Below are 72,089 nucleotides of genomic sequence, written 5' to 3'. Positions count from 1 at the left end.
TAATGCAGCAAGCTTGATAGTGAATAGCTGCAAAAATTATTACATCTGCAGTAGTAGCTCAGTCTTCTGTTGAAACAGTGGAGCAAATCTGGTAGTCCTACTCAGTGATGATCATTAATGCATTTTTAGCTGAGAACCAAGCTGGTCACTGGCTCCTGTTGGTAAACGCGTCTGCCAAGAGCAGCAATGTAGATTTGGACCCAGAAGGAGAAAAGTAAAATTGAAGCAATTCAGACTGGTGTTTTTTTTTTCTGGATGTGTCTCATTCCATGTGTCTCTTATTAGAATTCACGGTGAGTACAAAATTGTCAACTGGAAAGAAAACTGTTTCAATCTGGTCTGTCTCTGAATGACACTGAGGTGAGATACTGAAGCTGGTAGTAAATAACATTGTTTTACCAGAAATTTCCATACTGAACTGTAGAAGGAAACTTGACTATGTGTTCCAGTGTTTGATTTGTCTGTCTTTCCTGCGCTTTAATACAATGATAGCAGTCATGTTTATTCTGTGTGGTTTCTGTACGTTGTTAGGACTTTGTTCTCTGTCATCGTTCTGATACGCTACTGCTCCTGCAATGAATTCTGCTATTGTTACCTCCTTTTTTTGTTTCCTGAGGTTATTATTTTTGCAACTTCCAGGTGTGTGCATTTATGACGTTTCTTGAATGCATTTCAGGGAGTGTATTCCAGTGCAAGTCAATGGGATGTTATGGTAGTTTGTCATTTGATACCATGATTTTGGCAGAGCTATTGGAGCATGAAACTCTAATAGACTGAGCATTTGAAGAGCAATGTGTAAGTTTCCTAATGTGCTATGAACTGATGTTTGTCTGAGCTGTGAGAATCCTATTTCTCAAGCTGTGCTGAGCTGGGGACGGTATGCTTCACCACCATTTCCTTTAACCACCAGTGAGACAACATGAACACGTGAATACAAAACTGGTTTGGGGACACTGAAAGTTTATTCCTGCCTCTGCTACTGAGTTGAAGCTGCTCAATTAACTTCATTAGAACTTTGTTTCTTTTTCCAGTGTCTGCCTGATTTGACTGACTCTTCAGAGTATACGCCATTTGGGAGATGTGTTTCCCTGTATGCTTATGTGGGGTCCAACTGCGGTTGGTCTTCTGGATACTATTGTAGTTGAAATGATGAATATATTAGTTTCAAGGTATTTAATACCAATATTTGAAAGGCTTCATTGAATTATTTTTTTCTGGGGTAAACCTGTACCTAATACCTCCAGCAAATGGAGACTGTGAGGACTGTCTACCTTAGTACTGCATCAGTATGGTGGTTTGTATGCAGAGAAACAGAGTATTGCTAATTAAATCATCCTGTGGATTGTATGGGGATCCACAACTAAACATTTACCTGTTTGTTACAATACTGTAAAAATATAAACCGAGTAGCTGCCATTGTAATGGTCACAGCATTAGATCCTGTGCGTGTATCTAGCATCAGAGCTGTTAGACCCTGTTGGCACTCTGCAACCTAAAGGGCTTGTACACAGTAGCCTGGAGAGTTCCCTGAGGTGGGGCTTCCAAAAGCGACACTAGAATTTATTGGAGGTCACTGGTTCCAGTGTGACGTTTGGCCCGTCCGGCTTGAGGAGTGTTTCTCAACTCTCAGACGTTCGCACGCAGGTTTGCTGGTACTGCTAGCAGTTATCTTCTACACCAGTGGTCCCCTTGGAGTACCTTCCTTCAAGGCTCAGGGATGAAAGGTGTAGACAAAGCATAGCTCTTAATCTAACAGTGCTAACTCCTGCTAACCTGGTTTTCTGGGAGGAGTACTTGACTTGTGTTCACGAGGCGTCCCAAGTTTTTAACCCTCTTTCATTTTCATGCTATAGAAGGAATCCTGTAGGTGTATTTTTAAAAAGAACCATGTCTGAAGTGTGTTGGACAGTTTTTTGGTAATCTGAGAACATTATAAGGAAGGTACTTCCAAAAAGCAACCACTTTTTTAAAGTAGTTTGGGGTTGGGAGGATGCTGCCACTTGTTGAGTTGAGTAAATGTGTGAGGTACAGAGGTTGTTTATTGTGTGCGACAGGCATTGTACAGTCAAGAGGACTGATAGCTTGCACGTTATATCAGTGGCAGGTCTGTGATGAGTTCATATATTCAAAGAACAGAAGCTGGGAAACTGTATGCAATGACTGACAGGCTTTTCAGTTGTCTTTTGTCTGTTTTAAAATATTCTTAATTAAGTTAACGTCTTCTGAATGAGAGGCTGCAGTGCCATGCTGACAGAGCAGCATTCAGTGGGCAGCCGTGCTTCCCGCTGGCAAGCGGCAGCAGTGTCAAATGACGTTCAGATGGGAGAGAGCTGGTGCTGACCACCTGATTTCCCAAACATGAAAACAATTAATTTATTCAGCTTTTGCTTTAATTGGGCATTAGGGTGGAAGCGTGATATAAGTACATTTCCTTTGCAGTTGTGCCAGTACTTTCTCGTGGAAAAATACACCTGCTCTGATTGTAACAAGGAGGCATCAGAAAGCAGAATTACAGTTAAAGCAAAACTGAGTTTAATTTGGCTGAGAGACAGGGTGCAGTGGTTTTAATCAAATGGAGAGCTTTCCTGTGAGAGATTGAGTTACTCCACACTAGAAAGCGTCTTTTTAATTTTTGACGTGGATGGTCAAGAAGTGGAGCTCTAGCTAGCTGTACCACTGCTGTGTAAGGTTTAACTTCCCTGTGAAATGTTTTTTTGGGAAAATGCCTTCATCATTTGCAGTTTTTCTTGTTATGCTGTATCTCTCTTTAAATTGAAAGAGGTAAAGTAGACACCCAAGCCCGCGAACTCAGGGAAGAGCTCTCTCAAAGTGGAAAAAGATACCTGGTTTATATTTTGTCAGAAACCTACAGTCAGAAGACTGCAAAGTGTGCACGCTGCAGAGGGGGGAAATGCTGTAACCTCCTCAGTGATGTTAGATTAGCAACCTGATGCCCTGCCATTGCATTGCCCTTGTCTGCTGGAGGTGTGGAATAACCGAGCAGAAGAATGGAAATTAATAGGTGATAAATTTATTTTGACACGGATGAGCTGTGTGATTCAGAGGGGGAAAATTGCAGGCATAATGCATTCAGGAAATACAGCGAAGCAGTCAAAACTCAGAAGTTCATGAAGCGTATTTAGATGTCAGCATTCTGACAAGTCTCAATAGCGCATACTCTTGCTGAAAATGAAAATGGGTGTTTTTTTCCTTAACTGTCTGGAGGTTTATGGACACATTGGGGGCAGGATTCAGAGTTAACTAGACTTAATTAATAGTCTGTTCTAGCTTGGTAGTGCAGACAGCAGTAGCTCTACTGACAGTGAAACTGCAGATTGACACAAACTCTACAGATAAAGTCCAGCTAAGATAAACTTACACCATCTTCTCATGCATGTGTTGGTGTGTGTCCTCGGGTATGAATTTTCGGCTCTGGGCTTAACAGATTATTTCTGTGAATGGCTTCTCTTTCATTATGAACTTCATTGAGTAACCAAGACATTTTGAGGACTATGTAGACTTCTGAATTATAAACAAATTCCAGAAGAAGATTCCACCTTTTTGCCAAATAAAATATACAGTAGTTACATTTTAGCAAAATGTCATTGCACTTTATCAGGGCACATATTCATTCCAGTCCAGCCATTATGAAAACTTATGGGTTCATTTGGAGAAAAGATTAACTGTTCGAAGTAGCCCAGATCATTGGCAAAGTGGTAACAAAAATAAATACTGCTAATGTTGTTATTAAAGATGTATCAATTTTTAAGGGGAAAAAAGTGATTCTTGGGGAAGGTATTCTGAGGGAAAAAAAAATTAAAATGGATCTGTCTCTGTTTTGGGGCCGGTGTTGTGATGGCGGTGTTCCCTCTCTCCCCAACCTCCCGCCCAGTTCCTGGCACTTAACTTTTCGTGAAGGAGGTTGGTGTGACAGCTCTTGTTCAGCTAAAGCTTTGTTCATAATAATCCCTATAAGAAATACTGATTTCTTTTTTCTAGTGTTGTGAATCAAAGTATCTCAGATTTACAGAGGATCACTTCTTTTCAGTATCAGAGGGGGGTTAGAACAGAGTAGCTGAAGTAAAATCCTGCTTGCATTCTGAAGTCTGACATAACTTGGCATATAAGATGTTGACTGTCATGTTTCCCTAGGTATTACACAGCTAACTTGAGGTGCTTAAGAGAGCTCCCACTAGGCCATGGGTGAGGAGAGTATTTATCCTGCCTATTAGCCTTGGCAGAACTTGAAATGAAACTCTTACACTCAAGAGGCAATTAATTTTATAATGCTGAATGAAGAGAGCAATGCCTTAAGTGCTGTCAGCAGGCTATGCTGAATTCATCTGAAAGGCAAGTTTCTTCTGGGTGATTGCACCGTACCACTGTCAGGAGAGTATTGCAAGGGTTAAGTCATTTTTTTATAGAACACTTTCTGAAAGAATCTGTTCAGATGAAAAATATCCTAAAGAAGAGATGAAAACACCATTTCAGGGTTTTTGTCTGTTTAAGCAAATGACATAAAGAGGTGGGATTTCCCTGAATAGAAATCTCCCTGTTTGTACAGCATCTAGCGTAAGATCTCTCATGGATCACTGGCACAGTATAAAAGTTTATTAATTATTATAGCATGACCTATTTGAGCACTATTGGCTTTCCAAAAGCAATCTTTCTGTTACAGTGGCACAGGATTTTCTCCATCAATTCTTTAGATGTCTTCTAGTCTGAGAGCCCAATGCCTTCTCTCCTGCTGCTTTGTGGCATCACTTTTGCATCAACACAAGGGTAGCATGAAACACACACTGACCCGAAACTTGGCATTTGGCATTCAGGGTGTGCTGATGCTAACAGTAAGACAGTGATGAACCATGTGGTAGGAAGAGCAGCCTAGAGGCACTGCTAAGAGGCAGTAATCCAGGGCTGCTGTCAGGCTTTGGCACAGTGACAAAATACCATAGAACTGTCACGCAGGAAGCCTCGTTGCCTGGCTACTCACTGCAAAGTCTGTAACCTCCTGTTATGTTATACAGTAGGATTGGTGGTATAGTTTACATTATTTTTTAATATAAAATGCCACTGGTAACTGTTCAGCGTTAGGGAAAATTTGGGACGTGGAATTTGCCCACCAAAGAACCAGAATACTGGTGGTGGTGGTTTACCTGCATTACCTTGGATGTTGTTATTTGCCCTTTGGTTTTTGATCATTTTTTCTTCTCTCCATAGTGGTCCCTGCCTCTGATTCCCCAAGGCTGTGGGAAATTGATGATGGACTGAGAGGGGAGCAAGGGCTGTAACCGCATGGCTTGGCAGCAGGCTTTGGCTGCACTTAAGCCCTCGGACATTTAAAGTTGCTGCAGAAGCAGTTGCAGGGAGGTATTGTCTGTGCCATGAACAAGGCATGCAGATGACTGTGAACTGATGTTTGGGAATGGATTGGGTAATAAAACGGTGCAACCACACTGCAACATGGCGCAGACAGACCTTACCTTACTGCAGTTTCAAAAGCAGTCTAGCACTAGCAAGAGGGAGCTCAGCACAGGCTCTTGTGCTCCGAGCCCTGTCTGAGCATTGCACTGGTCTTATTAGTGTCAGCTGTGGGAACGCGCTGCTGTCTGCAGTTATCGTGTTGCCTGGCTCTCTGCAGCTGTCTGAAGTAGGAGGAGATCACTGTACATGAGAGGAATCCCAAGAGCGGTATCAAAAATGGCAAAGCGACCAAGAAGTTTGATTAACCAGGAAAGATCAAAAGAGCTGCAGGACTTAGGTTTGGCCAGGAGATTAAGACACAACCTGAACTGTACAAAGGCATTTTGGGAGTCTCACAAGAGGAGGAATTTCAAATTAGCTGAAGCAAAAACTCTGGCTGAAGATCAGGAAAGGTACTGCAGCGTGAGGAATCCAGTGACCCATTTACTTTGGGTACCACCTGGAGGTGCCCGGCTCGGCTCAGAGCCTCTTTGTGCCAGGCACAGTATGAGCGTACACAGGGGTACAGCCTGCACGCCTGCTGCGAAGAGGGGGTCACCTGGGGCTTTCGAAGCACACCACGCAAGGCAACAGAGCAGATCCTGTTTCGGAGGAGTCCTGCAGGAGAGGGGGGATAGGCAGGATGAGCTCTTAGGCTGTACAAACTTTGCTCTGCGTGATTTTGGCTTAGAGTGAGGTGGGTGTGTATACACGCTCCACGTGGTATTTTTAACTAGCTGATGTTATGTTTCTTCAAACCCTTTTAAAATGTCGGGAGACTGAAGGCTTTTGTTATAAAAAGCAGAGCCTGACACACTGCTGAGGATTTGCAGCTGTGAAATGGGGGAAAAAAACTGGCACTAGGGGAGGTTGTTCCTTCTTAGGTAGCGCCCGCTCCCCCGGCAAGCCCCAGGGAGGGGTTCGGGAGGTCCTGCCTTCCCAGCACCGACCAGCATTGGCAGCACTTCCCAAGCAATTCTTGTTACACCTTCTACCTGAATGCATAAATAGGCCTTTTATATATGTATATGTGTGATACATACATTAAAAATATCTCTATATATGTGCTGTTCCTCCTATATAAATAAAGGTGCAGTATTGGAATTGGCCTCCTGTTAGAGACATGTTCAGCTTGTCATCTGTTGCATTTCACTATAGCTTGTTCAGAGGGGGGCAAAAGTGATTTTATCTTTTATTTCCAATGTCTGGGAGAACAAATAATGAGTCTAGAAATGTAGATAAACCACTGGAATTATTGTAAGCAATATTGACTTGAGGAAAAAATTGCTTACTTTTTCCTTTGGGGATTTTGCTCTTTTTTTGTGGAATGAAGTCCTTCCCTTTTGCTCTCTGAAATTAGCCAGAAGTGGTTGATAACTTTTTGTTTGTTGTTTTCTCATCCAGCAATTATTAGTGTTCAGGTTTAGAGAGCTCTGCAACCCATCACCTGTTTTTTCCTTAAGTTTGATGTGGAAGAAGCAAAGTAAATTTTGTGATTCTGACATACATGAGGATTAAATACTATTTCTGAGTAAATGAATGATGCTGGAACTCATGGGCTAGAAAATCAGCTGATATAAAAACAGCACAGCACCATTTGAACTAAAACCTTTATTATAACTTTTATCAGCTGCATCTCTGAAGTCAGTAGCTGAGCTCCATCCAGGAGGGAGGTGGCTCAGATGGGCTGTGCCAGTGGGTGAAGCTCTGACCTGCATGTGTCTCACGGTATCTTATTTTCAACACCTCTTTAGGACAGAGTTTGAAGATGGACTCATCAAGTAGAGGGAAAAGAGCATTAACATGCAGGGGAAATTTTTTACATTTCAAAATCCACTGTTACCGCTTGCTGGGCTCATTGTGTGTCAGTAAGTGAAGTTTTGGCTTGAAAGAGATTTTTGGCTCACGGTGCATTTGCAGTAGCAGGGGGAGCGTGACAAGATGCAAACCAGAGCCGCGAGGGGTTGCTCCGGAGCTTGCCACTTCTTGTGACCTTACAAGCGTTGCTGAGGGCAGCAGCCACAGAGCGGGTTAGGGCGAGGAGGACAGACGGCTGCAGACTTGCTCCGGCAGGTAGAAAACATGGCAAGAGGCAAGATCTTCACAAGGGCATTTGCCACTGCCTCTTCTCTTGGCTCAGGCAGCAAAAAGCTGATTTCGCCATTAGGAGATGGCCAGAAGGCTGGAAAATGTAAAAGGATGGGTGAAAAGAAATGGGGTCAGGAGCTGGGAGTGAAAGGTTGATTGCTTGGGAGTACTCTCCCCAGGCATAGACCGTGGGCAAGCAGAGATAAATTGTGTATATGAATAGAAAATAGATGGGATCTGACCTTGCTTACTGAGGAGTTTAATGAGGGTTCAGACAATGAAATCAGGGGAAAGAGACAGTTGCCGTAATTTTAATCTTTGTTTATCTTTACATAGTCTTGAAAAAAATCTTATGTATTTTAAACGAGGGAACAAGTACAGAGGAGAGAAACGGCTAACTGCTCTGTGTCTCTGAATGCTATTTTACCAAGAGGTCCCTGAGCTGATACGGGTCTGTATCATAATTTGCTATGGACTTCATACTTTTATTAGAATTACTAGCAGTGTTACAAACTCAATTTACCTGTCATCTGCTGAGATGAAGGGAACAGTATGATTGTTGGAGTGGCTGATGTCAGTGCCCCTTGGTTGTTTCAAGTTACTAATGTTATTTTTTCAGGTATAGAAATTGTTATTATTACATGGATGGGCAACAGTACTTCACTTGGGTTTTGGTTCACTGTTGTTGCTTGTTGAAACATTGGCAAGAGTACAAGTTTTTCTTTTCTTTTTTTAGTACGCAGAAGGTTCAAGTTGCAACACTCAGGACTTGGACATTTCCAAGATGTGATGGAGTCTTACGGCAGGAACTAAAAGGTGGTTCCCTGCCAGGTCTGAGCTGCTGCCCAGGGAAAACAAGTGATAGAGGAAGGGTTACAAAGAGAAGAATTTAATTTTTTTTTCTTTTGACAGCTGGCTAATCTTTCTGAATTTGGAAGGTCATAGTCACGAGGCATAGGCAGAGTAATAATAGCAATGTGTGTCTGACAGAATGCCCCGCTGCTTTATGGCTATTAGGAAAATACCACAGGAATTATTTTTTTTTAAATAGCTCAATGTTGCAGGAATAAGGGGTGTGACTGTGGTTGCAGGAAAAAGTTCTGGCTTCTTAGTTCCTAAAGTAAAAAAAATCCTGTTTGCTTAATATTTATCTTGAGGACTAAATTGGCCTCTCGTGCCAGAGAAAACAGTCTTTGGGTTCAGCAGGTCCTGAGGCAAAGAAACTTTATTATAGGTTGGGCAGGATCTGGCAAACACTGCCAGGTGCAGTGCTTTATACATAACGTGAATCTTCCTGGTAGACAGGGGCCTAAACTTAAAAGTATGCAGCTGAGGATAAAGGCTTTGATAGCCTGTTTTTCATCAAAAGCTCAAAATCACAGCAGCAACACAGAACTGGAAGACGGACAGAAAAAAGTTGGGCTCCTGGAACAAACTGGAGAGTGAGAGAAAAAGTGCAGCTGGGAAACTTTGAGAGTGGTGTGAGGAGGAGGTGGAAAAGGTAGGAGAGGAAGCAACCTGTGCAGAGGATGGGGAGCTGTACCCCCACATGGTGTGCCGCAGTGGGTGCATCCAACTCCAAAGCACACGCACACACTTACTGTGGACAAGATAAAGAAATACTCCAGTTCTGAATTCACAGTCTGTAGCCACTTGCTGCTTAGTTCAAGACTTGGTTATGCTTAGAAGCAATGCCAGTGCCTGCTCTCCTGCTGTCAGTTGATGGTGCCCGTCAGCATCCCAGCTGCTAGGGCTGCCATCACACCATGGGGTGGGTAGTGCAGGCTTGATAGGCTGTATAAATTCAGGTGGTTGTTCTTTGCGGACTGCCCAACCACAAAGGCTCAGAGGCAAATGGGGCTTTTTCCAGTTTGATTTGAAGGGACTTGGTTTGAATCTGTTCGCACCAGGAGTTTGATCCAGCCTTAACTGAAGCCAGGGGCAGTGGTGGCAGGATTGGGCCCTGCCAGGAGTTAGAAACCCCACTGTGGCAAGGTGTGTGGGTGTTGTGATGCCCTCAGCTGCCTGCCGTCATGCTGTGCAGAGACAGCACACCGCTGCGTAACAGGGCAGCGCAGCTGCATTAACATAGGCTGTGCCCGTGCTGGTTTATCCCACTGGGGGAAAACAGCAGATCTAGGGCCTGTCTGGAGTGGTGTTGGCTTGGCACCAGGTCCCCTGGTGCAGGAGCACCATTAGCTGCAGGGGCCCTGGCTGGGTGGTGGGTATTGCCTTTGCATTCTGCCCAGGGAGTAGAGCCCTCAGCTGGGACTAACTGGGGCAACCCAACCTCTCCACCAGCCCAGAGGGTTGTAATGTCTGGAACCAGAGGAGGTGGTTTGAGGGTTTGCATTTTGCAGGTGAGAGTGCCAGTACTTCAAGTGTAGTGCTTATAAAACTGCTGGTAGGTCTGTTGAAGAGCTTTTGACAGGTTGGTGTCACTGTGGGCTAGACTGGAAGCTCTGCAGCAAAACTGTAATGTGCTGAAATGTGAGGCTGCAAGAGCTCTCCCTTTGTCTTACCCTGATGTTGCCCTGGTTTAGTGTTGGTGCAAATGCATTTTGTAAAAGACTTTGAATACTGGTAGCTGTTTAATGAAAGAATCCACTTTGGAGTCTTGTAGAGTCTCTGCATAGGAGATAGGTATGACATGCAGTACCTAGGTAGGAAAAAGAAAAACTGTAGCACAAAGCAGAATATGGTGAAGAAGGGAGGAATCTTGTGTTTCAGTTCTTTGATGTGGGCAAAAAGAAATTTGTTTGTTTTCAGATACAGGAGAAATAGGATTTTAAACAACAGTTCTTACTTGGAGTAAGAACTCCATTTACTGTATCTGCTTTGAAACACTGCTTGGATGTTTGTTAGTGGAGCACATGCAGCTCTTCTGCAGTGAGTTTGCCAACTGCTTGGCAAGGAACAGGGGAAATGCCTGTTAAAAATTAACTAGCAACTGAGATAAATCACATATAAACAGCTCAGGGAGCACAGTGATTTCATCAGTATCTGATCTGCTTGCTTGTCTCGTGGCTGCCCAAGTTCCTTTGTAATGTTTTTTTGGTTTTCTCTGCTTTGTGCACAGTGGCATTCTAGATGCCCTGCTCAGCAACTCCTTCAGGAGAGAAAGTCAGATGCGTTTCTCTGAGCAGCTGAGAGGATTCATTTTAATGAGAAGCAAGGTATTTTGTATGGTATTAACAAAGGACCTGATCTTGTACCACAGAAGCCAATGGCAGCTGGGTCCAAAACAGCTTCAGCGTGCCTCACCTGACTGTGGCGGTGGCAAAAGGGCCAAGTCAGAGGTCCAGGCTTCTGGAAGTTACAGACAAATTAAACTTGTTTGTAAGCTTTCTCCCTTCAATAATGCTGGATAATGGAGGCTTTTAATTGTGCTGCTGCTTTTAACTAACTGCTATTGCCATTTAGGCTAGTTGACCTGTCTGCTGCGGTTGTGTGTTAAGAGGACAGTGTGTGGCAGTAGGATACACGAGTAGGTTCAAGTAAATGGCGTTTATCTACCTTTAGGTGCACGATATAAGTATTTGCCTACTTCTGTTATCTGCCACGTGGGTGAGTTTACTCACCTTACAGCAGTATAAATAAGGGCGTGGAGAGGTGCACAGAGAAAATTCCTACTGGTCCCTTGAACTTGTTTAGGGAGCTCCCGGGCAGCTTCACCCCTTGGCTGAAAGGCCAGTGGGTGAAGCCTGATACCACTGCAGCAGACTGTGCCTGTTCTGCTGCAGCTCTGTACAGTTCCCTTATGAGTGCAAGAGGTTTGTATTCCCAAAAGTGCGGTCATCAAAGGCTAGAGCTTGTTTGTGCAGTCTGTACACATCCCCTAAGGGAGTTGTTGCCCCGTCACTGAGACATGAAGCATGGGTTGTCCGTATTGAGTGTTGGGACAGAGCTATCATTCCACGGATGTGTTTAATAGCAAGGTTTGAAAATCTCCCTCGTGTTATTTTCATGTCGCAAGATTACCTTGCGGTCATTATTGGCAGCCTTGCGTGGTTTGGAGATGCTGTGTTCCTGGGATGTCCCACGCAGACTGGCCATTGGAAAACTCACCAGTTGAAGTGTGTGTCAGTGCATTTCAGGGCCAGGAATGGAGCTGAGTTGTTTTGCAGTGCCATGCTGGTGAGTGCAGTTGCAGGATTCCATGCATTCCCCATTTGTGCCTCCTGTAGTTTCACCCATAGGTGCCTCTTGAAGGATTATAGTTCAGATCCATTTGCTGCATGCTCAGGATATTGCCTTATTTGGTTTTTTTGTGCGGTTTTCTACGTACGCACTACTTGCAGTACGCAGGGGATTTCGGTCAGAGCAGCTAGCACAGAGGGTGGTACTGAATGGGTCTCCTCTGCTGAGGGTCCCTCATTAGGAAGGAAACAGACTTGCATGTCAGGGAAGGAAAATCTCTTCCTTGCCTTCATCAAGGAACATGAAAATTTGAATTTGCCCAATGTCTTTAGTAGCATAGCTCATACATCTGACAAAACTTGAGAGAAAAATGAAGAGAGTTGCATGCGTTAGGCACCACATGGTCCCAGCCAGCTGCGGAGGGTTAGTCATCATTTGTGTGTTTGCTGCGATGCCAAACACACTCTTTGGGCTAAGTGGTGTCCTGGGAGACACCCTGGGGTGGGTGGCTGAATAGAAGATGAGAAACAGTGTTACAAAGAGCCCTAGTGAGAGGCCAGTGGACGGGAGCTTTGTGACCAAGCCGTATTTGAACCCTTACAATTTTTGTCTAGCCCCCTAACCACCTATGTAAGTGGATCAAAGGCTATAGAGGTGATGAAGGCCATGTACTTGATGTACGATGTACTTTCTCTGCCTGTTTTTCATATTAATTAAATATTTTTTTCAAGCCCCAGTCCCATATTTGTTTATTTGGCAAATTACTCCAATAAAAGCTGGCAGAGTGGCTCACAGTGAGTTTCCCAGCGTGCGTGTGAATGTGCCAGGGCTGCTTGCTAATACACAGCCAAGCTGCCAGAGTGCTGAGGTCTCCTAACACCCACAAAACTGCCTGATGTACCTTGTGGGTAATTAAACATAACTCGCTTTTAGCAATCTGCTTCAGTAATGGAGTTCAGCCAATTAAAGTATCTTTTTATAAGCAGGATAAAATCAGTGGCATACGACAGGAGGGTAACTGAATTGCTCGCGGTTTAATGACACTTCTAACTATGCAATAAAGGTGCCTGGTTTCTGTGTAAATTGTTGTACGCTATAGAGTTGTGGGGTTTAATATTAGTGAGCAGCTTCAGTGTCTTCGAGCCCTGTTCATACACTCCAAGCCACAATGACTAAAGGGATCCTCTAGACTGTAACGAGAATCATGTATTTGGTATCTGAGAAAACTAAACATCCCATCTGGGCATGGAAGCCTTGAAAAGCCCTATGGGATCACAACTTCTCCTGTCCTCCAGGTGGTCCAAGAAACTGAGGTAGGATGACATTTCCTGAGCTAACTCAGAACTTGAGAGGGATGGAAGTCAAAGTGTCTCTCTTGGGTGCCCTTCTGAATCCTACTAATCAAATTTCTTGCCTTAGACAGTCTTCCAGTTATTCTCCTCATTTGAAAGCATAACCGGCACTGCTCAGTGCTTATTTGGGTTTAGTTCTCTACTCATATCAGGCTGGATGTCAAGGTGGTCTTTGCTGAGGTGTTGTCATCACCAGCTGAGGTGGCATACATCGTGTGAGCTCCCAGACGAGGAGATCTTGTGCTAGACCTGAAGCCAGGGATGTGAGAGTGCATTTCACGGTGCCACTCTCAGTATTTGTATCTAGATGGAAAGGTCTGGAAAAAGGGAAGAAAGTCTACTTGCACTTGGCATCCCAAAATAATGGTATTAAGATCCAATGGGTAAGTTCCAACATTTGCTGGAGCAAAATGATAGGCAAGAAGCTTGTTCTTTTAAGTCAGCCAGCATTTTTTTTCTTAATTTAAAATTTGGATGTTGCCTTTGATCTGTTACCGATCACATATCAAGGTATACTTTTGGCTGCTTATCTTTTTTCTCTGGGCACTTGTTCTACATGTGTATTATTGTGCTCATCTGGGAATAAAATCATGTAAAAACATACTTTAAATTGGCAGTGGTTCCCTTTTTTTTTTTGGCAGAACCACTGTGGAGCAGCTCTGTGACAACCTGAGACAGAGGCTCTGAGGAAAATGTGTTTTAGGAGTGGACTGTGCAGCTTTCCCAGCGGGAGTGTTGGTGGGGCTTCCCATTGTGCTTCCTCTGTGGATTGGGAACGTGGCACAAGGGGGAAGGATGACAAGGCACCGTTTGAGGCCTGCAGCAGGAGGGGGACCAAGGGCAACTCTTCCTTCTTCTTCCACATCAGACTGCTGCACGGGCCAAGAGCACCTTAGAGGTACAGCCAAGAAACACAGTTGTCTGTCCCCCTGTTGATTTCACGAGCTTACGACCTGAGGGTTGTAGCCATGGTCAGTGTTTTTTCCCAGGGGTACAAGAAGGTGTGATCACGTTTGAGGACACCAGTCACAACTTTTGCTAGGGACCGGACCTTGGTGTGAAGGTGGTAGGTATGAGCATCCTTGGGATTTCATTCATAGGGATTTTTGTGAGACTGTTGCACAGCTGCATCTCAGCATTGGTGGTGTCTGTGTAGAAAGAGGTAGTGCATGATGCAGGGGGGAAGAGCAACCTCACCCCTCCCCTGTGCTCACTCCTCTTGCTTTGATGACACCTGCCCTAGCTCTGGCTTTTGATGACTGGTTTCGGGTTTGCTGGCTCTGTTGTATACGTAGCTCTGCAAAGTACTTTTCACGAAGCAGCCACACTAAGAGCAGGTCAGTTGTGCAAGCTGATAGGCAAACTGTGTGCGTTTGCATCAGGGCATTGGCAGAGCATTTCTGAAGGAAAGGATGTGTTTTACTATTCATGTCATGCTGCTGTGTCCTCAGAAAGCACTCTCTTCACCTGCCTACAGTGCACAGGGCCCACCTGTCATGGCTTAAATCAGGACTTGCAAGGTGGGGCTGTGCCTGGGTGGGCTTGAGGCTGTTTCTGCGGGTGCTGTTCTGGGGAGTCGGGACCTGCAGCGACATTGAGCCCCATGGGCTCCAGGTCTCCCAGCAGACGCTGGCACAGCATCAGCCCTCACCAAACAGCTCCTGGTGTGGCTGGCAGTCAGCTCACCCTGGCATCAGCTGTTCACAGATAGAGTGCGCATCAACAGCCTGTTGGGGAGAAGGGGATTTGATAGTATGGATGCATGAATATAGATTTAATAGTACGGATACAGGTATTATGTGTTATCTAACCTCAGGGATGGAGGACAGTCCCAGGCATGTTTAATTGACTAATAAAGCAGTGGCCTCTGTGGAGTTCATGGAGACTTAATTTCTGTTAAGTTGATATTATTACAAACTGAGACATTTTGAGAGAAGAATCTTTCTTAAACCAACTGGAGTATTACACGACTATGCCACCAGACCCATGAGGTTTTGCATTGTATATGGAAGCTTAACATGACCAGTTTCCTTGCGGAGGAGAAGGATGGGCACCTGCTATGATACACGTCCAGTCCTTTTGTTCTTTCGAAACCAATTTTCTTTGAAAGGCTTTTTTTTTGTTGTTTGCAGTAAGAAGCCACAGGTACTGAACTGGAGTGTATGCATGCTGCAGTAATCCTGCTTCCTGCATACGGAAATTCTGTCTTGGACAATCCTGATGGGTAAAAAACTTGTGGTGAGTCCATTTCTTTGCGTTTTTGACCTAAAGTGGGGGCAGGGGCAAAAGGCAAGGGAAGAGGTGATGTGGTCCCCACCCTTCTGCTGGGGCAGCAGTGGTACCAGAGCAATGATGGTGTCTCCCTGAAATCCCATGTAAGTGGCAATCCCAAACTTTAGCACTGGTGTTGCGTGCAAATGCAGTAAAATCATTCTCTGAATACACACTGAACCTTGTCTTTCCAGGTGTTTGCCAAACTCAAAATGAATATCAAAAGGATTCTGGATGAGAGTCTGAAATGAGAACATGGGCTGTTGAAATGCACGATGAGGAAAAACCTGGGAGAAGAGTGTGAAAGAGGACGATTCCTGGCCTGAACAAAAGGTAAAAAGTCATAAAGTAGAAGGTTAAAAATTACAGGAGAACTGCTGTAGTACCTTGTGGTCAGAGGAAGGCAGGATTTGGCTGTATCACAGAGAGAGGAGCGTCCTTATTCTGTGTGCTAGATAAATACTTGGCTTCCTTGCTCAAACACTTAATACTGCCAACAGCCTATTGGGCGCAATACGCATCCATGTGCACACACACGCGCACGGTATATGCAATTATATGTAATGTTTCCTGGTATATAGGGTACAGAGATGCTGTAGAGATGGCCCTTTTGCTCTAGGGATGTGATGTCTGCAATACCTGTAGAAGACTGGTTTGATGGCAATGGAGGCTTGTTCCTGGGGAGTCCTTTAATAGCTGGATTGCAGGAAAACAGTGAAGTGGCAAAAATCTGCCCATGTAGCACAGAATGAGGTTAAATATTACTAAAAGCAAAGCAAGAATTGGTTGATTCTTAACAGCTATTGGGAAGCAACCTGAGGAAAAATAATGATGGAGTGCCTGATCTATAGAGTGAAGAATTGTTTCTGTCTTTATCCAGAAAATTCAGGTCCACTTTGCTTTGTTGTGTGACATGTTATTAAGAAAATGTGGGATAGATCTGTACTTTTGACATGTATCAAGCATGTGTAAACATGATATCCCATCTGGCTCTCTGGACTTAAATTAGAGATTTATTAGGACAAAAAAGGAAACCTAACACCAGCAGTCCAGTGAGCACTTGCATCCAGTAATTGGATCAGCTGTCCTGATCTCGGTGATGTTACCCAGGCTCTTTGTCAAGTATAAGAAGCGAGAGAAATAAAAAATAAAAAAAACATTTGTTTTTTAAAAAACGGGCTATCTCAGCCCAAAGCAACCAGCAAGAGTACTGTCTAGAGGACAATTTGTTTCAAAGCAAAGGAACAGGGTTTGTGCTTGGAAGAGGTCATACAAGTGCACAAGGAGAATTGGTAAGAGCAGAACAGCTACAATGTGATTTGATTCATTTTGGACTGACTTACAATCCTGAAAACCTACATGGAGCTGGTGTCTGAACTCTATAGGTGCTTCAGTCCGTACTGTTGAAGTTGTCTTTGTGGCCCCTGAAGGCCTTCAGTCCATTGGCATCTTCTTCTCAACCAAATAAAGCATTATGGACATTCAAAACGCATTTCCTCACTTATCACTAGGTCAGTTTGATGCAGTAGGTGTGCTCTCAGAATGCATTAACTTTCAACGCTTGAGGAGGTTTCTGTGTTCTTTCAAACCGCTTCTGGAACTTACCACTAAAATGTCTCTTAATTCTTTCTAAAGTTGCAGGTTTACACCAATGCAGCACTCAATCTCATTTTTTTTTTTACTGGTGTGAAAAAGCTGAAGTCATAAAAACTTGTGTGACTACAGGACATCAGGATAAAACAGCAGGTAAGAAAGTGTTTTAACTACCAGGAAAACTTTGATAATTTGGTGTTTGAGATCCAGTTCTATATAAATAAAAATTGCATAGGATTTAACTGGGCCTCAGTTGACAATTAAGGACTCTACCTTTCTAACATTCACAATTAAAATTTTAAAGACAGACAGCTACAGTTTATCTTGTTGCATAGGTTTCAAGGTGACTGTCACAATGCATAGCTTGATCTAAAGTCTCTGATTTTAGCAATCTTTGTGACAATTAGTGTGCCTTGTTTTCAGGGAGGAACAACCTGTAACGGGGTATATATAGTGAGATCTGGCACTGGGATTAGAGGCGGGTGCTGCTGTTGCATCTTTTCTCCAGGAATACAGAGCAGGATGATGGAGGCTGCTGTCACGAGCGTTCTTCCACTCAGGGTTGTCTTCTCATGACTAACTGGACTTTTATTAGGGTGGTTATTGTAATCTCCGACTATATTAAAACCAGTATTTTGACCTCCAAGTCTAGGGTAATTTATTGAAGGAAACCTAGGGAAGCTTTTCTCCAGAATGAATGGTGTTTATTGAAAGCACTCACTAGTGACTTAATGACACGGCTCTGATGAAAGGTGAGGTGACTGTACAGCATGGAACCTGGAAACAAAAATGTATCAGTCCTTTCCATTGTACTCGCTTTGATGTCAGTAAATGCAGTAAACACACTGCCACTGGTCACGGTACCTGTAATTTATGAAGAATCTTTATTTTCAATCTATTTAGGGGAAAACTGTTTAACATGTCTTTTAAAAACAATAAATTGTAAGCTGGCAAGAGGTTATACGGTACATTTGATAAATGTTTTCACGTTAATTTAGTGCAATTTCTTCTGCTTGCCTAAGTATTTAAGCTGGAATTTCTTTTGGCACAGTTACCTATTTATTAAACCCTCAGCAGGAAGGGCAGTTACAACCTACTTCATAGGAAGACCTCAGGCTATACACTCATCTCTTTCTGGAGGCTCGTATTGCTCCGTCCTGGCTGAGGTGTGTGGCTACATGGAGCTGCCTGAAAGGGCGGGCGCAGCAAGAGCTGGAGAAGAACTGTCACAACAGAACCACTGACTGACCTCGCCTCGTCTCTTCAGAAACGCTGAGAGAAGGTGACCCATACAGCGTCACGGCACAACCAGCTGCAGAGGTGAGTGACTCACAGCCATAGCAGCTCCTTCAGAGCCACACAGACTACCTCAATGTCCACTCAGTCAGCTGAGACTTCGGTTCTTACAAGGCTTTACAGTGTTACTTGTTTGACTGTAAGGATGAAATGCATTCGTAAAACACAGAGACCTCAAATCCTCCTCCTGTCACCTGAGTACTTATTTCTGTTTACCTTCTGAATTCATTCATATTCTGGGTTCTAAGGGCCATTTGTAAAGGGGCGAAAAAATCTTTCAGGCTTGCATAGATAGCTATTTCACTTTGGTTGTATTGTCAGCTTCTGTTTCATTTCACTGTAATAAAATTGAGACTTTTGATCCAGAAATGAAAACAAGATTTCCAGTTAGTAGCAAGTAACTGCCTCCTTTACTGATTACTTTAAAATACGGACAAGGTATTATTTCAACTATTCACAAATATTTCTGACATATTACAAAGTAACGTAAGAGAAAAAGATCATGATCATATTTAAAGCTAAACAGTTTAAAATGTTTACAAATGCATTGTTTTTTCCTTTCCAAAATGTTTGTTGATACAGTTTTGCAAGAGACTATCTGTTTGGTCAAATAAACTTCTGCTATACATACTGTGCTTTGTCCTAGGGGACAAATTGGAAAAATATTTTCAAAACAGTACTTTCTCAGAAACAGGGACTTGGAATATGACCTCTAATGGTCTTGCAACAGTGTCTCTGTGGACTTTGTGCAAGGCTTAACATGAATTTTTTTTTAATGATGGTTTTATAACATGACATGAAGCTGACATTATCTTACATTGTATTTAAGTATTTAAAAGATCTGAGACCTATTTCTTATATATATACATTTTTGAAGCTTTAAGGCTGCACCACTAACAACATATTTTATCAATCTTTCTTTTGTCATTTTCTGAAATGTTACAATTACTTTGTCAAATTTAAAATTGTTAGCAACAACGATGATGAAATGTTCCTCACTTAAAAATCCCAAACCAAACAGAAGAATTGCCCGGGAAACTGCACATCACATGCATGATACATAACTAAAAAATGAGTCCAAAGTTCTTTTAAATATTTAGTTCCAGCTAGAGCTGATAGTTGTTCTAGTTCTAAAGAATAAAATGTTTATTATATACAGAAGGGTTGGATGGAATATGGACATTTGACAAAGATCACTCAAGGCATTTCATGGTCTGAATTGTTCATACAGCATTAATGCAGCTGCCCTTTTTGCTTACACGTAGGCTTGTGCCACTTGTGGGAAGGGAACATTCCTGGTAGTGTCAACAGGCTCAGTCTTACAAGATGCAAATAATAATTATCTTCTCCAGGCTGCTCAGTCTTCAACTGAACCAGGAGTTTCTTGCAGGACTCGGAGCCCTTTAGGGCTTGCTCCTGAGCTAAATGCAAACTTGTACAGCATTGTCAGATGCCAGTTTACATCAGGTAAGTGTTTGGTCTTTTGCCTTCAGCATATTACAACATGGAAAACTGCAACAGCATTTTTCGACGAGCACCATTAACTGACTGGTAACGTATCTATTAGCACAACCAGCAGGATCAAAGAATATGCTTAACTCCTGTCTTGTACAATAAGAAAGCACAGCTGCCAATTACCTTGCAACTAGAGTCTGTAAATATTAAAAACATAAATATGTTAATAACCATACACATATACACAAAACACAGCAGTAGCAATATTACAGGATGCAATGCCTATTCTATATAACTGCTTTTTGTTAATACAGATGCAATACCAAAATAAATGCTATTTAATATGAAGCAAACCCTTCTTCAGAGGTCAATGGCAGTAAGCCAAAGTTCACGTCCAGGCTTGTACTAATCTGAGGTGACTCTGAAGCTAGATCAATCCCCCTGCCTATCAGATCTCATCAATGAAAGAGTAGTACTATGGGAAGACAATGACTATCAGTTAACACTAAACCTTTCTGAGCTGGAGCTTGCTTTTGCCACCATTTGTAATTAATTCTCCCTTTTCCACAAGTGCTCTTTGTGTGAGCACTCACCAGGCTTAACAGGGGATAAAGTTATTACATACCAAATATGATTTAGAGGTGAGGATTAATAGAAATGACCAGCACAGGGCTGGAGTTCCTGAATCCTGGGAGATGCTCTCCATGTTTTTAAGTGACATTTCAGTGAGATTGCACTTAGCAGATCTCCAACTTCTTCTTTTTTTTCGTGCAGTTCTGTTTCAAAGCTTGGTAGGAATAGCATGGGAAGGGCTAGAGGAGATGACTGTGCTGGTCCATTGTCTTTGCTAATGCTCTTCAGAGCAGCGTCCTCTCCTCAAGATCACGTCATCTAGTCCAATATCCCCTGTTTGTCCTTTCCCTTTCTCGCCTTTGAAAATAACCTGGGAAGAGAAATAGAATGATTTGAGTGCAAAAATAAAGTAAAATGAAAGAAGCTTTGGTTGAGAGAGGTCTCAACAGTAAGAAAGCTGAGGCAATCGTAACTGACTCACAAAAACCTATTTATTCTGCTCAGAATTATGGCTGTTTTTTCTGTTTGTGATCCTCTCCCTTCTTCCCTTTTGCAGGGTCTTTGTGAAAAAACAGCAGTTCAGGACAGAGTTGCTCCAGTTGCACCATCTGCTGTAGTGAGATGAACCTCCATGTAAGAGAATCTCAGGCACTTTCTACATATCACCTCTGTGCCTTTTTCATTGTCCCTCATGGCAAACACATAAAATCCTTTGTGTTCTGAAAAATCTTGTCTAATAGAGGAGCTGTCCATTGCTAAAGCACCTTGCAGCTGCCTTAGCTGTGTGAACTAGGAACACCCATCTTCTAATAAATTTTGGCTCCTGCAGACTCATGGTGATCTACAGAAGCACTGGCTCCTCACAAAATGGCAGCAGAAGTTTGGGTATGGATTTATGCAGATCATTAGCAGTCCAGACTTAGCCTGAGTAGAAGAAATTCAACAAATACAAAGCTTGACTAGAAGGACTGGAGCATAAATCAGAGATGATACACAGAATGGCCAGCTGACTTTAAGAAATGCTTCCCGTAAGTCAGTACTGCTCACCTGTGCTACTGCTGTAGATTCAGAAGCCTGAACTGTTTAATACAGTCAGTGTTTTTGACCATGGCTTAGAAATTATTCGAAGCCTGCAGCAAAACTTTGTAAGAGTCTGCTGTTATCACTGAGCTGGAAAGAATTAATACAGATTCATAGATCAGAAATTCAGCTGTGTAGTTAAAAATAATTTGGATGCTTGCTGAAAGCACACTTTTAAATAAGGAGTAGGAATGGAAGAGGTCAGAGAAACTCTATGTTGAATGTACTGAATTATTTTTTAAGAAATGAGTGATTTTGGGTGTACTTTAAAATAATTTACACAGAGCTAATTCATTAAAAAGTGTGATGAAGGATTCTGTTCTCCATCCATATTCTGCTCGGGGTTGCAGTAGGCCTCCCCTAAAATCAATAGTGTTGAGTTGCTTTTGGTTTTTAATTAGCTAGAAAATAAAGCTTCCATATTTCCTCTTGATTTGTCTGTGGCAGAGGCCTTGCTTACCTAGAGCTTTCTCTCATTCCCTGATCCTTGGAATAAGTGTCACAGTGGTTCAGGTCAGCAGCCCAGGCTCCCCATGCTGGCTGGAAAAGATGCCAAACTCGACTGTTCTGTAAGGTGCCACGAGGCAGCTCTGGTCTGTGGACCGGCACTCAGTTATGGTTGGCAAGCCGTGCTGACAGCTGTTGCTGAGGTGGTCAAGAGAGGCAGGGGACAGTGCAAAGGGGAACTACTGGTCTTGTCTGGGGTCTCTCAAACTCATTTGCTTTTCTGCCAGACAATGTATTAGTGATACACACTTATTTAATGAACTGCTCTATCAGGTGAGACAGACCTGAGGATTGCCAGAAGTGTTAAACTTAAAGAAAAAGGGTAAGAATGTGGCAAATATATTGTTCACCTGTTATAAATTTCCATATTCTCAGTCTGACATTCACTTACAGCTAACAATGTCAGGAATGTTTGTTACTATTGCAGAGGTAAAGTTTTCAGAAAATTATCTGCGGTAATTACAGCCTTAATATTAATTTTAGAACTATATTCTGCGTGTGTTGTAGCCTGCTCCCACCATGAACATTATGATGTGTGAGCTTTTTAGGCCCCCTGATATGTAAGTCAGAGCAAAATAGGCCCTGAAGCACCCAAGCCCCTTCTTCAGATCTGAAATAGAAACTACCTTCAAAGCTAAGCAGAGGTTAAAGAAAAATGCTGAGCTTTTGATATCAGTTTATTGCTCTGTTTCTGAGATTTCCAGGTATTAAAAGATTCTCCATGGCACTTCAGACAGCTTCTTTTGATTGCACTAAACCGTTTTGTGTTATTGGTGTAGTTAAGTCATCATTTACCTCCTTGGCCAGATCAGCTGCAGGTACACTGAAGAGCATAAAACCATGTGAGATTGCACACGTAACCTCCCTGCATTATCAAAAATTACTTATTTGCAATATCTTTGCCCTGGTTTAGCCAGTTACTAATCCACAGGGGATGATTCTTCCTATTTCATGGTATTGTGTTATTTAAAGCATTGTTCATGAGGAACCTTGATACAGGCTTTTTTTAGAAATCCATGTACAGTATGCCATTGTCCATTAGACTACTCTTTCCTACATGGTGATTCCCTTAAAACAGGCTGTACAAGGTAGTTCAGTACAGGCTATTTTGTCATTTCCTATATGTCTGTTGCTGTAGATGGAATTTTTTTTGCATAAAACTAATTTGAAAAAATGCACGACTCTCTTATCCTTAATGTGATTCCATTGGCAGGGATCAAAGTAGTACAACACAGGCTGAAACTGGACCCAGAAGACAAACAGTCCAGTGCTACACCATGTAAGCGTCTTCAGCTTCTCGTACAAAAAACCAAAAGGGAGCACATGCATTGGTACTTACACTCTTGATGCCTAGTCCTCGTAAAGTTATGTGTGTCCGTCTCCAGCCATGGCCACCATTTCTTCCCCAAACGGCTGGTCCGTGAGCGCCGTTTTTCCTCACAAAGACTTGGAGGGCACCAGAATGCAGTCCGGGCACCTTATGCCTAAACGACAGGCACAAGTCACCAGCCTGAGCCATGTGACCCAATGGCAGGATAAGATGTGCTACTCTTCCTTCTTTGCCTTTGGGGTCAGAGATGGTAAGATACTGTCCCCCTGCAAAAGAAAAAGCGGTTACCTTTTTTTTTTTTTTTATTCTACTATGTTGCAGGACCAAATGCACAAGAGTCATCAAAAAATAAAAAAGGGCTCCACAAGGTCCAGTGAGTCTTAAATAAGGCAGATAGTTGCTGGAATGTGAACCAGAACTGATGCATCTGCCTCCTGCGGGGTAAGAGTTACAGTGCTGGTCTTCTGTTTACATTAGTACCAGTTTAGGTCTTGCTCATCTAATTACTTTTTTACAAAGCAAATAATACCTCTTTTGAAAATGAAAATTTCATGTATTCCTTCATTTCTGACAACCCCTTGGTGACCACATGATTTTAAACCCACAGTGGCATTAAAGCTACTGTGTACATTTATGCATCTTGTAAACTGCAGTTTTTTGCTATTGGATAGATGAATGAGAAGGTCAGCATAAATGTAATCATGTAATTGAGCTACAGTTCTGTCCCTTTCCTTTTGTTTGGGACCTGTATTAACAGGTTAAGTCTCAAAACATATCCATTTGCAAACATGGATAGCCTTTTCATTTAACTGTAATTTAAACTTAATCTGGATTAGATATAGAAAGCTAGAAACAGTAGAGATTTCCAAATGGCTGTTAATTTGATCCACTGCCTGAAGTCTTCTCTAACAGTGGTAAGTTGTCAGTGAACATATATACTTAATTCAAAACCCTATTATTGTCTCTGATCATGTATAAAGTAAAGGTGCCTTCATAAAAACATCTAGAACATGAAAAGTAGAGTATCTCAGGTATGGCAACACCACTTAAACCTAAAAAAAAAAAAAAAAAAAAAAAGGCATGTACTTCCAGAAGTCCCATGCACCCTTTCACATAGACACTCAAAACTACAATAAATGAGATTTCACCTCTTGGAGAAAACCCACGCCTTTATTTTTTCTTTGTACTTTTCATTAAAACTTTTGCAAGGTGGATGATAACTTTAAAATCTGAAATTACCAGAGGGACGAGGGTTCATTTTTAAAAACAAAAATTAAAAAAAAAAAAAATCTTACTCTGAACCTAAGATTTTTTTTTTTAATAAGATCTGATTTTTTTAATCGTTTGTTTTGTCAAAAAATCCAAGCTTAATGAACTTAAGGTAAAGGTGGCATTTAGGTTCCTTAGTTGAAACCAAAGATGTAGAAATATTGGGGGTTTGTAATATTGTTGACAGAGTCATTACTTAATTATAGAATAGAAAAATATTTTTCATTGAAATTGTTGCCCTGCTACTACTCAACCAGAGCTTTATTTTTTGAAAGCCACAATGATTTCCCTCAAAAGCTGTGAGGTTTAATGACAATGTACCAGGGCTTGTCACACACTTAAAAAGAAAGCCAACCTTGTCTCCAATTCGCTACTTCTACATAGGTTTTTAAGTTCTTTGGTCTCAATGAGATTTAACAAAGCAAAGTAGTATGCTGCTGTCTGGGGCCCCAGATCTGCATTTGGGCCTGAAGTGGGATCCAGTTTGTTGGGGTGGTTTTAGTTTGGGGTTTGGTTTTTTTTTTTAATGCCTTGTTTTTGCATCAAGGTCACTAACTGCTAAAATAAGCATAACGGACTTTAAATAACTGCACCTGTTTGTTGTAGATACAATTATATCACTATAAAAGTACTGACTTGACTCATTAACTGCATCTGTTTTGGATAGTTACAGTGACTGAATCCAATCAATAGGAAACAGATTTAGGTAAGCACAAAGCCAACACATCTGTAGGCAAGCCCCTGCAGGAAAAGGTCCTCTCAAATCAGCATTTTCTGCATGCAAGATAAGCTTCTAAAGCTTCAGCATGGCACCTTTCAAAATGCAGATTCTGATAAACCAATAAATAGCAAACTTTGAAAGGTGAAAGCAAACACTCAGGAACAAGCTGTGAAAATAAATCCTTGCAACAAGGTATTCCAGACAGGAGGGAGTGGGTGAGTGACTTCAAGGGACTAGTTTTAACAGGTTATGTCAACAGCAGCAGAACATACACAGGAAACAAAAAGCTGAGATTGTCCCTGACTGGGAAGCAACACAGGAGAATAAAAAAGTCTAAAAAAAAAAAAAAAAAAGCCAGTTAAAAATCATAGTTCTGGAACTTAATATGCATTAACAACAATTTCTGAGTACAGCTAATGAATATGCTTTGAGCAACTTTCTCAGAAACAAAGCACTTTTAAATCCACTGTTTCAAAAAGATGTTTGAATTATGTTTGGTCTTTTTCAAAACACCCATCTGCAAGCAGGAGACAGCTACCTGTTTTCTCATCTGCAGGAGGAAGGAGATCTGCTCTCTGAGTCACTCATGAGACTTTTTAAGTGTCATAAGGAGCATAGGAAATACTAGAGCATGCCTGTGGGTGGGGAGGGGGCCTGCCCAGTAAGTGAAGACAGCATTTCCACTTAGCCAGCTAAACAGCCTGAAAAAGGTGCTGGGTCACCCGCTGTGGTGGCAAATGACTGTCTCATCAATGGCAGTGTAAGGACAGACATCTATGATGAGGTGGTGCGTAAGGAAAATGGTTCTCAGTGCCCTCACCCTCCCTCAACTTAACCTATAACATTTTACTGCCTGAGAGCGCATTTCCTTCCGAAGTCTGCCATCCCCTCACATAATGTAAGCATTGTGCACTTCAAAGGCTGCTCTTCTGGGTATGAAGTAATCCCATCATTACAGGGAGCCAGAGATGTGTGTCTAATCCCCAGCAAGCACTGTGGGGCAAGCACTGCTGGGGGAAGGGTATGCAGGCAAGGACAGCCAACCTCCCAGTGCCAGACAGTAAAATCAACAGGGGACAAAATACAACTAACTTCCAGCGGCGTAGATGTGCAGTTCTGTTGGGACTACACCGGCAGAGGTGTGCCAGTGGGAGGGGTTGCGGCTTTGGCTGCCCACCAGTACCGATGCCACTCTTCTCCTACCCTACAAGTGGCTAGTACACGCTCCCCTGTAATACTCATTGCAAGGTCACTTTTTACCATCCCTAACATACCCATTTTCAGAAGTCTCTGCATATGAGCACCTTCCTTCCAGTTACTTAACAGTTTTCCTATACACGGGCTGCTGTAACTTAGAGTAGAATTCAATAAAATTAAACTGAGAGGTTAAACTAGAACATTAGATTTGGCAGCAGAACAAAGACTATTTCCAGCCCTTTCTATAGTTTTGCTGGTAATATGGAAATAATTAGTTTGCGTGGTGGTTTGAAAAATAAGCTTTGTTTCATCATAAATAAAAGTTGTTTTCTAGTCCACATTTTTGTTCTTTCTGGTTCTTTTAAGACAGATAGTCTTTTACTGAATACATTTACTACTCCTCCGGAGACATTCCTATTGTAAAGATACCAGCTATGATAAAAGTGCAAATTCTCAATTGCTCTTTCATTTTGGGAATCCTCAGGTTTGATTTTTATACACAGAAGAGGTGTGGGTGTGAAATATACCCTGGAACTAAAGGGAACAGAAGCTGTGTAAATTTGTTGTAACATGAGAACTGTCATCAACCTCAAGCCTGGGTGGTTCTTCAACTACAGGATGTGATCGTACACAGGTATCTTACCTGACGCATCCCTCACTGGTTCCCAGTGCAAGTCATCATCTCTGTCCTTGATCCATCCGCACAGTCCACTATCAAAATTACAGCTGTGTACCAGCACACCTAATCAGAACAGAGCGTAAGGTCAAAAAAAAAAAAAAAAAAAGGGGATTTGGATTTTGTTGGTTGGGGAACTACAGCAATTTCCCTTTACTTGCTGACACTAGCAAGTAAATATGAAAATTAAATGCAGCAGAAGGAGCACTAGAAAAAGAATCTACAAAAATACTAAAACAATAAAAAGGATGCTAATATTATTAACAATTCACAATATTTTTCTGCTAAATCTGTTAGGAAATAAAACTATAAACATTCACTTAGATGGTGGTTTTTTTTTCTTTTTACAATGCATAGTTTAAACAAGGGGCATAAGATGTAGGACTCTTGTAAAAATGTATAAAACGCCAAGAAATCTCAAAAAACTCCTAAACCCTAGGCCCTGAACAGGAGATGTGATCTTTACCTGGGTCATCGTTTGCTTCAAATTCATCAGCGGTAATCCCTCTTTCAATTTCAAGTATTTCAAACAGATTATTGCTCACTCCAGGCTGGCGTGGAACTGTGAGAAAAGTAGTTTTTCAGAAATGAATGAGATAAAGGTAGTTAGTGACCTACTTCCTTATCTTTAATAAAAAAAAAGCAGAGCAGCTCTGGGCATTGTGCTTTTCTTGGAGAACTCAATATATTTAATTATATTTGACATGAAGATTCATAAACTTTATGCCTATGTGATTTATGATTTATGTTGTAACATTTATCTGAGCACTGCAAAAGGTGATTCTAAATCTGCTAGAGGCTCTTCAAATGAAAGCTCCTTTTTAACCGAGGGGCGGGGGGGGAGAAAAAGCTTTAACCTTGAAGCACACTATTCCCCTCCAAATGCACTTTTAAAGATAGCGGTTTCTCAATAAAATAAAGCCACATTAAAGCCCTTGCTCAAACTTTCCGATCCACTCACCTTCTACAGATGTTTATAGGAGAATCTCAACAGGAGGCAGTGGTACTTGGAAGAGGCCCCACACACACCTAACCTTTGAAACACAGCTGAAGGTACCTCTGTCTATCTGCAAAGGATTAGAGCTCCCTAAACAATTATCAGGATGGTACTGAGAGTTCAGAAGGAGGAGCTCTAATGGAAGCTGGAATTCAACTGTAATTATACTTTTTGCTTTCCAGCACAGTCTGTCTGTCCTTCAGCTACTGTTCTCAGCTGCAAGAAGGAACACTCTTGGTGATTAACAGGCCCAGAGGTTATTAGACATTCAGCAGGCAGGACAACCTGAAACTTAAGAGGTCTTTGTGGGAACAATGGCTGCCAAAGTCAGGTGGCTACAAAGAGTTCCACTTACTTCTGAAGACGCTGTGCCAGTCTGTATAAGTCTCCAGAAATAACACACCGATGTAATGCCTGATGGACAGCTGTCAACTAGAGATAAACAGATTGTACTGGATAGAGCTGTCTTGGAAATTCCTCTTTTAGAGGCAGGTCTAGTGCATAATTAATAACAGTAGTGGTGTGTTTCAGACACGTCCTTAGATGTTATAGACACATCTGACACGGTATTTCTAAGGGCCTTATCTATTAAAAACTTGACATGTTTTCCATTTGCAGTGCTAAAATAAGTATCTTAATGTCTCTATAGGCTTCTTAGGCAAGCAAGAACAAGAAGTATTGAGATGATTTACAATTCTAAGCTGAAATAAAGGACTGTTGTTTTCAGGAAATCAAATCAAAGGTAAAAAGGAACTTCTTTTGCACTAGGACACGTAAATAGCACTGCTGCAAGAGCTCCTCTGAACCAGAAGACAGAGGTGAACGAAAAATAAGAATGAAGTAGCTTCCTGCTTTTTGGAATTAGGACAGAATAAGCAGCCTGATAAAAGGTTGACCAAATGCTAATGTATTTTAAAAGTGGTATTACAGGCCACAGATCTTGGATGGAAATTTTGTATGTTAAAAATAAATAAATAAAAAGCTTGAAGTCTGTAGGAAACTGATTAACTCCTTAATATTATAGTAATTTTGGAATCATTATGTCTTTTTTTTTTTTTTTTAATCCTTTGTAGATTTTGGATTATGTCTATTTGCAGTCTAGGATATTAATGCTGAAACTGCCTCAAGGACTTTAGGTTGTCTTGGGTAGTAAAGGCCTGTTAATTTTTAAGGATACATTGTAATAATATTTTTGCTGCTTTGTTTAATCTGTGTTTTTGCTTGCCTGATTAGAATTTTGAGATTTAACATGAAAGAAACCTTACAAATGTGCACAGTCCACACCACCTAGGCCAATAATCACCCTGCAACACATTTATGCACAAATACTATATTAAATTATATAAAGAAAAAAATCTGTTTACCTCAGGCAGCAAAATATCAAAACGGGAATGCTCTAAAACCATCGTTCACCCTTAATCCCTCCCAGCAGTATACTGCTATCTTTCCTAAGAGCTCTATCTAACATGTAGGCGGAGCAGTTAAACAAGCCCATCATACAGCTATAGTCACACCTGCACAGAGGTGCTTACGGCACTGTAAGCTGTTACGACACGTAACAGCACAGACACTCTCACGCTGCTCTAACTGCATTACAGTCATGGACAAGCACGAGCAATAGCTTACGGAGTAGGTATGTGTGTGAACTGTCTATGTGTGCCTAGACCACCGCCGCTGTGGTACACACAGCAGCTATTGGCACCATTTAAATTCAGCTGCAGTGGGTTTGCTCAGGGATGTTAAAAACTGGTAATTCAATTTGCCAGCCACCTAAGACAGCAAATTTTGTAGGAGTATTTACTTACAAAGCCTGCAAAACTAACAGCATCCTGTAAGTTACTTACTGTCATTTCTGGCAGGACAGTGCTCTGACTGCAATTTCGCCTTAGATAAGCCCTCACAGCGGAGTTTTTGCCTTGCGTTACAACCGCGCTGCAGGCTGCTGCTCCCTGGAATGCAGCAGTCCCCGTGCACGAGACATATCTATGCTGCACCCCCAGGGACTATCACCTTGCTTTTCCTCTTCTTGGACTGTGCTAAGGAAAAAAGATACTGTTCCTTTCCTACGCTATGAAGAACAAGTCGGCAGTCCGCTTCAAAACTGCTGAGCGCAGCATATGTACAGACCGTAGCTGCTAGTCTGGAATGGACGCGCAGCCTTTTCTTGAAGTATCTTTACATCTGCCACATCCACATGGCACAGGGATGGAAAGAGGCCGGCCACAGCAGCAGACGGAAAAGCAAGCTGCCCTCTCCCTGAGCTGCAGGAGGACTCCAGCCTGTGAGGAACCTCACAGTGCCATCGCTCGCAGGCCCCCACATACACACCAGCGACGGGATGCCCATATCGTCTTCTCATCTAGGTTAACACTGAACTTAACACTCTACACATCCATATCTTCCTGTCCTTCCCCTGCCCCTTAAGTTTTTCTTGGGGACTAAAGCTCAGACCACAGACTCACAGATGGTTACAGGGCTCTAAATGAACACTGGCAAAGAGCATTGAGGAAACCCACTGCCATGCTCTAAGATTTGTAGGATACTCGGGGGTCACAGTCTCAAGGTATGCGCTTGCTCTGTGGATCCCCTTCCCGGTCCCTCAGAAAATACTGCAGAAATATTGGGAATTTATTTGCCAAGCTACTTCAGTTTACTTACTAAAATACCATTTCTAATGCACTGCTATTTTTTTACAAATCTGAGTTACATCTGTGCACACACACAAGCATTCCCCAAATTAAAGTTGATATATTTGCCTATAATTAAAGCTCTACAAAAAAGTATTTCTTCAAAACTTTATTCCCTAAAGTTCTCTCCAAACAGTGCTGTTATGAACTTCTAGAAGAATGTGTTGCAGAACTTTAAACCAGTCACTTCAGTGCTCAGAACTAATTAGAGGAATGTGCACTTGATATGAAACAAGAGTTACCGTAAGAGATGTGGGACTCTAAACCCACGTGTACACTTCTTTTTGCCACGACGACTACTATGTTGAGTGGTGATCATGGGAGAAAGCATTTGGCACAATTATTTTCTGCAAGCTTTCCAAGCCCTTTCTGTGTACTTTATATAGTGTATCACTGTGCTTTTCACTTGACTTCAATGGTTTGATAAATCTTGTTAAATATAAACTTGGCTGCTTTTTTCTTGGAGAATTTTATAAGCTCTGAGTGAGCCAATACATCAACACTACCATATTCTCAAAGTTCATGAGCGAAGTTCTTCATAGATGCATGAATGTGGGGGAAGGACATTTAATAACTGCAGAAGACTGATTTCTTATCAGCTCCTTAATCCTTTGGAAAAACAGTAGGACTTTTTTTTTCATTTACTTGCTAATTGCTGAGTTTGGGAGTGTAAGAGATGGTGTGTACATGTCAGGTTATTTGTAACTACAGAATAATCACTGTTTTGGTGTTACAAAACCAAAACAAAACATGGAGTGCGCTTCATGTTATTAGTAATTGTTACTACTATTACTAATACAGTGTTCTGCCTTGCAACAAACACTGTGTTCTTACGCAATTCCATTCCACACAATAATCATGACCAAGTTTCCCATTTGTTAAAAAAAAACAACAAAAAAGGACAAAGATTTTTTGACTGAATAGTTATGATTGCAAGTTGTTAAATCCCACTTCCAGAAACCCCACACAAGTGATGAGATCTCACACAGAACTAGTAGAAAAGAAGGGTAGTCCAGAGGTCAGCCAGACGTAGTAAACAAGAATATGTCCTGTTTTCCTCCAGGGAAGACTTCCATACATGCTGGGCTAAAAAGGGGCAACAGAGAGGTACATTTCACCCTTTTATCTGGATACTTGCAATGTCCAGGATATATTGCCTAAAACTCTGCATACTCAAATTCTGCAGTGAGAATTATTTCAGGAAGGGCTTTCATGGACTGTCCCACCCTCTAAAAGTACCATCTGCATAAGAGGGGAGGGATGGTGCTAGTGTGCAACCACTCTAAAGTCCAGTCTTGCACTTCTCAGGCAGTTACAAGGCTCATTAACTTTGACCTAAATCGAACATCTTATTACATATTTTCCCAGAAGATTTTCTGAAAAGTAACCTGCCTGCTTTTCTGTGAGCAGCTATACAGGAGGTGCAGAGTGACAACTGAGTTTCAGGGAAGCACAGCTAAAATAAGCAGTCTCCAGAAGCTTGTGTATCAGATCTGGGGAAACAACTAGCTGCAAGACTGATGAAGGGTGTGATTTGTAAGAGTCCTAGATCTTATGATTTAGCTTCAGAGTACAAAGAGGAACAAAGTGCCTATATTAATGCTTAAATATTAAGACAAATACATTTTAATAGGTGCCAGAACAGTGAAGACAAATGAAATGCTATTGTAAAATGATGCTACTCTAATGATACCAAGAAATAACAAAACCCACATTCTTTGATTTTAGCATTTCCCTTTTTTCAACAGCTTCAAGGATCACATAACTGCATTTACTGCACTAAGGACTTTTCAGGGGGAGCAGAAAGAATCAAGTTTTAATCCAATCGTTAAATTTTGTTAATAGCTGTTATGAGAAAAGTCTCCTAATTCCAATCTTTTCGGCTCCACTAAGGGCTAAGAAGGAAAATTGCTGAACTATCTTTTAATACAGATAAGGGGTTTTGTTCTTGCTCTCCTGATATCTAGTGTTATGCTTTGTCTTTAAGTTTATGCTCTTAATGCTTATCGCCCAGATCCCGATGGTAGCAGAAATTCAGTCTTGCTGAGTATGTTCTATTTGTTAGAGGCTTTATCCGAGTAACCAGAAAAGATTCCTCAGTACTTCACTAGTTTGTATCAGGCCTGAAACAGTTAAATATTAAGCCATCGCTGCATTCCTCCCTCATTGCCATTCCCCCCATATCCATATCAGGAGAAGATTATCCTTGGTGCCAGATTCCACTGTCTGCATCTGACTAAGTGGTTCAAAGGCCAAGTGTAGGAATTCCATTTTAAAAAAATACTCATTTTTTTGTTGTCTGAAAAAGCAGCTCCCCGAAGTCACTGTGGGCATTTTTAGAAAAGGAGTAAAGCATCTAAAGAAATGCAACAACCCAATACCTTTCAAAAATTGCAAAGGTATTTAAATAAAGTTGTCAGCACTATGGTCATTTGTCCTCTGTCACCACTGAACAGACCAATTTCATCGGTCCTCAGCTGATTTCAAGCTGAGCAGCACATTCAAGAGTGTTCTGAAGTGAAAACTTAGGACAAGTTTACTCAGCGTGTGGGATGGCAGGTCAAATAACAACGAAGGGAGAAAATAGGGAGCAGCAGGTTACCAAGGTAAGCTCAGGAAAAGGTCAAAAAAATAAAAATTAAAATCTGAGAGATGCTTGCAGAAAACAAGTACACTTGCCCAGGCATGTTTCCTCTCCTGGTGTGGACCAATCCCAGACCACCTGTTGTTTGCATGATTTGGCCTAGTGCACTAGGACATCTATCAGTGTACAGCGCGCCAGCTACCCCTTTCCCATGGCTTGCCTGACAGAAGTACCACCTATTCAGATAGCTAAGCAAAGCAGCATTTACTGTCATGCTGCTTTGTCAAAGTCTGGCTAAGGCTTCAGAGCCTGAGGGAGAAAAAAAGGAAGGAAAAAGTCCATGCATCACAAGATAACATAGTTTAAAAACACAACTTTAAATATTGAGGTCTTCAGCAGATGCTAAGGGCTGGAAGATCAGAATTGCCAGCAGCTGCTGGCTACAGTGCTCTCTGTGCTGGGTTTTGCCCATCCTTGTGTGACAAAACACTATATTTTGTGACTCTTTGGGATACAACAGCCCCTGGTGACACACAAGGAAGCAGCCATCTAAGAAGACACCATAACTCTTCTGAAGCCTTTACAAAACTGAAGTCCTACTTCATGATCTGGGTGGATCTAACATCAATTTCCTCCTCTGTTTTTCAAGACTGTAAGTGTTATAAGATGACTGAATTGCTGCCTGCATTCTCCCATGGAAAACAAATAAGGAAGGCCAAGAGTGAGGCCTTCTCTTCTCTTTTCAGGCAGGCATACGGGGACCACAGTGCAAATTCATTTTTGAGCTTCTTTGCTGCCTCAACTGGAGAAGCAGATGATGTGGGGAAATGAACCTAAAGATGCTCAGCATAAGCTAAATGAAATTAGCTTATATCCACAACCCAGGAATACTGCAAAGATGTCTGATGTGGGTGAGATTAAACCAGCAACAGTTCTGAAGGAATTAGCTGAAAGACCCCCTTCCCTGAGGAAATAGAGGCAAGTGAAAAATCCACAAATGTTTCTGGAGGTGTGTGTGGGGGATGTTGGCACATCCACACGGCAGATAAGCAGCATGTCAGAGGTTAGCTAAATGTTACTAGTTATTTCAGCTTAAAATTCTGTATTATCTTAACATCATGATCATTGACATTGTGTTTGGCTGTGAGGAATGCTTTTTGAGAGGCTCTGGCTTACGCTTGGAGGAAGTGCTGCCTTTCTGAGCTTGCAGTGCCTCACAGAGAGCAGCTGCAGCCCAACAGTCAGGCACACAGCGACCCACGGGCCCGGAGCAGGGGCAGGGCTGGCCTGCAGCACGCCAGCAGGAACCTGAAGCTTAACCCAGCTGGCAAATGCCATCTATAAGCTAAGATGAAAGGCATTTGAGCTAATGCACTTCACCTCGCATTTGCCACCGGCCAAGAGCACGCAGGCAGCCAGTTCTGCAGCCCAGCTAAGGGCCAGGAACTTGGCACCTGGCAGCAATGCTCCCATGCTGCTGAACCCCTGGTGTGATGACATTTGTTGAGTATCTCTGTATTATCCTCAGAAGAGCAGGTCTCGGAGCAGGCGAGGACGAGCTGAGTCATGCCCTGAACATCCCATTGTAGTAATGTATGTGGTTATAACTTTTCTACCTGTTTTTCTAGATGTCCCACATAAGGAAACGTAACTTCACTCCTTCCCCAATAGATAAAGTAACACCTTACTCTACAGCAATGCTTTCCTTGACAAGGTAGCGCATTCTTCTGGAACAGAACTGTTTTGCACCTGACTGTAGTTTTCAAATCCTAAACAAGTGCTTTTGTGCACTCACTAAAAAAATACCTCTGGACAGAGAGAAAGTGGGAGGGGACACCAGTGACCACCACCTAGATAATACTTTCAAAGTAGTCATGAAAGACGGACGGAGATGGACGGACAGACTTCTGCCACACAGTTATGTCACACACATGTGTGTATATCAAGTATATCTTTAGCATGGGATAGAAGAAGAAATAATATGGGACTCAAGACACATATCTATCGACCTCATCTGAGGAGCTATCTGTCCCTGTATTACCTAGTGAAGCCAGTAACAGTTGCTGGTGCTTGACCTGTTGGAATCCTGCTGTATTGCGCACTGAAGCCTTTGAAGCTACGTATGTGTATCACAAACCTCAGAGGGTGGCAGCTGACCTAAACAGTTGAGAAACACTTAGCAGAGATCAACTTTTCATGTGTTTGTTTTATGTACCATAATGCAAGCTTACAGTCAGAAAACAAACTCTTTTTTACTTTCGTGCTTTCCAAACCCCTCTATCTCAAGCATACGTATTGAAAGCATTAGCTTCAAAATTGAGCCTCTAGGGACAATACAGAAAGACGAATTGTAAATAATAAGCTTTATACAGATGATTGTTATGACTTCATGAAAATAGCTGAAAACTACCCCTCTGCTTTAGAATGCCAGAGAACAGCTGCAACACGAGACAGCCTGGGAAACGCAATGCTGGGGTCTAGAATAATTTCCACAGAATTCTGTATTTTTAATTATTGGTTCCCATTATATTAAGTTTTGGGAGTCTTTACTACATTTCTTTTTAGAATTTTATGTAAAAATGTTTTTATATTTTGACCGAATATAGATTGTTTAAAAAATAACCTTGAAAAAGCCAAAAGCACACTCCTCTGAGTAGTACCAGGATTTATCTTCCCAAATTCTAAGTCAGCTTTTGTCTCCATTTCAAATTTATCAAACTGTCTACAACAGATAAGATGTCATCAGGGAAAACAAACCATTTTTTACAAGGAACAAAATATTTCACTGTGTAATGACCTAAAAGAACACAGTCCAAGAAGTTACCGCATAGATGCTAAAGCAACTGGAAAAAACTCCCACGTTGCTTGTACACCTGCTCTGAGACAGCAAACTTTTCCTCCTACTACACTGCTTCAGCAGCTTTACTGTACAAGTTGAAAGGAGAAGGGCCGATGCAGTACACCCTTCCCGTCTCTAAAATTAGCGGCAGAACTAAAGATGAAATCGGGTGTTGACTATTTCTTGGCAGACGTGTAACTCTGCATGTGCCAGTAACGTCTTCTGTGGTATGCACTAAAGCTGGTGTAGAAATGGTGCTGTAGCTTTCAGAGCAGCTCTTAAAATGACATGTGTTCATGCTATGAGAATCTTTACTATCTTAAGTTTTCATGTACCTATTTTCATAGATGCAGTCCATAAAATTAGCCTCTATGTTATTTTTATGCAATTTTGCCATTGCTTAGTCATAAACATCCAAGACTATTTGAATTCATACAATAAGGTAACATAACAGAGTCTTTAAATAATCAGATAGGGTCCCATTTCTTAGCGTTCTTAAAGCTAAGGAAATACGCTAAGAGTGACTCTGAACTCCCTGAATTTGAATCCAGTAAGTATTTATGAGTTATGTGGCATTTCAATATTTTTCAATAAAATGTCTTTCGTTCTCCAAAACTTTCATCTGAAAGCGTAATTAGGTTAAGCACTTATAAAGGACGATATAGTCACAAATAATTTCAGGAAGAAAAACTGAAATTTTTAGTTGAGTTGATCCAAAATTTCCTCCCCACAATTATTTGTGCAGCTTTACCATATGAACACTTTCAGTTTTGTGGTTTTGTTCTCACTGATAAAGTGTTCCCAAAAAAACCCCAAACAATACAGTGCATGCTTTCACCTCACTGTATCTACAATTCTGATATATGAAAGGATATGTAAAATTACTTACTGAACACATCTCCGCGGGGTTTCTGAGGGTCTATCTGGATCCTGTTGTCATCTCGAATTCCTTGGGAAGATGTAGTTTCAATGGGAACATGTGAAGGCTCTTCAGTTGTTATCAGAGGAGTTCTTTGTGGCGGTAGTGTAGGTCTTAACGTTGTAGGTTGAGGTGGTGGTGGAGGTGGAGGCCTCGTCACTGGCCTTGTTGTCACCGGCACATACCTAGTGGTTGGCTTTGCTGTCAGTTGAGTTGTTGGCCTGGGTGTAGGACGAGTCGTTGGCCTGGTCACCGGCCTTTCTGTAACAATAGCAGGTACATATGGTGGTCTGAGGGGTTGCCTTGTGTCTCCAACACCAGGAAACCTATTGGTTATACCATTGCCTCCCTTAGGAAGCGTGCTGTTGCCCTTGAATATATGATATGGACCAGGTGGTTCAATCATAACATTGGGAATAACTGCAAAGAGAATCAAAACAGGACCAAAATGGACATCCGAGTGTCTTGCCCCAGAAACTTAACAGTGTATTTCATTATGACATGGAGAGTCTTTGCTGAAATCATTTCTCTTCTTCCAGATGTTTCCACTAATCCAAAACATACTTTAGCGTCAGCATTGCTGAATTATCACATCCCTTTAGATAGCACTTCTCATTACAGCAGTTTAGAGATGATTTAGAATGACTGAAGGCCAAGAGACTTCCACCCTCACCTCCTCCCAAGCATCAGCTCTTTCAGAGGTGGTAAAACTTACCTAAAAGCACTGTTAGTAAAAGAGCATGGACAGGAAGATGTGTGTTAAGCAGCTCTCTAAACTGGACAAATTTGTAGTCAGGAGCGGAGGCAAGTTTAGTAAGACTTCAGTGTTACAACCATTTTGGTCATGGATGGGCAGATACCTTTGGCTTAAGAAAGTTATCTTTCAGACCTCTCCACTTCTTCTAAACTTTTCTCCTTATCAATAAGCATTAATCATTTTACAGAGATTGAACCTAAGCCAATAGCCTTCATTTACATCTTTACCTTTGCTAACACCAGGAAGCTAAGTAAATGGCATTTTTTCAGCCTCCACAAAAAGGAGGTGGTGAACTAAGCACCACCTACACCACAGTGACAGTGCCTACAGTACCATCTCCCCCAGTATTTCATACAGGACAACAAATTTTAACTTGGTTTCAGAAGGGGAGTTTCTGCAGACATGAAATCCAAGAACATCTGTTTTGTTATTTATAATTTTCTATTTGTTACTAAGCCTTTTATATCTCACTGGAGATCTTAAAAACCTCAATAAGAACTCTAGTCACATATTTTGTGTACAAGTGTTTCAAGTATAACACACAGTTAAAATTAAGAACTACTGTTTGTTAAACACTGAATTGTTTGATGACAGCAGGTAAAAAGGTTTTCTCTCTGGCAGCCTGTTTATTACTATTCTTTTGAATACCCTGTGGTGTTTATATTACAGTATATTAAAATATAAAATGCACTTTAGGACTATGTCCCAGTAACACATGAAGTGCATCCACATATAATTGCAAGCACTCAGGTTGTGAAAGATCACCTTAGCCAGATCACATTACCGTGACAGCTGTGACTGCTACAGCCAAAGGAAACAAGTCCACAATGGTACTGCTCTTTAAAGAGATCAGTGAGTCACCAAAGACCAGAACCCATGTATGAACACAGGGTCCTCAAAAAGATTCAGCAGATGTCATAGAGCTGCACAGTCCTGAGGGATGTCAAACATGGGGGAGCTCTAATGGCCTATTCTGTACCAAGGGGGAGGGCTGCTTCTCCCAAGAGAGGTGAGGAAGGGAACTCTCCAACAGGGAATGCTTCCAGAGAAATCCTCCCTCTCAGCTCTGCTCACATCTGGGGAGCAGTGGGGAGTGGCTGGGGTGAGCTGCTGAAATGGACCAGTGGCAGAGTGTACATAATAACAGGGTATGAGTAATATGTACTGTTAGACCAGACCTACCCTGCTTACTCAGTTCTCATCCTGAAGCAATCTCTAGACTGAAGCTGTGAATAGGGAGAGGTGAATTTCTTTTTAATTATGAAAATGTCTTAGGGAAAGGTATTTTTACCAAGGCATGCTAGGACTCAGAAAACTCTAACTACATTCCCTGCTCTCTTATGAAGTATTAAAAATAGTTAAGAGAAAATGAGCCTGATAGTGCTGTATGTCAACATTTACAACATGGGACACATTTACTTTCAGAATTCCTTTTTTAAAAGGAGCATTACATACGTATGCAGTTTGTTCCATTGTCTCTGTACCCTTCTTTACACTTGCATTTGTAGGATCCTGGTGTATTGTAACATCGTGAAAAACTGCCACACTGATGGTGGCCAAGGGAACATTCATCTATATCTGCAACAGAAAGTTATGTTAAAAAAATCATTCACATCAAAGAAACTTACTTTCTGCTTATCCCTGCAAAAACACAAACAGTAGTATGGTCATTAGGGAAATATTATTAATTTTGAAAAATTTAATAAAACTGAATTGCCAAGGAGAAAAGGAAGATAGACAGTCACAAATCAATGCAATGATACAAACGTCAGGGTAAAAGAGACTATTGTGCAACTCTGGTATTGCTCAGCTTATACTTTAGCATCAGCTTCAGTGATGTGGTGTGGGTAGATTGCAGTTGAGATCATGAAGATCACAATTTTAATAACCACTTCTTGAAGGTGACATGATAAGAAAAGAAAAACTGAGTGTACGAATATGTATGTTCTTAATCACACAGGTATTAAACTGTTTTTTCATAAAATGCTTCCTCTGTTATACATCTGTATAGATGTTTCTACATCAAGCAGAAACCGCTTCAAGCATCTTGTATATTATTTCCATGTTTGTTGTTACTGATGCAAGCAAAAATCTCCAAACTCCAGTGCTCTGCGTAGAGATTTCTCTCAAAAAAATATACTTAAACAAACATAAAGCAATGCTTCATTATCTCCACATGATCCTTTTTTCAGTGAAAGGATCGTAACTAGTCGAGGCCCAGGGAAACTAAGACGGTGGGACCTGGGAGCATCTTTGTTGAAGGGCACACACCAGCTGCATTCCAGTCTCATGTCCAGACAAAACCAGGTTATTTCCTAACCCCAGCCTTTTCCACACCTGTCTTCAGGGGAAGGAAAGTTCAGCAGCCTGGTTGGAAGGAGCTGGGGTGTGCTCTAGCCACATTTTTGTATCTTGGATCTTGAGGTATGCTACAGAGCACACCTGAGTTACAGCTCAGACATAGCCTAAGCTCATATACTGCTCCAAATCTGCAACTGCCTGTGCACAGTGAAACCTGTGGGGACAAAGGCTTTGGAAAGGAATTCCTGTAGTCATCAGCTCTGCTCTCCCACTAGGTTCCACAGGAGAACCAGTTACAAGAATGGGGCCAAATATAGGCTTTCTTTTTCACAGCCTATTTCTATAATCCACTCTTTCCTAAAATAGAGGTGCAGTGCAACCTAGAACAACCTGCTTCAAATTTTCAGCCATAATAAGCAAACATTCCTCTTTAAACCATCGATTTCAGTTTAGAATATGCAGCTCTGTTACATGCACTTTAGAAATAAGTTGTTATTACCATGGCATTGGTATTTGCCTCCAATGTACATTAGATCAAAGCCTTTATGACACCTGCAAATGTAGCTTCCAAAAGTATTGACACAGTGCCTAAATCGTGGACAGATAACTCTCCCAGTAGCACATTCATCAATATCTGTGGAAACAAAGGAACTGTATTATTCTTAATAGCAGTTGAAATACAACCTCTACTATCTAAATTAAACTAGTTTCACATAATGAAAAACTAAAGAAGAATAGCTGAAGTGTTTTTGATAACATCCTTTTGGCTACAAGCTGGTCAGCCAGCACTAACACCTAAGCACTTCTTCTGGCTGTGCCATCTCAGTTCAGCTCTTGGTCACACGGCCGAATTTTTATGCGTCCTGTGCCAGAAGCCTTTACAAATACTGTGAGTGACAAGAGATGCACTGGCATAATGAGCATTGCTACTGAATTTGGAATGCTTCATCTATGCTCTTGCCATCCTGGTACCCTTCCCCTTGGAGAGATGTTCTGTAATTCCCCACAGAAAGCATGACAGCTTCTTGAAGGCCTCAAAACACTCGTCCTTAAAATTGTAATGGTATTTGTCTGAAGAAAAGCTGTATCATGTTATTTCTATAGCTTTGTTTTGTCCCACTAAGCCCTGCCTGATCATAAAGACAGCACCTGGATTTACAGACAAGGAATAATAATAAAAACTACCCCAGTAATTCTTTTTCTGAAACTTGCCTGAAATATTGTTCCTGTAGCACAGATCACACACGCCTATTCAAAGTACATCACCCTGCAGTAGGAAGTGGTTTGTGTTTTTTAAAATCTCAGGTGTCCCTAATCCATGACCTGCCCATTGAGTCTATCAGGAAATCTTCAGCTTTTCAGGACTTGCTCTAGACAAGCAGAGTTCAAGCTAATGACAGGGGTGCAGTATTTCTGGGCCTCCTACCAGTTACAGTTACCACAGGCCAAACGCTTTTTGAGTACCTGCTCCTTGCAATCGCTTACCCTGCAGTGCCTGTGCAGTAGCTGACCCTTCTTTCACAGACAGGCTGGCAACTTAAGTGACCTTAAAATATCTCTGAGGTTCTGAGATGCATGGCTGCCATTTGGCCTGCCAGGGGCTCCCAGCAGGACCTGAAGCAGTGCTTCAGCAAGCGACGTCCAGGCAAGGACAGAAGAGACGGTGTCCATGGGCAGACGCAGGTGATGCTCAGTAAATGACTGATGCCCCTCCTCTCCCAGATGATGCTGTTGTTCATGCTGACTCACAACCCAGGGAGCAGCTGATGCTCACCCAGCCCTGCTTGCACTGCCTGGGAAACTCTCAGATGAGGTCAGGCTGATACACAAAAGATGCTTGCGCTACCACTCACTTTGTAGCCCTTGGAAACCGAGCTGAAGCCTGCTGAGTGCTTGAACCCTAATTCTTCACGGAGGCGGAGGCCTGCCATGCATGGCTGCCTCTGACGCACGCCGCTCCTGACATTTGTCGGTTATCTACAGAGCACAGTTCAAGCCTTTGCTCTGCAGCTCTATCAGGAAAGTGAGATTTTGCTCTCCTCCACGCTGTTCTTTCCCCAAAAGGAGCTCTTCAGCTGCAGGTGTCAAGAGTGCAAAACAAAGCTGAGTGATTGATGCCCTGCTGCTTGTGAAAGAGGCCTGAACAAGGCAGAGAGAAGCCTGAGTCTCTTGCACAGCACAGGAAAAACTTAACCACAAAACTGCTGGTTAGTTAGGGCAGCTACCTGAGGCAGGGGAGGTGTAGCTTCAAATTCTCCAGGCTGTGTTTCCCCCAGCCAAAAGAAGTGACCTAGAGCCATGAATTACTGGCTCGATGGGGTGCGCCAGTAGCTCCTGCTGGCACTGTCCTGCTCTGCATGAAGAATTACTGAGGGCAGCAAGGATTCAGTCCCTCGGCTCCCACACTCCTGGCCCGTCAGACTGCTCTGACATCGCAGCTCTCCTTTACTCTCGGTCGGGAGCACTTCTGTAATACCGCGGTAAACGCCTGAATGAGAAAGAAAACGAGGCCAATACTGGGCACCTCTCCACACGCCTGAATCTCCCTATAAATCTGCCTCTTGGTTTGAATCTATTATTACATTTTTAGGCTTTGAGTACATTATTAACAGTTTTAGAAGTTCTACCATGTTCCTAACTGTTATTTAATTTACAAGCCACAATTTTCTGCCCTTTATTAAAATATTATTTCAAGGCTGCAAATTTTAGACTCTTGATTACCATGAGTTAGTTGGGGTTCCTTGTTGTTGTTTTTATCTTTAAACCACAACTTCAAAAAGCAATTCAGTAAGAAAAAGATTAGCCACTGAATATACCTCATCATGGCATGGATTATGTTCTTTAAAACCTAATGTAGCTTGTCCTGCCTTTCCCTCTGAACATATTCATGTTTTTGCAAATTCCCATAAGGCAAGAAGTATGTTAGATGATGAGAGCACTGTAGTGGTATTGTTCAATTTTCTAGGCAGTTACACACCCTAAAGGTATAGGACTGAACTGCTAATCAATACACTGTTGAGAACTGACACAAAAATAATGGAAGAAATTAACAGTCTACTACTGGCATTTAATATGAGAGGTGAGTGGATGCTCATTACTGGTGGGAAAAACACTTTTCGATCATTAACCAGAAGCTGGTATGCACGTGCTTACGATTAGTTTCCTGCAGTTCTCAAGTAGTACAGTGACTGTGGCTTCTTTCAAATCCGTGGACCCATGCCAATTCACACCTGGGCCCAAATGGTGTAAGGCTGTTTCCCTTTGCCTGCTGCAACATGCTGCAGCTCATGCCTGCTTCGTATGAAAACTGGGCCATGAAGGGGTGATTTGTATTCTGATCTCAGCCTGGTCTGCCATGGGGGTACATGCCCAGGCTTAGTGCCAGGGAGCTGCTCCAAAGGCACATAATACAGACAGCACCTAATAGGTGTGATGGCCAGTGTTCAACAAACAAGCAGAATTACAAAGTCTTGCTTCTCTCCTGCTGTATGACCATATTACCAATTCAAGCAGTAAACAACAATGAGATTGATTTAAAAATAGGATGATTTTTAAGTTTACAAGGCCATATTTTCAGGTTTCTGTATACAACCAAAACAACTAGAAAGAATTTATTTTACAGTGAAAATAATTATTTTCAGTCCTCAAAGAATTTCAGACCTTCTGAAGCTGAAATGTGTATACTGCTAATTTCATTAAAGTCCAAATCCAAAAAGCTGGCAACACTGATTTATTGATTCAAGAGTCATTAATCAATTAATTAGTCAATTAATCCATATTTTGACCAAATACTTTCCTGAATTCTTTTTCAGTTCGTTGTTATTTAGTTTATATGATTTACCTTCATAGCCAAATTGTTTGGTGGCTCTTTACTGATTGTCTGGAAAGTACATTTTAAAAAAAGAATCATCAGCATGGGTTGAACTAAGAATAGAATAATGCCTAGAGGAATTTCCACCTGTGCTAAAAATAAGCATTACGTTCCCAGCTGTCTTTCAAACTCTCCTCAAACAAGGATTTCATGAGCTGCAGCCAACGCACACTTCAATTTTTTTGTCACCATCTACGCTTCTATTTGTACTACAGCAATACCCAGACCCTCACTGGAGCTGACGACCTCCCCAGCAGTGATGGGCTTGTACACATGTGAGGAAAAGGCACAGTCTTAGCCCCAAGTAGCTTCAATTCTTGGAGGTATTTACTGGTTTTAGTACAACTCAAGGTCAATAAAGAAATAACACAAAAAGGGTGCATGTCACAATCAGTTCTTACCAAAAAAAGGCGAGTAGATCATGTTATGATCCATGAAGGACAGACATCTCTTGCTGTGACTACTTTCTCTGTATTGTACAAGACTGCACTGAAATTTTTGTGAAAAATTTTAAAAATGGGTTATGAGATCTATCTGAATGATGCACACTCAACTGAAATGTGGGTACATAGTTCTTCACCCTTCTGGGAAAAAAAGTGGAACTACACTAAAGAACTGAAAGCACTTCATAAAACTACATAAATGGTTTGAGTGCTAGTCGTCAGCATTAAAAGTGCACTTTGTTTATTTCAAAGTATGAAGTTTGCCTGAATATAAAAATGCACACTAGGAGAATGTTGCAAGTATTTTTCTAGCAAATTTCTGTACTTACTATAACAAGTTATTCTTTATACTTAAAATCACTCAGCTCACTATGGCATGGCACAAGTCTCTTCCAAAGATCTCTGTCTGCCTTAATGTCCACAGCGTGATTAATCACAATTCAATCCCTTCAGCATGTGACAATGGTGGTTTTATTTTCCTCCTGTTCTACCTATTCTTTTGCATACATAGACGTGCCAATCATGCACTTCAGAAAGCCTCTGACTTAAAGCTGAGCCTGCTCCTCATATCAGAAGATGTAGAATCTGCCCCTTGCTCTGCCAACAAATTCTTGGTCAGCATGGGTCAGCCACTTGGAGAACCATCTCCCCTGTGGACAGCCATGATACCCGGATGGATAATTAGGGGATCCACATTCTCTTACATTCTTTCAGGTGCAAGTGTTGTTACTGGTTATGGAACTGTAGCACTGCATAGGATATAAATAATAAAATCACTGAAGCATCATATCCACTCAGGTTGTATAGTTAATGACTAATGAAATCACATGTCACACTGTTCTTCAAACCATAGTAGAGTGTGGCACAATACCATCTGATTAACCATAAGCGCCTTTTCTGTGTTCATGAATGTGGGAACAAAACATTTCACCTTTATACAGTCTGAATTCCCGAGTTTATTTTTACCTGGAGTTTTTGGAGTATGGAAGAAAGACAGTAGCTTCAATCCCATTAATATTGGGAGTGTGCACAGACCTTCACCTCGTCCCAGTACAATCTCAGTGATTTGCACAAATTATCCCTCTACTCCCTGAACCTAGGCACCACCTTGTTGGGTATGAGGGAGAGCTGACCTCCCCATTCTTTTTTTTATGCAGGCAGGTATTTTGAAGTCTCTGTTAGCAATTGTTTAAAATGACCCAGTAACAGGAGTGGTAAGGGCCGAGGGCTTGGATGCCAAGCAGCCCACGCAAGTTTTATGCAGTCAATGAAACTTGCAGGACTGGAGGAAAATGCTGGCGATCTCTGACACAGACCACTTGAGAGCACTTGAGCAAAATGCCTATCCCAATTCTCATTTGTAACGAACGTCTTTACACTGCACGTATGATGCATTCTAAATACATCTGATAAACTCTCTTGAACTGTGTTCAGTGTAAGGATAAAAACATTTTGGAGAAAAAAAATTAAATCTACATTTGATCACCTACCTATGCAAGTCCTTCCATCAGGCCCCAGCTGCAGTCCTGGAGAAGGACAGCGGCAGCGTACTTCCCCTTTCAGTACATCACAGCCATACTGACAGTTTGCCATTGAGCAAGAAAGGGCATCTAGGGAAATATAATTTAACATATTTAGATAAGGACTCAGATCAGTACTAGAAAATGACTAAAAACTTTGGAGAATTAAGACGTCATATAATTATGACAGAAGTGGAAAAATGCTTATTGAATTTGACAGGTGTCCATTCAGGCTTTAAAAAGCAAATGCATATGCAGTAAATTTTTTCTTTCCACAAATTGCATCTCCAAGGGGAAAAAAAAAAAGAAAAAAAAAAAGGCACAGCACCACAATTATAGCAAGTTATGTCATGGAATGCAGCCCGCATGAGGAATATAAAGCCCAGTATGTACTATAAACCCTCGTGGACAGTCCTGCCATTTTCAGATCAGAGCATCTTTAATTAAAGGTAATTTCTCACCCCTTCTCTCTATCCAGACACTTAAAACATCCACTTTTATGGGAGCAAGTAGGAATCTGATCTCCAGAGAGATGACAATACAATTTTATACCAGCCAAACAACCAACATCTGCAGCTTTAACGACTTTACATTCATAAGGACATAACACAGCGGAACTGCAGGTGTCTTGCTGCAATGAAAACTGCAAGTACTTGTTCTTGAAGGCCAGTTAACAGTGATTTACAGCACTGAAGAATGCTTCTGGGGAAACTTGTAATAAAACTAATAAAATCAAAATATTTGCTCTTGTTTTGTTCAGCCTAATTTCATTAGAAAAAAGCAGCTCATCTTGTACAACTGCCTAATTTCCAGCAAGATTAATCTTTTACTTTGGGACTCATCTTCATGTCATAAAAGTTTCCCAGGGAAACCTAAGCAGGGATCTTGAGGAGCTTGAAAAAAGCAAGCAACAAGCCTTGCCGTACTTGAGCACGTTCCATCTGGCATAAGCATGTAGCCGTTCAGACAGTAGCACTTGTAGCTGCCGTAGGTATTCATACACCGGTGTTTGCACGGCCGTGGCTTTAGTCCACACTCATTTAGATCTGAAATGAAAGGTACATGGGAAAGGGGTGGGAAAAGAAAACATACAAAGTATGTGTGAAAAAATTACGACTTCAAGTTCCTGGAGAATGAAGGAAAAATATGGCAATCAGCTTTTTATATGCAGTCCAGCTGATTAGCAAGTGTCCATAACATCCTGCATGAAGCACTGTTCACCCCTCCTGCCAAGTGGCGTATATTCTTCTGTTTCACAGATATCCTTTCAGAAATGACAGTATTAGCATTAGATTAAGTGCCAACAGAAGTTTCATTAGGGAATGCACAAGCTCAGGCTGCCCACATGTTGCCACTATTCACGTTGATGCCACATCCAGAACCAGCCAGAGCTCTGGAGAAGAGGAGGGAGAAAGCAAATATCACTGCTGCAATCACTATCAGTGATTCTGATAGCGATTCAGTGATTCGCTCTCATGCTTCAAAATTAGTCGCAGAGGAAGGTAGGAAAGCTGATGCAAACCTACTTTAAACAATCTCACAGAGAAGGTGTATTCCTTACCATCTAGAAAATACTGAAAAAAAGTATCTGACATCAGTGATATTTGTCAAGGACTATCCATCAAGGCTGCTATTTCAGATTTAAAATTTAATACAGAATTCATGACTTAAACTGAAAATATTCAGCCTACAATATTCGTATTAGTAGACAAGGCTTCTAACAAGAAGTAACAATTGAGCGAGCATTTCCTTCAGAATTCTCTTCCAAGAAAGAATACATGTTGGTTTTATCTGGGTAAACCAGAGTAATTTGTTCCTTAGCTATTTGTGTACTGATGAATAAAGATGACAATAAAGGTGAAAATAATAAATCTGCTCACAAATCCAGCCAGCAAGTATTTAAATGAATTACGGACCCTCATCTCTAATATTGCACAATGCTGTCTGGAGGTCCATTACAGTAAGAGTCATGGTTATTTCCAGGAACTTTTCAAAGAGCCATCTCCACTGTTAAGCACATTCTCATCAAAAGTCACTCCCTAATTCACGTAGCAGAAAAGTAAGCCTTGGGGTTCCTACTGTGTGGTAGACACACAAACACAGTAACCACTTTATAAAATGCCAGCTGAGAAGGAGGCACCTGCTTTCTATGGACTAGGTGTGGAGGCTTAGAGTTAAGACGTTAAAACAGACAGACAAACATACCTCTGGTTAGAATGAAGTCAGTAATTTTTAACAGTGTTCATGTGTATCATTGAATCTGTTGTCTTCTGACCTACTTTGTTTTCATGCTCATGGGGTCAAGGAAGAGCAAGCGTCATGCAGACAGGTACTTGCCCCTCCCCAAACCCTTTCCCTAACCGATGGATATGACTTTTTTTTACTTCATTTTCCAAGGCCTCAGGAAGAGCAGCAGGTTTAGGGATAAGAATACTTCCTGCTCCCCTCTGCTGCAAGAGGGTAGCGGTAAGGGACATAATTTTCCCTTTCTTCCTGCAGAAGGCTGAACAAGATGTTTCTAGGAAGCCTGAAGGGAAATGTTTGCTTCTAGAGTGGCGAGGAAGACCAGGTGAGCGTCAGCAGGACTTCCGTGAGGAAGAGTTGCCAAAATAAGGGCTGGACCTGTGTCTGACAAACAAGGAGTGACAACTGTTTCCACAGTCTTCCTGCGGATCGTGCATCCCTTTTTCAACTCTCACTCTTTGGGAGTCTGAGAACATTTCTGGAGTTGCTAGGAGAAGATACTTCTCCCAGCAGGCACCAATGCCACACTCACAAGAGTGTACCTGCTGGGTTTGAGCTGTAGAAGAGATGTACATTTTCTAGTGTGAAAGCGGGATCTTCAGCTAAGAGTTGCGACTGTTGATAGAGTACGTGCGTATGTCAAATGGCAAAGCAGCAGATGATGACGCTAGAGGGGAAGGGCAAGCTTTTGTTGTGAAAATATTTGTGTTAAAAAAAATTTACATAAAAATGCTCAATAATAAACAGGTGAAAGCTCACATTTTGGGAGGCAGACTTCTCTGGGCATCACAAAAAGCTGCTTTTTTGTTTCTTCTGTAAAACTTACTACAATTAGGCAGCTCCTGACAGACATTATAGCTGCTTTAACATATTTATTACACATGCAACATGTCTGTTAAGAAAGTCATTGTTAAATTCAAAAACTCTGTTAGTTTGACTTCAATTTATAAAAGTACCCCCACAGAGCCAACACTATTGACTATGCTATTCTGACAACAACCATTTTGAAGTGAGAGAAAGAAAAGTTCTAGAAGTCTAAAATATCTGTATTCTTCCTCTTTTGTACATAAAGCATCACTTTTCAAAATAAATGCATAACAGAGCTAAGTACAAAATACTTAACTAGAAATAGGGACAGAATGAGGAAAGGTAATGCTGAAATTAAGCTGACAGGGCAGGATTTTAACAGTGCCCGTGTTAACTTTTAGTGCTTGCATCCCACTGCACGTCAGCTCCTAAGTTCAGATACTCAGGAAGACTTTACCCTCAAGAACTGTCTCACATTTATTTCCAGAGCTGCAACCACAGATCCAAAGTTGAAAATTATAAGAACTTATGACTGTTCTCAGTTTACCACCTTGCATAAAGTATAGATTACATTATAAGCCTTAAATAATTGGATCTTTCTACAGGACTCTGAATACTACACCGCCATTTGGTACAGAATATTCTTAGTACAGAAATGAAAGCTCTGGTATTGACAAGTAGACAGCTATTAGTAACATACTCTGAGAATAACCTGATCTGAAAAAGTAGGTGCAATCAACTGTATTAGGATATCACATCACACGCTTTTCGTTTGTGGAATTTTGACTAAATTATTTCTATTGTCTTCGCTTCATTCTATTTCTGCCTGTCAACAAATGCTGTCAACATCAGCTTTTGAGTCACATCTTAAAAAACATGCTGAAAGTAAAATGCCTGTGCCTTGAAAAAGTTCAAGTTTTTTAACCTTGCTGACGTTAACAGAAAGCTAAGGTCACAAGGCAGCAGAAATAGGCTGTTAGCACAACTCCACTTAAACCTAAACCTCATGTGTCGTGGGTTTTCACTTTTGCCTTTGAAATTACCTATTGAGAGAAAGATGTTTTTAACCTCGTGGAGTCAGAAAGAGTGCTACTGTTTAGGAAAACAAGTACTGGCAGTGCTGTGGCCGCTTTAGAGAGAAGCCAGCCTGCAGGTAGGTTAGGTGTGTTAGAGCATACTGCTCAGCCCATCTTATTTTCCCCAAAATGCAACTCTTCTTTTCACCAGCACAGACAGGCATATACTCGGAAACCGCACGACAAGCACCACTCAGTTTCCTAGGAGGCACATTTTACAACTACTGGCAGGTCCTACTGGTTCTACATAAAGGCCTGTATGAATACGCTGACAGCTCTCTTGATCCACCTCCAGGCACCCACAATCTGTAACAGCATGCTTCCCTAAGAAGAGTCTGGATGTACTGCACGTGGACTGGAGGAATGCTGAAACATTCCAGCTATTTATACACTCTAGCGGTTTGTGTGTTTCTTGTTCCTTAAGTAAGGTCTATTTTTTCAAGAACAGGTTCAGGCTAATGTTAGCAGTCAAAAAATCAGCCGTAGCAACACACCTCTTGAACAAATGCTGGTTACTTATCAATTGTGTATTTCAGGCAACATCTATGAAGACATCTCAGTATAAATGTCTACGCATCAAAGGAGGAAATAAGAAAACAGTAGAAGTTTCCTTTAAAGAAAAAAACCTGAAAGCTAAATGTATAAACTCAAAGGCTAACAAAAAAACACTTTAGCATCATTTTTCTTTTTAATAAAATATCATTATTTCTTCTATATAAAACAACTTTTGATCTCACACTGGAATTTAAAATATAAAGCCCAACATTATTAAAAAGTTTAACAAATCCGATTAATTTCTTCACAGGAACGTCCACTCACTGCCCTGCACTTGAGAATTTCATTGTTCAACCACTTAAATTCCCATGTTGCCTACAATTGTACAGTCAAAGCAAAACCAGCATTCTTAATTTCAAAATAACATAAGACAGTACTGTACATGAAAGCAGACTGACAGTTTTGGGCACTATGAAAAGCAGGTCTACAACATAAGCGCAGGCTGCTGAGCACAAGTATTTTATTTTTAAAGAAATGAAATTAAAATGTGACTGCAAGGAAAGGACAAGAGTGCTATGCTGGCAAATCTGGATGTGACTTCTTTGACTACTGTGTGACACCACACATGATCCTGAATAATGACCGACTTGAGCACACACTTAACAATGGGGCACTTCTTCCTAGGAAGATGCAATACACACTGCTATTTTCTTTAATTATCTTCTGCAGAAGACTCCAGCACTCAGACCTTTTCTGCCTTTTTCTGCCTGTTAGCTAACTTGGATCAGGCAAGACAGAGGTCAAATATTCAATACCAAATTTACTCAGACTTTGAAAACAGAAAACCAGGGACCAGAAACCAAGTAAAAAAAATTAAACTGTTATCACCATATTATAAACAGTAGATCAGCTTTCATTTCCAGCAACTACCATCACACTACCTGTCAAACCTGACAAAATGATGACAGGAGATTTGTATCACCCTAAGAGAGTTTTGTTCGCATCACTTAGTCTGATTAACCAACAGCTGCCAAGTGCAGACATTAACAACCCTCATTTTCTTCAACTTCCAGCTTTATGTAAATCACAGTTTTGTCTTTATCTAACCCGATAAACAATTTCCATTGCTCTCACTTTACAAAGGAACTTGGAAACAAACAAAAAGTGCAGGCCCTGAAAGAAGAGCAGAGGAAACAAACAAAAGCAAGTTACAACCATGAGTGTGGTGGAGAGTCAAGCCTTTTCAGAACACAGACACACAGCATCAAGAAAATGCAATCAGTTATTTGCTCTGCATGCTAATGACACTGCAGGTTCAGCTTTTGCATTACAGCCATCAGTCTGGTAGCCTCCAACCCCTTTGCAAGAAATTGTATTACTGTTTCAAGCCGTGCAGGTAGAAGGAGCACGCCACCTGAAGTACAGGACCATCTCACCCCTTGATGCTATATTTCTTGCATGATGATCCAGGGGGTGGAATAGAAGTGCTGCACTGCTCTGACCAGGTGGACTTGTAGATAGCTGCTCATCTTCATAGGATAGGAAGAAGGCATAATAAAAATGAAATTACCAGATCTTTGTAATATGCATTACGTCATCATTAAAAAAAAAAAAATCATCTCTCCCTCTCTCTCTCAAGTGCTGACAAGAATTGCATTACAAAACCAGAAAGTAGCAAACTTCGCATCACGTTCCTGGAACAAAGAGGGTAAGAGGACAGTAAGTTATACAGAAAAGCAGCCTTACATTCTTTGCATAAAGACAACCTTTCCCAGCCGCACAAAGTTAACCTGCATATGCTTTAGACTGCCAGCAAAAATCACAAGTTTTCAACTATTTGTATTTGTCTATGTGAAAATAGGTCTTACTGAAGAGCAGGTATCAATTTTCTGATGAACACATTTTGAAAGAAGTATTAGTTCCGTTATTATCACTACAAATTAGAGAGCTGGCACAGACTGTTTTCTTTTGAGTTGCTCAGCTTTTTTCTTAACCAGTTACAGCTGTAAACCTGGGATCAAAAAGCTAGAAGGGAAACACTAAAGCCGCTCAGGAGATTTGAATGCTGTAGGGAAAGCACATGGTTAGCTCTTGTGCAAAGTCACTGCAATTTAATGGCTGATGATAGCAACAAAATAAAAGAAGTATCAGCTAAGCCTAACTTCTGAGTGACCTAAAGTGAGGTCTAGATTGCCACAGCAGCTGCAGTGCCACTGGAAAAGGGCAAGCATCCAGGCATCATCACACAGTCAGGGTTCAACAGTTCTGCTGTGAAGGCTGGGTTCATCTCTTGGATTGGTCCCTGGAATACAGCTTGATCCACGAGGGCCATGAGAAGATGTGATGTAAAGCCTGTTTATCAGCGTTTGTACTCAAAGAACACCTTTCACCAAGAACCTGAGCATACAGCCCAGCACCATTCAACACATCCTAGAAAGACTTCCATCTCTGCAGGGGAACTCTACCATTTCTTCTGCCAACACCATTACTTTCTGCTACTGAGAATTATTATTCTAGAACAGAAGTGAGAAAGATGGCCCATGGACTGAACAGGACAGGTGCTATATTAAGGCATAACAACATAGGTCACACTTAACCTGTGTGATTTGAATTTCCTCCCGGCAAAAGCAGACTCTGCATCCACTATACACTTTCAGGTCTCATCCTAACATGGAATCGGCACATGGCAAGAATGCATACCCTGACCCCAGGAACACCACAAGGGTCTCACCATACAATAGAAGAGATATAGGCTGTAGTCACCTGAACTGGTGTACATTTGGGACACCACAGTCAAAAGGCATCTCAGAAACCTCACACACATCTGCCATGGTAACTTTGCCACCAATAGCATGCAAGAATATTTGATCAATACTGCCTAAAAGGCTTCCTTTAATCGTTTATCACCACATTTTTTTCCTTCCTTAGCATTTAGTGGAAAGTGAATAGCTTAGTTCAAGACTGCAGCCTCCAGCAATCTGCACAGCATTCTTGATATTATGAATTAGTATGTGTAAAAACTGTTACATATACACATAACAACTGTTAGTTCACTGCGCAGTTTTCTAAAAAAGTTCCAGACTGACCAAAACAGGTGCAGAATAATAAAATCTTAACAACTACCACAACACCAGAGTAAAGGGAAAAGGAGACAGGATAATCTAAGAGGTGACAGAATAAATAAAACTTAAAACAAAACTGAAAAATACAGCATTCATTTCCACATCAGTTTTGGAAGGATTAGTAAATCTGAAAATAAATATATATCTTTCTTACAAGAAAATAATTCACTCTAACACATCAAAAGAAGGTTAGCAAACATCAGGGTACATATCTGAACAGCAACATAGTTCTAAATATCACACTTTTCTACCATACTTCCTCAGCACTCTCAGAAAACATATGAACTTTTCCTGCAGGCTGAGACAACTGGAAAAGAGAACAGTCTTATTGAGATACCTTTGCATGTGAACATGTCTTCGGCACCAAAGTCTAATAAATCGTGTATTACAATTCTGTTTTATACTCTATGATCTTTATACCATTACATGTTTTGGAGATCAGTTTTGGCAAAGAAACTACAATGAAACTATATCGATAATTCAGTAAAAGAACACTTCATCTTTCCAACTCTGAAGTATGCACTACAGTTTATTGCTACCTAGGTAGTTCAGGATTAGAAACACAAAAACTGGAATGCATGCATGAATTTTTTTTTAATTAAACAAATATTATTTCACTATCCAAACCTGAAAATTGTGAATTTATGAAATAAAAATCCTGACCACAAGATTTAAATAATTTGATTCAGATTCAGAAGAGCATGTAAATACATACTTTACATTGATCTCATTGATTTAATCTGAATGAAAGCAATTTTTCCCCTGTGTCATCCCACTGCAGATGTCATTGTCCCTACAAATGTCAGTCCCAATATCAGAATAGCTACAACAGTATCTTGGTCTATGAGTTCATTACCCTATAAACGCAGGTGACACACACAGCATTTGGAGGGAGAGGGACCAATACTTCTATGATTTCAAGAAGAAATTTTCTTGGACTTCACTTTCTTACCTTGGTTGCAGGTTTTTCCAGTGTATCCCGGGTGGCACTTACACTTGTTTGGCCCAATGCATTCACCGTGTTTGCATCCTGGCTGACATATAGCTGCAAATAGAGGAATATTCATTATTCTTCCACTCCAGTCATGGCTGGCAGCGCTTTACTTTGAAACAAATGGCAATGAGCTAACAAATAGTACCATTTATGTTCCTCCCTTCAGCATCATTATATGCTTCAACTACTACTGTTCCAACATCAGGTGCACCTCCAAAAATAACCACCATCCCAATACACGTGGGAAGAGCGAGTTACTTAGTAGTAGTCTATTTTTCTACAACATTTCATTCTGCTGTTTCTGGGATATTAAACCCTTTTAATATCTCATCAGCAAGCAGACACTGTGCCTTCACTTGCTCTCTCTATGTATATATATACTATGATTCATGCCATGGAATTCGGTAAACCTGGAATATGCCCCAGCTATATAGAAAACACGTACATCAGTGTCATAGGTGACATACAAACAAAACCATAGTTCAGTCACCGACAGGCAGTAGCACAAATCCCGGCATTCACCGTTTTCCTCTGACTATAAGGCAACACTCTTCACCCCCTTATTAAGCAATGTTTTGCCTAAATCTCTCCCTTTTGGGTGTTTGGATTCGGCATGGGAATTATTTTTATTTTCTTTTCTTTTGGAAGAAAACAGGACTGGGTAAAAGCAAAAGCAACACTGACTGTAATATGCTGCTTTATCACTGCACATATCCAAATTACTTCTACTCAGAACATTTCAAGCATTTATTACCCAACCTGCTATACAGATATAGTCTCAGAATGTGAAGTTATGGTCTACTCTGCTTCCACAGTCAAATTTGCCAAGTAATTTCTAATTCCCCAAATGGAGCATAAACACAGAACTCCAAGAAATAACAGCTTGGAAGCCATTTTTTGGTACCTCTCTCAATATAACACAAATAAAATTCATAAAACAAACTTTTAAAACTTCAATAATAAAACAAGCATTGCTTTTCAAGAAATATAAGAATTCATGCACAAATGCATTTCTACTGATGTAGGATAGCTAACAGGAATATTTGCAGAGTGCAATGAATCCTGCCTAACTCTGGAAACCATTTTACAGCTGAAAACTTTAAACAACATTTCCAAGTCTTTTTTTTATTAGAAATGTCTTTCTATACTAAACATACTGTTTCAACCTACTGGAAAACTAAACCATTTGCTATCCTCTAAAATGTTGTTTATCATTATATGACAAAAATGCAGATGCAAAATTCTGGTGAGCTTACTGTTCAAGCAAGATGGACACAAATTAGACAGAAATCAGAGGGTGGCATAACTTGAATATCCTGTAATCAGGATTTACTATTTGCCCTGGCTTTAAGTTCATTTTCTAAACTAACAGTATCATTTGGAATTTGCAAAGTAACTAACTAGATCCAGCTGTAATATTAATTAATCTGACAACAGGCTGTATCATAAAACTGCATGTGTTAAGGATGTAATTTAACAGAAATCTGTCAGAAGGCACTCAAAAATTTAGCTTGCATTCTAGCCAAGCTGTTCAACAGAGTTGAATTAAACAAAATTAAAAAAGGAACAAGAGATTAGTTTTGGTTGTGGAAGAATTATGTAAATATATCTCTGATGTTCTAAAATCTTCTCCATTAAGATTGAAAGCATTCAGAATCAGCAATTCCCACAAATGCATCCACAGAAGCAACTGTTGGCGTAGGAGTTTGCTCCAGTTTTAGGACTGCATTTGCCCTTTGTTATCAGGGCGGTTTTTTGTTTAAACGTTATATATACACACATATATATGGCCAGTGATATCCCCCGAGAAGATAAAACCTTGTTTTAAATCTACAGCACAGCTCTTGACGGATCTTCCTAACACAACGGTGCAGTCTCTTTTCTAAAACTGTCTTAAGGAATATCTTAAAAGGCAACAGAGAGGAATGTTTCTAGTTAATGCAAGATATTTATTTTTTTTCATTAAACACTGTCCAGAAACAAAGAAATGGGATTCAGATTTAGAAACAACTCTCAATTAAAGCATTTGGGAAAGGGGTTGCTTAGACTACTAAAAGATATGTTTCAAAAAGTATGCCCTTGGGTAATGGACAGATTTGACTGAAGAAGAACTTCTAGAACATTGTACCTGGAAAAAATTACTGCTTTTTTAATCACTATGGTCATAAGCAGGAAAAAAGATCTTCTTTGTGTAAGAGCCCATTTAGGCACTGAGACTCTTATCTTCCTGACATCATAGACCCAAGTCTAATTAGAGGAGATGGTGGCAAAATGAAGACTATGAAGACCAACTTCATGACTTTGAAGTCACTGGGAAAAAAGATGTGATCTAAACTACAGTAGATAAATTACTGTGTTTTTGAAAGCTTCCATGAAATTTCAACCACACTTTACAGAAAATCCATATTGTGGAGTGGGATACAGTTAGGTAATAATTACTCTTTAAAAAACACAAAGCATCATGGGATCAGCTTGGTGTGAAGTGTTACAGTTCAGTAGCTGAACCTGTGGCAACTTTAGTTTAGCTGACTTTAAAAAAGTCTTGGTCCCTCCCTCAACTGCATAGATCATAAATTAGCAGCAGCTCAGATAGAGATAAAAGTTCTCATGCTTGAAGAAGAAAAGCCTTATAAAATTCAGTAATGAAATAAATGAGATTTTCATTTCATTTCAAAATGAAAACGTTCCTCTAATTCAGAAGGTCAAATACGTTTATATTAGGAATTGGATGTTTTGCTTAATTCTCTGTTAACCACATAGGTCAGATACCATACTAGAACAAAAAATATGTATTAGCATTTGTTTAAAACAAATAATATACAACTGTCTACAGATATGAAACATGTAACATAGAGCATGTTACTAAATCAAGCAATCGGATCTATGTGATCTTCAAGAGATCATCTAGTCCAATACATCTCAACAAACGTAGCTCCATACTATGCAGTATTTAATGTCTTGTATGACACACAGGTCAGTAACTCCTGATCTAGTCTACCACCTAGTCTCAAGATATAATTAAGAAATGCATTTAAATCACATGACAGATACCTCTCTCCTCTGTTTTTAAAAGTCTCAGTTAAAGGAGATCTCAGCCCCTCAGCAGTCTACAGCTTCAGAATCTCTACTACCACAAGGGAAGCTTCCTAACGGTTAGCAAATAAACCACTATCGATAAAGCCAAAGTCGTCATAAAATGCTTTTTTTGCACATTAAACAGGTATTTGGAAACCTATGTTTCCTGCCAAACACCATACTTGCAGAAATCCTAGTTATTAGAGTACATTCTGTGCACTTTGGCCACTTAAGTATTATGCATCTCATTTATACACAGCTGCTGAAATTCAATACAATGAAGAATTTCAGGAATCAAGCCACCCTCACCAAGCAATTTGTATATCCTCCCATTAACTTGAACAGGGGGGTGGCTTTGCACAGTCCTTAGGACTTCAGAAGCAGACAGCGTTCAGCCAAGTCCGCACACCTGGCTGCGGTTCCACCAACCACATCTATATGCCCTTCCGACTGACCTTTACCGGAGTCACCGGGCCCAGAGAGGTGGGCTGACTCAGGCTCTCATCTGCAGCCTGCAAATGCTCCCTTCTCCAAAGGAGGAGCATCCCCTGCACTGCAGCAGAGGTAACACTTGCTGACTCCCAAAGGGTTCCCTTTGAGCACGGTCAACAGTGAGATTCAGGTATAAAAATAAGCTTGAGCCTGCCTTTCAGCATTTCTTTTAATATCAGGCAGTTATTTCAGCTGTTTGGTATGAGTCTAGGCATACACCATATATGCTGATGTGACTAGGTTTTTTCTTTGAATTTTCCACTTTACTTATTTTCTTGCAAAATTCCAGATAGAATAGAATATTTCAGTTGCTCTGGTCACACACAAACACATGGAGTTTATCCATTTTTTTAACACATTAAGATTCATAAGTAGTGGGGAAAAAAGTCTCCCAACTAATATTCTTTGCATCTTGACAATTTAAAAATTCTCCCACAACCGACCACAACAACCAATAGAACATCATTTCTTTCCCATCAACTCACATTTACAATGACTGAAAAAAACCATGTCCATGGACTTCAGTCTGCTACGTAACACTCGCTTCCCTACTAGGCAAGAAGGAAATGTAGACAGTGGAGAGTTACATCAGGCTGAGAAAGCCACTCTCTTACACACGTAAGGCAATGAAGTCCAGAAGATAAGAGTCTGAAAAAGTTGCCAATAAGAAGCAAAAACTTTCTACTTTTTATAATAGTAATTGTTTTAAACAAAAGTTAAAAGTGCACTTGTATAGACAAATGCCACTAAAAACAAGATTGCTAATTTATTGTTGAATCAATATCAACAAAGACCTACCATTTCTCCAAGGATTCCTCTCTGAAAACATTTAAATTCCCATTGGGTAGTAACGTGGACTGAGAGAGAAAGAAATCCTAAGCACAGCTATTTTCTTCTTTAGTCAACCACTGCTTATTTATCTAGGCCATAGAATAAACTACAACTAAACTTTCCATTTCATTTTGTTGCCCAATTCATTCAAGAGATATCAACAAATAAACTCTGGTCTCCTGGTTATTCATTTCAGTTTGATCATTTTAAATTCTTTTTTTGCGCCAGATGTGAAGACTTGCTCTGTCTCAGTTCCCACTGACTTAAATGGAGTCAAGGAGGTATCCTAAAGCCTTTTATTTGGCCATAAATCTAACAGAGTACCTATTTTAAAGGTTGGCAAGAACTACCTTTTCCTCCAAAATAAGATGATCAATACCACATTTTAAGTCTCACTTAAACTTCAGGACAAATTAAACTTCCTGTGAAAATAACACAAGGAATTGAAACATGAATGACTGGTTTGGGTTTAGGGTTGAGGGTTTTTTTCCAAGTGTGGGAGAGAGGGAGAAAGAATTTCTGGTGAAATGCACATGCTGTTAACATGTGTTATGCTTGTGTAAAAGCCAGAAGCCACCAATCTTCCCAACCACTACTAGCTGCTGGTGGTGTGTGAGCAGGACTCAATATTCTGAATTATTATTTTTTAATTGTTGCATAAAAACAATAAATAAAAAACACATTCAATCAATTCATTATGGGTCTATAATGCTGGTTTTTTTTAAATTTCATCTGTATTTTCCCCCTGCACACAGTTTCCTCGGAACCACTTTGGAAGTCCCCCTCAGGTTTTGTCAGTTCCTCTGCACTAAGCTGCCCATCTTTTGAGGGCATGGATAACCAACACATGCTGTCTCCTCTATTCCTTCTCATCTAGAATTTTAACGTTAATGATTTACTTCTTAATTACCAAACACTGTTTGGTGGAATCCTAACCAGACGGTTGCACTGCCTGGTTCCTACCTGCCTAACTCCTCCTCTTCATTTGTGGCCAACAATGGAAATCCCTGAGCTTTCTTAGTGGAGTATCTCTACCAGTTTAACTCTACTTTGTTTTTTCAGTGCTCCTAGCTACATCTTTCATCAAAACAGCCTTGTGTATAATTCTGTGTATAATTCTCATATTCTTTTTCTCTGCTTTGCCTCTTAATTTCTGTTCCTTAATAGCGATTTCTTATTCCTTGCATTTTCTTTCTTGCGTGATGCCCACAAGAGGGTTTCACTGACAGAAGTTGCCCTCAAAGTCCTTAATGGCTCTTTCTGCATCCCTCCACTCAAATCTGCCTCAAAATGCCAGACTGCAGATGTCCAACCTGTCCTTGAACTTCTATTTTCACCTCTCTGAAATCTAAGAATATGCATAAGAACACCTGCATCTGAAACAAACTATGCTGACCATCTGCCTGAACGGCCTTGCTTCTCCCCTCTCTTCCCAAGTAATATATAGCCCCCTATTTATTCTGACTCTAAATCCCAGCTCCTTAAAATCCAGTTTGCCCAAACACAGAAAGTAATTTGTGCATCAGCCCAGAGATGATTACATACTCTTCAGCTTCACAAACCTTTATTGGATCCTCTTACACTGCCGAATGCAGAACAGACTTCCCATCTTAAGATCGCTACTTATGTTCCCCCAGTGCCAACTAACAAGACTTGCATGTTGGTGAAACAAGCTTTCCTATATGTTTCCTTCTTCACCTGAAACTGGCTCCCTTTTTCCTGTGGTGCTAACAGACCACAACCTCAAGTTTTTTACTTCTCTTCCTCAGAGCCAGCTTCAGCTCAATGTCTGTCTCTTTCCATTTACTTTTTACAATTCTTTGCAAATTATGCAATTGCATAAACACACACTCAGGAAAATAAGTCTGCCTTATTCAGTAATTTGGATCTAGGATCCCAAAGGTATGAACTAATTTGTAAAATAAATCACTGCAGCTCTTTCAGAGGTACATATTTCTTTTTTTGTTCAACTACATACAAATGCAGGAGAATGCATAAAGCTTAACCTACCATACAGTTACCAGTAGGTGGTCAAAACATGTCATACCCATAACTCACATTACATAATTACTTCTGAAAAAATAACTTTGCTTCCCAAATAAGTGTACTAGCACTCACAACATACATCTCTGCAGCACTTAATAAGCCTAACTAGGGCAACTAGGTATTAATTTTCAGATAATTTCACATGCAAAACATTCCTTACTCTATTTTTTGAAAGATAATAAATGTCCTTGACCAACTTCTGTAACTACAGACCGATAATATAATCAGATAAAATGGCAGTAACTAATGCCTAAATATTTTTTCACAAATTACTTTCACTTATTTTTAACATTCATGATAACAAATGTTGTCAAAATGCATGCTTAAGCTTCTATCTGAAACATACAGTTCCATTAAGTAAGCGACTCCTAATTTTTCATGCACCACTACTACATTTGCCTGGGTAAATCAGTTACTCAGTTTGCACATATGATTCTGGTAACAGCACATTAACATGACAAACTGCAACCAGTGTGGGCTATTCATTGCACTGAATTCTTTGCTTGGCTATGACTGCTGCCAAATGTGTTTCTAAACTGCATAGACAAATCCAGGCCCTAGTTCATGAATGCCTTGCTATTCCAAAAAGCTTTTAAAAGCCTGCATAACTAAAGCATGGGTAACACTGAAATCAATAGGATTTAATGAAGTCAGTGAAAGTTAATCTAATGCTTATGCACTTAAATACTCTTTTTAAAAAAACAGTGAAAATTTGATGTAACACAATGCAAAATTAGAAAAGCAAGAAATATTTCACGCTTTGTCAATCTTTTCTTGTTTGCATTTCGAGTGGCTCATGGTAATTGCTTGAAGAACAGTGCTCTATCATCTCAAATACCTGTTTGTTACCTGAATCTTTCTGTGTGTCTCCTGAATTCCAGCAGGCAGAAGCAGGCTAGCGTAAGTGTTTCTATGTGTGGTGGTAGAAAACAAACTGGGCCCTATTGCTATTGTGTTTAGTAGAATATAATACCCACTGGCTTCAGCAGAGTAACTTCTGTATCACAGTAACAAAGATGACTTTCACAGACAGATGAACAGCTGATTGCTTTGCTCCCCTTTCTAAAGACTGGTACGCCCGCCACAGGGATAAGTAAACAAGAGACGTTGATTCCTAAGCAGCAGTGGACTACAGCCCTGGTACCAAGGTAGAGCTGTGTTGATTTCATTTTGCTCTAACATGCCAGGTTGTACACGGCTGTAGAGCAGGGGCTGTAAAGTTTCCCTGTTGTGAGAATGACAACCTGTAGTGGAGGTGCAAAGCAGGCAACGGGGGGCAATAAGTGCTTCAGCCATCCCAAACTAACCTCCCACTGCACGTGATCCAATACTGTGAAAGCAAATTAGGGCTCCTAAGTCTGACAGTTTGTAAATATGATGCTGGGAGTATAAACAATTTGCAGGAAGGAAAAAATATTGCCTGGGGCTTGAGGGTAAAATAAAGAAAAAGGAAAAGAGGGAAAAGGGAAAAGTGCAATAAATATCTCAACAGATAGGTAACTGGGATAAAACAGCCCTGTTAATTTCCCCCCCCCCCCATCTTCCCCAAATTGAATGTTTAAAGAAGGAAAAAAAATAAAAGAACATCTACATCTTCTTGTCACGTATTATAGTTTTCATGTAAACTTATGACTTAGAGGCCATAACTCCAAGTCATAACCTTGCCAAAATTATTTCAAGAAATATGTTCAGCTAACCTTTGGGCTGGCACCTTAGGCTGGCTATTCTCTGCCTTAAGACGTAGAAAGCTGCAAAACAAATATCCAAAAAAAGAAATTCGAGCTTTTTTTTTTTCCTGTAAGGAGGATGGACTTGGCTGGGGTTTTTATCAACTTGTTACATTCCTGGAGACTTAACACACATTCAACATTCAGAGCTTTTCTGAAATAAAAAAAAATTCTGGTACACATTTAAAAATGGAAATACCTTACATCAGTATTTCATTATGAGATTTAACAAACACATTCTGATACATAAGCGTAATTAAATATAATGACGTGATGCTATTCTTATTCAATCAAATAAGGAGCTACACTTTGTCATGTTTCATATGGTACATAGTTGTAAAAATTCTCATGTTTCACACTTCAGGTTCAATGTTTCCATCGACAGAACATAAATGCTTTTCTTAAAGAGACAGTATCCTTTCATTTAAATATAGGTATATACTTTTAACCTTGTGTCTCCACAAAGCAAACATACACGGTTAGCATCTGGATGCTAATTTGAGAGTAATTAAAATTACACCCATTTATAAGTATCTGAACATCTGCAACCAATAAACATGCTGGCATATAAATTTACTGGTCATTTTTATAATGTTTAAATTTTGAATGTCATCTAAATTAAAACTAATGCTTAGAGACCTTTTCAGCTCTTACTACCATATGAAACTAGGTATGCTACAAAAGTTAAATAAGATGGAAACACAGATTTATGTTTCGGGCTTATTTTAAATCAATTTATTTGCCAATAAAATTAATGTTAGCAGCATGGCTTGTTAGGCTACATCGCCTTATTATAAAAGAGTGGGACTTAAGCAACGAGTATTTTAAGCAGTATGTGACCAACACTTAAGGGTTTGCTATGATTGCAACTTATATTGGTTTAAATTAGTTTTAACCAAAAAGTCCCTTAGCGTTTGTTACGGCTGAGGGAGGCTCTCCAAGTTGTTGCTGGGCTTTGAGAGAAGCTCCAAATATGAATACACTACAGTTGTAAATGGTTGAATCATGTTACTGTTAAGATTTCCTTGGGAAACACTGGACTGCAAAACTATTATTCTATGTATGAAGTGCAGGAGGGATGCGGTGGGGAAGTGGAAAAGGATACTGTATCTTTAATGTAGTAAAGTTGTAACTACTTTAAAAGCATAAAGCTTCTAAACTGAAAAAAAAACCCCAACAAACAACAACTGAATAAAAATAGCAAAACCTCATTTTTTCTTGCATAGCAGTATTAAAGCAGTATTGCAATTCTGTATAAAATGTCTTTTCATTGAAAAGTACCAGGGATGCACAAAAATATTGGTCATTTTTTAAGAAGCAGACATACTACATATCAATATTAATTAAACATTGCCAACACAATGCATTAATACAGACTGTAGTCTTGCAACCACAAATTCCGTAACAAAACATTTATTTACTTTAAGGAGGTTTCTGGTAGTGGGTCAGCCTCCTGGAAGCCAGTCTTTTCATGGCTTGTCATGGTTTTATTTTTGTGCATCTTGGACTATACAGAACTGCCATTTCCACTGAAAGCATTGTTATGTGCAAGAAACAGAAGTCCTAAGCAGCTCATGGCCTCTTCTCCCATTGATGTATGAGATTATTTATATGGGTAAACTCCCATCAACATTATCGTTGGTCATACAAAATCTCCTTCTAGGCATCAATGAGAGCACAGCCACCTCTTCGCCCCCCAACCACCACCACCTTGCATTGCTGTAAATAGATTGCACAGTACAGATACACAGTCTTTAAGCTCATTAGGACAGGAGCAGCAGCACAGGCACTGTAAGTTTCTTCACAACTGTTGTAAGAAGGCAGCAGCATGCACAGTTCCCAGCAAAGCATTTGGTTACGCCTACATCTGCTATATCAGCTTGTACAAGCTCCCCTCTCTCTTTTGCAGGTCCTCTTAAGAACCTCCTGAAACAGTATGCTTTCTACTAGGTTTGACTAAATCTAAATGCTAAGCTGACATCCGTCAGTTACATTTCTTAATGACGCAATGCTAAGGGGAGGTGTAAACTGATGGCTTGACTTATACTTTTACTAATGGGCTATTTTACTGTATACCTTCTTGATTGCTCTGTCCCTAGGCTTTTAAGCCAATTCTCATGGTTTTAGTGTAAAGTGGTGGGAAACTACTTTGCTGACCTATTCTGGTTTTGCTCCCTAGGCAGAACACTCAAACCTCAGCACAGGGAGATAACCAGATGGAGTTACAACAGATGGATGCTCTGAAAGAGCACGCTCATCTTCACAACCCCTTCTTAAGACAAACCTTATAGACTTTGTTATCATTTAATAAGAATTCAACACTGAAGTGAGTGAGGTAATAAAGTAACATCACTACTTGTAAAAATCCATGTCCAGTGGGATTTTATTCCTGTCAAGCATCTTCTGTTGGTCAAATTTTCTGTCCACCAGCCAAAATCTGTGTACCCTCTGCTGACTCCAACAGTCATGCAGACTCATGCCAACAGAGGATCTGACAGTGGATCTGCATCCATTTATAGAAACTGCAGATCCAACCTTCTATTTTGTATATATGTGAACACAGCAAGAGGAACCATTTTTGCCATCACCTCTAGCAAAGGAGTTGTCCAAACTGTAATGCAGAATGAGAATTCAAGCTGGTTTATATTGCTTTTCTTAAAAAAATCTTGCTTAACCTTTTAAATCTATGTTAAAGTAGTATCTCCTTTCTACAGTTCTTGGCTGTTAAACTGCAGCTGAAATTCTGAAGCAAAAAGCAGCCTACATCTTTAGTGTACCTTGACTACATATAACTAGCATACAAATCAATTACAAACAGACATGCAGCCAAGTACAAAGCGGGTATATTTTGTTCATGAAAGACACACGCATGTGGAAACCATTTTTCTAGCTTTTGAAAGAACTACAGAGATATTTGCAAGCCAGCTAAAAGCAAGGAAGGTAGAGACCATTAGTTCTAAGAGTAACTTCCAGGGAACCAAGATGGATTAGTGGCAAAAACATCCACAAAGAACTGTTTTTCAGACAACCCCTACCATGGCCTGCTGGAGACTGAAGGGAAGAACTTCCACTTTCATACTGAATAAAAAAAGCATCACACTACTACTTACATAAGTCTCTCCATGACATGAGTGCATCTCTTATCCCATATTTTAGTTTTCTGATAGGCTAACCAGGTTCCAGAGCTCAGTACGCAAGTATATATTCACAGTTGATTTCTGTACACCAGATTATCAGTGAGGGTCAGTCAGCAGTAGTTCCAAGGACCTTCCTGCTGCTTAGACTACCTCTTTAGCTAGCAGAGACACTTGGACAACAAGGCCCAGGTTATCCTTTCCTTGAAAAACACTCAGGAAGACAGCCATCCCTGCAGAATACTGTCACAGACATCTTATTAGGGAGATGAGATGACAGGCTTCAGCAGGTCTCCTAGACTACAGTAGCTAGAATACAGGAATGGACATGACTGTTTTCTATTCTGCACTTGACATTTCTCATCCAGCTCAAAGAACTGAGCTCCAGCCCTACCACTGCTGGAAATTCTCTTCTCCCAGGTATTTCAAACCATTGAAATTAATGCTGACTAAAACATTAAAAAACAAAAAAAAAAGAGTTGAATCAACTTCCTAAGGCAATTTTTTTCTGCTGGCACACAGAAAAGTGTGTTTTGTGCACGATGCATGCAGTGATGCATGCCCCAACTAGGTATTCCCTGTATGCTTTAAAACCCATTGAATGGGTTCTGGCTTAGGACAACATGCCCAGTACCACAGATGCAGGTGACTTACAATGCAAAAGGAGTTATGAACTTAAAATGTACTGTTGGTATCTGCTCTCACCAAAAATGCTCTGCCACAGGAAGTCAAACCCCCCCACTCTGAGAGAAGAAATCCAGAAGAAACTCTTTCTACCCTCACTTTTGCTCTGGGTTATAGTTTTGCTGCATGCACAACAATAACACATAATAATGCAAGACAACAGCCCTATTTTTACACACATCTCATCTTTGTCAACATACCATTTTTCACAGAATTAGGCTTTTGTGTGATTACTCCCACTTACAGCTATTACTCCCACTACTACTTATCAAGGGGCAAGTAAATCCTGCAGGCTGGGCAACAACATGGGATTTTTGGACTGATTTCAACTGGGATATTTAACATCTAACTTTAAAGCACTGATGTTGTGAGTCCATCAGTGTAAAGGATCAGCTGATCATGTGATGAGGTTACTTCACATGAACTAAGAGTTGTTGCTTAAACAACACTTCTGCTGCTTCCAAATTAGCCTTTCTACACACCAGGTTTAACCAATAAACCTGGTTTATATACCAGATCAAAACCCCAGAAAAGCTACTTAGTTACGTTAGCAATGGAATATATCCACAGTTCTAAATCTACATTAGGACACTAAATAAGTGTGGATGGATTTTCAATTCACAAGGAGTAAGAAATGCCAGTGAATTATTTGAGTTATATTTGTTCAGCCCCTTTGAAAATATGGCTATATTTGTATCAATCTCAAAATGGATCTAGTTGCCTAAACATGGTTCTCACTTTGGTGTTCACAACCTGCAAGAAAGAAAAAAAAAAATCCAACCTGTTTCAAAGTTCTTGATTATTTCAGTTGGAGGCGCACCTTCTAAGTGCATTTGCTGGAATTGGGAAGGGCATTTGGAAAGGCAATTTCATGTCACTGAAGAGAGAATATTTCTACTAACTGAGATGCTACAGCTGACACTGAAAGGGTTTGGAAGCAAATTTACAGACAGATCAGACCTACATGCACTTCTTTACATGTACAAGTCTCGACTGTTGTAATTTATTAACAGGAGACAGAGGATGTTTTAAAGGAAGAGTGTAAATTAAAGGAGGGGCCTGACTTCAACTTCTTCCTACATGTTCGTAAGAGTGAAAAAGACAGCCGAGTTATGCTGACTTTGGTTACTAAGCAGCAGTAAGCATGATTATGCTCTGTTTGCACTCCTTTGTCAGTCAAAGGGACATAAAAGGAATTACTCCACACTTCACAAAAGCGAGTTTAGCTAACACAGTTCAGTTTCCATTTGCAACTGTATGGATGGATTATGGATGGAAGATCAGGAACACTGAGTTACCAAGGCTTAGCGAGTTACTGCTTGTCAGCTGTGCCACACTCCTACCTTGTTAGAGCTGACATATACAGATTATATATAAACATCCATCACAATTAAACCGTTACCTTAAATCACACAGTTGGTTTAAACTAACACATTTTTTCTCAGTAGCCATGGGCAGAAGGCATGCCCACATGTGTTTGGTGGAGCGGCTCAGTTGGACAGCAGAAAATGTATACAGTCAGCAGTCACTTGCCCATGGCTCACCATGGTTCAGAGGTCTCCGTAAAGGGGGTCAACGCTGTCATGTATCAGACCCTATATTCTTGCTACACTCTGGCTCCAGCATGGCTGTCACCTTACATTTGTTGTCAGAAAGATAAATTCAGAGGTAATTAGTGCCTACATAGTAAATTAGACATGAGTAAGCAGGTGAGAGTCCAAAGGTGCTGTAGCGCTTGCAGGCACGCCAAGAATGGCTCAAACTAGTTTGAGAAAAGCAGTTCAAGCTCACTGATAAAGAGCTCAGCATTATTGCCTGAATACTTGCAGCTTCTTTTTTGGACTCATTTGTAAATTGGGTCTCACTCCAGATTTTTAAGCCTGACTCTATACTTGTTTTCATCATGCAAATATAATTTATTCTAGAAATGGCAAAGAAAATGCACATCTAGTAGATGAAGTTTGACATGTATTTATGCCACTCATGTTGGGGATAGGACTAGGAGGTTTGCCTTTCTCCATAGAGAAAGCAGGAGAAATAACTGGCTTTTTGGAAAATTTTCAGTGATATCCCTTTGTACAGTAAAATACTCAAGTTTTCCTTTGAGGTCAGGAATGCTGCCTTCCGTGCCAGGTTAATCCTTCATACTGAATGCCACATTCCCAAGGTGGAGAGTTGACTACAGATGTTCTATTTGGCTGCAAGCACTAGAAAGATTCACTTTCATTTAGCGTAATCTCCCACTCTGTGATATGACTGGAATTTTCACCACCTACAACCAGGGCAGATTTTCTTGCTTTATTTTGCTAAGAGTTTGGCTCCCATTTGAAAACTAGAAGGACCTGATAAGTTTTTAATAAGGCCTTCACCCAAATATCTGAGACTCTTCTGAACCAGTGATTCAAAAATTATCAGCACCCAGTGTGTGAAAGAATGGGGGAAAAAAAATGCATTTAGACACCTAAATAATAATTGTATTCTTTTGAAAGTCTGGTCCCAACTACTGTAGATGACCACATAAAATCCATCTCTGCACTTCTTGGAAATGTGCATGAGAGAACAAATCTGTGAATAATGGACTAAAATGCAGTGGAAGGAGGTGAGAATTCACCTAGCTTTAGCCTTAAAAAAAGAGCATTTACAGTATCTGAAAAAGTTGGCACTACAAATGACCTTATTAACAAAATTCAAAGAGTAAAAAATAAAAAATACTTTCTCTGTATTATTACTTTTGTAATTTCAACTTCTAGTTATGAATCTTTTAATAGTATCACTTTATGTTATTCTTGTCTCCCAAAATCATAAAATTGCAACCCCAGATCAGACTTTGTAATAGCAAGAAATTGACTTCCACCTAAACATGAGCTGCAATTTATGGTCACAACACAGGCGACAACTTCTCTAAGGAAAGGGCCACAGTGAGACCGTTTTAGTGTTCTGGGTTATTTTGGTTTTGTTTGTGGTTTGTTTGGGTTTTTTTTTTAAACAACGTGAATTATTAATACTTGCCAGTTAAGCCTTTGTAGCCTCAAATATTTAAATGCTCAATGATTTTCAAATAAAACCGCATTATGAAAGATGGACATAGATTCTATCATCTCTGGAGTAGCCTCAGTCAACCTACTTCACATTCTCCTTCTTTCTCTATAAACATTCAACCCAAAGAAAGAACTACTTGTTATCAGTTAGAGCCCTAAAAATCAAAACAATCCATGGTATGGCCTGAGAGATATCAACCTGAGAACTATACATCAAAAAACAGTATCAGGGATGTTATGTCCCAAAAGTACTTTACACTGCTTTTTTACCAGTCATCTTATATACCTATTAAACATTGTGGGCTTTTAACACACTTGGGAAGGAAAAAGCCAGTCTTGCTGTTTACAGATTTGAACAAAACCTTTGCCGAGAGTCTACAGTTGCATTGCCAATGCTATTTCTATCTTTTGCCTAATATTTGCCACCTACAGTCACTGCCCTGCAGACTAAGCAACTTACAGTATTTAATACCTGCTTTACTTTAAAAATGGCTTGGCAGAAAATGATTTAGTTTGCAGACATTTGCACATAAATAAAAAAAAAAAATGAGGACCAATATTTACAGGTTAGCTCCTGCAAAAACTTAGGGGATATCACTCACATATGCACTCTTAAACACATGAGCGAGCGTTCCCAGTAAGTTTAACAAGCTGAGGTCTCTAAGATACTCCTAACAATTTTAACTTCTACATAGTGCTAGCTGCCACCACAGAATACCTTTTGGAGATGTAGTTAATGATGAAGACTTATCTACTTGGTTATCCTGCAATTATATCAAAGATTCTAGATAGATGTGAGAATCTCAGAGATGTTTCCCTTCATGTGTGACTCAGTAAAAGGATGCTGTCAGGGGGATTTATTCCCTTAGTTTGGGGTTCCTGAAAGAATGTTTGAACTTAATACTAACTGGAATATTTCCATTGAGTTTCTAAGTGAAATATCAGTAATTTGGGTTTCCTTTTTGGATGCAAATATTCTCGCCCGCAGTGCTTGTAATATGACACAGTATAGTGTTACGTCAGGCTATTAGACCAGTGCATGAAATGAACCGGAAACCAAACAGAAACTCCCAAATTCTCATTGCCCTAACTAAAGTTTACCTTACTTGATTGCAATCATTTTTAGTACTGCTAATAATAAAATTTTAACGTGACAACATCCTTCTAAGTAAGTCAGACTCACACGTGCAAAAGCCTAAGCCCTGCATTGTAAGAATGTCCGTGAACGTGTGAAAGACGTGACTAGGTGTGTACAAGCCTTTTCTACAAGTGACTAGAAGCCCCAGCAGCAATGATACTCACGTTGGCATTGTCCCCAGGACAATCGGGCCCAGCCCCAGCAGCAGTCAATTCTACTTCCAAATCGACACAGTCCTGCAGAGGAGACTATTTGTCTGGGCCACCTGAACAAGACAGTTCAAAAAAGTCTGGTGAAACGTTCCGAAAGTAGCTAAAATTACTTCAAGAAAAACAAAAGACAAAGACCAGCAAAAACCTCTCCTGCATGGAGATATACATCCTTTTTCTTGAAAACAGTAACTGCTCTAAGCTGAATCTATGATATTTCTATCGTTAACACTTTGTTTAGTTCAGAAAATGCAAATGACTATAGGCAAAGAGGGGAGAAGATAATTATGGTAACTTTGTAAAGCCTGAAAAAGCTGACAGGCTTTGCAATATGCTCACTGCTGCCACTCCCAGGCTGGTACTAAATAATTTCAGAAGTCTGAAACAGAGAATTTATAACATGGAATAAACCACCACCATAAAGTTTCAGCATTGGTTTATTTCACAATATGTAGCCAAATTTTCCCGCTGAAACGTTAAAGGGAAAAAAAAAATCAAACCAAAAGCTTCCTGAACGGTTAAACAGAAATTAAATACAAAAGTAGAGCTGTAGTCTTCCTTCCCTTGTTCCAAGGAGCAGACACCACAGCCTCACGCAATTACAAAGCGTTGTCACGAATCGCTACTGTTTTTTAACGACAAGCCGAAATCCCGTGAGCGCCGCATTTGGACACATCCCCCGAAGAGATCCTCGGGCAGGGGATCGCGCTGTCGGATTTTCGCGCCCACGGCCCTGTGGCGCTGGGCAGCGGGCTCCTCGCAGCCCCCACGGCGCCACCTCCACCTCAGCAGCCGCTCGCTACACCTGACGCGGCTCAGCACAACCCCCCAGGCGCACGCTCCCCGGGCGTTCGTCTTCACCTCGCTTCATGTTAAAACTTGAGCGGCAGCCTTCGCCGTGTTCTGTTTCAAGTGCCTCGAGGCGTCAATAAGCTAATTTTGTTTTTACAGCACGCAAAGCGCTTTGGGTTTTTTTAGTTCTTGCAGGACGCAGCCCTGCCAGGGCAATAAACTTTTTTATACCCGAGCCCACGTTTTCGGTTGGCGA

The 72,089-nt window shown here is 40.7% G+C and overlaps 1 protein-coding gene across 1 annotated transcript; it reads right to left on the bottom strand.

Moving 5' to 3' along the window:
* Positions 1 to 20,505: 20,505 nt before the first annotated feature.
* Positions 20,506 to 71,717, bottom strand: NPNT (nephronectin). Its single transcript, XM_010561054.1, has 13 exons — positions 71,668 to 71,717; positions 70,997 to 71,097; positions 62,809 to 62,859; positions 54,626 to 54,718; positions 46,856 to 46,975; positions 45,900 to 46,019; positions 40,595 to 40,729; positions 39,250 to 39,372; positions 37,008 to 37,457; positions 27,478 to 27,573; positions 26,979 to 27,077; positions 23,158 to 23,414; positions 20,506 to 20,601 (listed from the first exon to the last, which is right to left on the bottom strand). The coding sequence occupies exons 1-13, from the start codon at positions 71,715 to 71,717 to the stop codon at positions 20,506 to 20,508; spliced, it is 1,791 nt and encodes a 596-aa protein (XP_010559356.1).
* Between the last annotated feature and the right edge of the window lie 372 nt (positions 71,718 to 72,089).

This window comes from Haliaeetus leucocephalus, unplaced genomic scaffold (genome assembly GCF_000737465.1).
Source record: "Haliaeetus leucocephalus isolate CR32 unplaced genomic scaffold, Haliaeetus_leucocephalus-4.0 Scaffold140, whole genome shotgun sequence".
NCBI lineage: Eukaryota > Metazoa > Chordata > Aves > Accipitriformes > Accipitridae > Haliaeetus > Haliaeetus leucocephalus.
This window is presented reverse-complemented; position numbering and strand designations above follow the sequence as displayed.

Coding starts and splice junctions, on each gene's coding strand:
- NPNT (XM_010561054.1), bottom strand. CDS start 71,717: ATGTGTCCAAATGCGGCGCTCACGGGATTTCGGCTTGTCGTTAAAAAA. Junction 37,458..39,249: donor CAATGGAACAAACTGCATAC/GTATGTAATGCT, acceptor TTCTCTTTGCAG/TTATTCCCAATGTTATGATT. Junction 27,078..27,477: donor TGAAGCAAACGATGACCCAG/GTAAAGATCACA, acceptor TGTTCTGATTAG/GTGTGCTGGTACACAGCTGT.